The sequence below is a fragment of the Manis pentadactyla genome, chromosome 10, assembly GCF_030020395.1.
Source record: "Manis pentadactyla isolate mManPen7 chromosome 10, mManPen7.hap1, whole genome shotgun sequence".
Lineage (NCBI taxonomy): Eukaryota > Metazoa > Chordata > Mammalia > Pholidota > Manidae > Manis > Manis pentadactyla.
In genome coordinates, this window is record NC_080028.1 from 49,099,799 (window position 1) to 49,159,412 (window position 59,614).

General features: G+C 36.6%; 1 protein-coding gene, 1 long non-coding RNA gene and 1 pseudogene across 2 annotated transcripts in view; 1 reads left to right on the forward strand and 2 right to left on the reverse strand.

Moving 5' to 3' along the window:
* The window catches only part of LOC130679083 (olfactory receptor 6C2-like), a 1,589-nt gene extending 1,249 nt beyond the window's left edge, over positions 1 to 340 (forward strand). The window contains exon 1 of the mRNA XM_057486801.1: positions 1 to 340. This exon is cut by the window's left edge and continues 1,249 nt beyond it. Within this exon, the coding sequence (XP_057342784.1) occupies positions 1 to 340 (340 nt within the window).
* Positions 341 to 8,257: 7,917 nt separating this feature from the next.
* LOC130679084 (phospholipid phosphatase-related protein type 5-like) lies at positions 8,258 to 9,297 on the reverse strand (annotated as a pseudogene).
* Positions 9,298 to 20,865: 11,568 nt separating this feature from the next.
* Positions 20,866 to 58,006, reverse strand: LOC118909793 (uncharacterized). Its single transcript, XR_008992038.1, has 7 exons — positions 56,653 to 58,006; positions 55,574 to 55,646; positions 45,977 to 46,016; positions 38,597 to 38,718; positions 34,065 to 34,147; positions 33,528 to 33,634; positions 20,866 to 23,359 (listed from the first exon to the last, which is right to left on the reverse strand). It is a non-coding gene; the product is annotated as an uncharacterized LOC118909793 (long non-coding RNA).
* Positions 58,007 to 59,614: the final 1,608 nt, after the last annotated feature.

Consider the following 59,614-nt stretch of genomic DNA (forward strand, 5'->3'; position numbering starts at 1 on the left):
TGCTGTGTTGACCTTCATAATGACCCTTGTGTGTGTGGTTTTGTCCTACATATACATTATTAGGACAATTCTTAGATTACCCTCTGCCCAGCAAAGGAAAAAAGCCTTTTCCACCTGTTCTTCCCACATGATCGTGGTTTCCATCACCTATGGCAGCTGCATTTTTATGTATATCAAGCCTTCAGCAAAGGATGAAGTGGCCATTAATAAGGCAGTTTCTCTGCTTACTGTGTCTGTTGCCCCTTTGTTGAACCCCTTCATTTATACCCTGAGAAATAAACAAGTAAGGCAATCTTTCCACAATACTTTCAAAAGATTAGTATTTCATTCAAAGAAGTAGAACAGTATGCTGAATATAAGAATAAAGCATCAGAATATGGATGAAAATTGAAACTATTGAAAATGGCATATTTTGACTGGAATTAAAGAAAATTGAGAAGAAAGTCTAAGAAAAAACACTGAAGGACCCAGCATTATGATATAGGCATTTTTCTACTCCCTTGAGACTACTCACTCATTTTACCTCTGTCTAAACACAATTGAATCAGCTCTACTTAGTCTCCTCAAATGTTCACTAGTCACTATCTTGGGTGTGGACGCTACTCTGGACATGTAACTGCATTCCCTCCTTGCATCACAACATGTTTCTAGAATATAAGTACACTGATTTTCAGGAAATGTAAAACTGCCTTTATCTTTTCTTAGGCTTTTCAGTGCTGTGTCACAGTATATAATATGTGAATTTGTACAAAACTAGAATATGATAATATTCTGTGACCATTCCTATTTGAATGTATTAAAAATGATGATAAAACTACCGTCAAAACTCCAAGCAATACAAAGAAGTATAACTATATAGCCTTTCGGGTTTACTAATAGATTTCCTTCTCTTCTAGTATTTGCTTTGAGAGCTCTCAGGAAAGCCTGGTACAACACAAAAATCATTGGCTTAAAGCATCAGACTGCTAGGGAAACAGTGAGAACCAGAGGGCCAAGACTCTGCCAAGTGTAGAACTGTTGAAGGGTGAGCTGATTGCATGTAGTTAAATACCTCTAGGGGCCTTTTCGGATTCATGGCTGTGGTGGATTAAATGTTGTTTCAAACTCTTTAATTTGCCATTTCCCCATTGGGAGATGTGATTTCCTTTCTCTCCCCTTAAACTTGGTCAGGTCTATGACTTACTTTTGATCATGCGAATGCAGTAGACATGAAGTTGCATGACTAAGAGATAAGCTTTGCAACTTCCACCTAACATTACAGAGATGATTATTCATCTGTCTCATTACACTTATATATGAGTTTATGCCCAAACAATCCATATATAATCTAATATTTTTTAACTTAAAAGGAAAAATTATTAACTGTAGGCTCTCTAGTTATGTTTCTCTGGCTTTGTCACTGGTGGTTTTAAACTAGATTGGAACATACACACTGGGGCAGGACTCATGCTATTAGGATTAATGAATCTATACTGTTTGGTCTGAAGAGTTTTCAAAGTGCTTGGGTGCACTTCCCTTTCTTGGTGTTTTTTACCTTATTTGTCTCTTTCTGGTATTATTATGGAATTGTATTTCTACTTATAGGCATACATTTTTTTTTTACAACCAATTTTACTAAGTTCATGATTACTGTGCTGATGGAAGCTTTATTTAGGCATTAGATGGGAGAACCCTTGCTTTCTCAAGACACTGAACTATTACAGTCCCATACTGATTTAGATGAGGCCACAATTCTACTCCAAGAAGCACTTATTTGTTTTAGTGAGGATATTTAAGGCTTCAATAGTCACACTCAAAAAATGTGGCTTTGTGTTGCTTGGTCCAAATCTGGCAGAGGATGGCAATGTTTTTCCAAAGAGAATTTTACAAAAGAATTTATATTATTATAGTATTAGATTATGTAAGAAAGTGTTTCCCATTATGACAGCTTTGGTGAGAGTGTGGATTTTGAGCTGGTTTTGTTTTATTCCATCAAAGACAATGACCTCATGTCCTGCACATTGCCATCCCTGCATAGTCCAGGTATCTGTCCCCAGCATGAGGGGAGTACAAGTGTCCCAGTTCACTGAAAGGTTGGCATCCACAGAAGGCAGAAGGTGAAGACCAAGCACCGCTGGGCCACCACTGGTGGAAGGCTGTTTGCTGTGCATGAAGGAGTTCTATTTCCTGGCCTCAGCTGCTTTACATAAACAGCCATGTGTGTTGTGGAACTTGGGGAAGAGCAGCAATAGGGATCCATGTAGATCTTCTGGCATCAGTGAGCCAGGTTCCACCCTACCCAGTCCCACGGGGAAGGAGGCTCTGAGTGAAGGTTGGCAGAGCACTCCCAGAGAAGCAGAGCAAAGCCATGGTGCATGTGCAGGGGCCAAAAGTAAGAGCCCCTTGTGCCCCAGGCTCTCCTGACACTGAGAGTTGTGTGCAGGAGGAGGGAGCGCTGACCATCGAGGGAAAAAGCCAAAGGAAAGAACAGCTCTCTGCATGTCTGGCCATCTCCCTGCTCCCTGGGTACCTTTCCCATCCTCTTTTCTCTCTAAGCTCCCAGCTGGAGATGACATGACTTCCTGGCAGCTGTTATAAACCCTAATGTTCAAGTGTTAGGACACCTTGGTCTGTTTTAGAGAAAAAGAGTGCCTGAATCCAACTGAGAGGATTTAATCAAACTCACTGTGAGATAAAAGGTTAAACTGACTATATGGATGGAGCTCCTCACTGATCCAAGGTACACTCATTATCACTTCCAGTGCTAAATGTATGATGAATCGATGTGCTCCTTCTTGTCCAGTGTATGTTCATAAAGTGTCAAGAGACATTGCCCTGTTTGGGACCCTGTCACAGGTAGAAAGGTACTCAAGCACACGACAAGCTCCTGTGCCATTAACAACCAGTTAGTGTGTCAGGATTTATTGTGGATGACTTTATTTATTGTGGATATATTTATCTACCCTCCAAGTTTTTGTTCCATAGATGATGTCCATTTGGTTGGTAATTCAAGAAGGCTCATTCTCACTTGCTCAGATTGTAGTGTTATCCTTTCTCTGCCAGCAGGGAAGTCTGAAAAACTGCAACAAAATCAGATGGCTTCTTACAAACTAAAGTGCTTGGGAACCTGTGGGCAGATTCCCAACCATTCAAAACTCTCATCTCTCCAGCATTCAAGAAAAACTATATTTTACAAAGGAAAAGACTCAGTGTTTCTGATGCAGAAGCCACCACCACATGCCGGACTTATGACTCTTACCGAAGTTGTCCTGTTTCCCTTGAGGTGAAGGAGACCACATTACATGGGACACTGGCCCTGCCCACTCATGGCAGTGGGACTGCATGGTACTTTGACTCCTCTAGGAATAAGTCTTGGTGCTGCTGTTCCTCTGCTTACACCTTTTCCAGTTATGATATTCCTGTTCCATTCAACATAGCCCCACAGTAATAATTGTGGCTCTTCAAATACCTATCATTTGTCAGCAACTCAGACCCTCTATAATTGACATGGCACACATTGAATTGCAAAGCTACACAGCAGTGGGCCAACAGTCAACATGTTTTATGGATATTCGATACAGTCATACAACTATAACTAATAATAATGCAGAATGTATTGCTTTAAAGGAGTAGACCCTGTCCTCAAGTATACCCTACCTGAACATCAGTTGCTAAATAGCTAATAATTAATTATTAACTAATCAACCACAAGTGTTCTTCTCTCCTGTCGTCAGTATTTTTTGGGTGGGTTACAGCAAAGCCCTAATAAGGAAGGCATTGTCCACCAAGCAACCATCCTTAAGTATAAACAGTGCATCCAAGGCAGGAGTAAGCCAGACTGTATGAAGAGGTGGCCTGAACCCCTTGTTCAGCTGTTCCTGTACTGGAGTCTGACAGAGCTTCGCACTTGTTGGGGTTCAACGCATGGAAGCACTCTGTGTGCCTGGCCTGGTTGACACATGGATCAGCCAAGTTAAAGCAAGCAGCCATTGATGAAGATGATTACATTGGACCCCTTCTCTCTTGGAGTGAATGACATGTCTGGCTTACTTGGACTGAAATGTTTCAGATATGAGTTTGCCTTCCTTGTCCTCAGTGCCTTGTCCAGGATCAATGTCTGAGAGTTTATTCACTATCTGACTTATCTTCATGGGATGCTACAGATTATCTCTGCATTTCAAGGAGCCACTTTATGGCAAAAGAGGTTGAACTAAGGCACAAGACCATGGTATCTCCTGTCCCACCACACACTGCATCACCCAGAAGATGAAGCCCTGCAAAGGTCTCATAAAAGACATTTGTTTAACTCGGGTACCAGTGACATCCTGTGAGGATAGGGCACTGGTCCAAAGATGAAATATGTACTTGAAACAATGATCATTAAAGATACTGATTCCTGATAGGTAGGATACACAGGCCTAGGATCCAAGTGATAGACAGACAAGTGGCCCTGGCCTCTCTTTCTTCAGTGAAGCATTTGTTGAATTTGTGCTTCAGGTTCCTGAGACTTTAGGCTTTGCTGGACTAGAAATGCTGGTATGAGTGTGAGTGGGGAAATACTTCTACTAGGGAACAAAATAAGTTTGCCACTAAACTTCAAACTATCCATTTTGCCTGGTTGTTTTAGGCTACTTATGCCAGGAGGCAATCCACCTGGTTGGTCAGGGCCTCATGTGCAATAAATGCTTTCCAATGGCCACTGATGCGGGATACAGAGATATGCACACTTGTTGCCTGTCCCAGTTTCAACCTCTCCAATCTTCGTTGTCTCAATGTTCAGTCTTTATTAGGCCCCAGTAGGTTGCCAGGAACTAGTTTGAATCATGAATACATTTTTGGTGTAATGGAATGGATTTGCTCCAGGACTTTTGATGTCCATGCAGGATCTCCACTATTTGGTCCCCAGACATTACATCCAGCAACTTCATATAAGATGAATGCTTCTGGCAACACAAGATTTGTCAGCTGATATGGCCCAATAGCAGGGCCTCTTATAGTTCAGCCTGAATCTGCTGCAGATCCTCCTTATACTCACCAGGCTGTATTCAGAGTGGGTACCTTTGAGTCATCTGACAAATGTGTCAGAATTGCATTCCCAAGGGTGATATGATCTGTGTGTAGTATGAAGTACCAAATGCTTCAGGGTGCAGGAGTGAATCACTTGTCCTTTACCCTTGAAGGAGGTGTTTTCAAATGTTCCTGATAATGGACCTCTAAAAATTTCCTCATATAGCAGGCTCTGAATTTGTGTAAGGTGAATCTCCCAATTTCCATTGTGTACACTCTTACCTGACAGCCAGAACACCTGCAACTTCCTGTTCACTAAGTCTAATTAACACAGTGTCATCATTAAAGTGGACCAGAATAACATTCTGAGGAATGTCTGGATTATTAGGTTCCTTTTGGTGTCTAAAGTGATAGAGAGCAGAATCAACACAGCCTCGAGATGTGACTGTTAATGGTTTTCTATCCATTTCAGTGAATGCAAAGTGCCTTGGATGCAACTTCTTTATGGGGACTGAAAAAAAGCATAAAATGAAATTCTGAATAGCAAATATCAGAGGTGGTATAGATCTGGTCTTCAAAGCAGCTAGACGAGTTTCAGTTTAAGATAGGTCACCATCATCACTGCATCACCCATACCATAAGTTTTTCAGGACCAAATGGTTGAATTAAGTAAGGCTCAGATGGGACCTATCAATCCTGCACTGTTTAAATGTTTTAGGGTGCCCCTTATCTCTGCCATTCTCATTGGATATGTTATTACTTCTGATTTACTAACCTGGCCAAGGCAGGTAGTCTTAGGGCTTTCACTTGGCAGTTATATTTTGGTATTTACTCCACAAGTCAGAAGTGACCTGTAGGAAGGGCTCTGTCATTTCTAACTTTGCACATTCTGATGATACTCAAGAATCAGGGCAATTACCCAAGGTGTGAATACAGAACTGTTAGACACACTGTGAGCTAGTCTTGGGTAAGGACTCCATCTATTGTCTAATTTCACATCACCTGAAACATGTTGGTTGCATTATTGATTTTATACCTGACACGTGTCTCAGCTAAGACTCTACCCAATAGTCCTAGAAATGTCTACAATTCCCCTTTCTTCAGTATTCATTTAATTTGGTGAATGCTTTTCAGTTGTTTTGGGAAAGGACTGGACTGTTCACTTCAGTTCTTTCTGTACTTCAGAATCTTGCATTGAAGGCAATAGTCTGCCCTTTATTGGAGGAATTCTGAGCCCAAAAAGTAGATCAGTTCTGAGAACTGGATGGAGAATCATGAGTTTTCCACTGTGACAGCTGATATTAGCCTGCTCATTCACTCTTGTTCAGTTTTGGTTATAGTCAGTCAATATCCTTGGTGGCCTTTTATCTCTTGTACTCTTTGCACCACATGGTCCACAAGCCATTACCACAGATCCCCGCATATGAGGTGCACTTTGGGTCCCTACTTTCTCTTCTGGTGCTGTACAATAATTTTAGTACCCTGTCTTTGACACTTAAGTTCTATTGTCTGGTGTCTGTTTTACTGGAATCCTGTGTCTCCTTTGGAAATAGGGAATATAGTTCCATAACAACCTCTACTCCTGTGGAGGATCTCAGAGGACAGTCAACACTGAGTGTTTCTGTGGTGCCCAGTCTCCTCCCATCAACGCTTTCCTTAGTGCTTTAATGAAGGAGGATCCTCTCTGCCTGTCTGGGCGACACAGTCAGTTAGTTGGTGCTTTCATCAGTTTTAGCTAATAAATGTATTTTTCCATGCTCACCTTTTGGTTTCTTTGAATCTTCATTCTTTGTTCCGACTTGGCAGTTTCAGCAGCTCCGCTTTATTAACCTTGGTCCATTATTTTACACCTTTGGAGAGCCATCTCAGAATATCTTCATACCATGTCCAGATGTCCATGCCTGAGGTGATCCTGAATTTTCCTTCAATGCTCTTCCTTATCCAGCCTCATAATGCGACTTCTCTCCAAGTTCATCTTTGTCAAGATTCACTCCCAGCCCTGCCATTTCAGTTTCTGAAACTTGTTACTCTTCAGTGAATAGTCCTATTCCTTTCATAGCAGAACATTACTAAGAAGAAAGTGGATATAATAATAGGTGCTGGAATTTTTAGGATGATGACAGGAGGGTATTATGGAAAACTTTTCTCAATAAATTTGGTTAGAGAGTAGATAAATTCTTTAAATTAGTTTTGTATTACAGGTAACAAATTACCCAAAACATAGCAGTTTCAAACAACAAACATCTGTCAGGTTCTGTGGGAAGGTGTCCAGGCACAGCTCAACTGGCTATCACGGGGCTGCAGTCACAGTACCATCCAGCCTGGGCCCATCTCAAGGGTCGGCTGTGAGAGGGTCTGGTTCCTGTTTTACTCCCATGATTACTGGCAGGAGTCAAGTCCTCACAGGCTGTTTGCCAGAGACTTAAGTTCCTTGCCATGTGGACCCACCCCTCTAAATAAATGGTTACTCACAGCATGATAGCTGGTATCCCAGAGCCAGGGCTCTGACAGAAAGAGAGCAAGACAGGACAAAAGCCACAGTCCTTTTATAACTGAATCTCAAAAATAATATCCTGTCCATTTTTTTTCCAAATACATAATTTTTAATTATGATACATTACTTATTACAGTAAAAATTGGCATTTTCCCCTTCAAAAGCAGAAGCACCAGACTTAGAATGTATACTATCAATGATATTTTGAGTGAAACATAGCATAATATCTAATGTGCAAATATTATTTTAGTATAGTACATACTTTCTAAAAGTAAAATAATTTCACACGCTGAAATCTGTTAGAATGGAAGTAATATCATGCTGAATAAAATAAAAAATCGCCAAGGGGACCCCGGCGGCCAGCGAGTAGAGGAGCAAGGGGGGGCACGGCGCTGCTGTCCTCCAGGCCCGGGTAGGGCTTGTGGTAGGCGCTGTCATGGCAGAAGCAGCCCTGCACGTTCACGGCAAACATGTCCATGACTTTCAAAGTCCACTTCAAATGAAATGTGGTATACTGGTGAACAGACAAATGAATAATTTAAAAAGCTGCACTAGCCCCAAATGGAGGGATTTCTTATACAAATATGACTTGTGTTGAGGTTATTTTTCGCATAGTCTCAGTGATTCTGCAAGAAACTAAAGTGAACGTTTTATTTAGGAATCAATTTGTTCAGTAGGTCATCGCATTATTGAGCACCTACTTTCTGCGAGGCTTTGCTGTAGGGGCTGGGGATATAGAGAAGACAAGACACAGTCCTGCCCTTGAGGAGCTCACAGTCTAGTGGGGGAAACAGATAAGTTGACACTGGTTTTTAAATTTAAAAATTTTAAGAAAACTTTATAAACTTATTTTGTAATCAAACAAACTTTGGGTGTTATGAATGGATGGTGAAAAGGGATGATGCCCTATGCAGTGAAAAACCGCTTGCTTCAGTATCATGTAACTTCTGCAAAGGTGGTGATGTGGTTCTTTTCCAAAGGACTTTCTACTTGAGGGATACTGATCATTGGCATTCGGGCCAAATAATCCATGTGTATGTGCTCATTTTCTGGTTGTCTTCCTTTGAAAGTATTTACCACACAAACAATCAGAAATACTGCTATAGATCTTCCACTATCACATCTGACCAGTGATTTCGACATTCTGCTACTCTGTTGAGTCCAGTAAGAAAGGCCAAACACATTAATCTCAAACACAGAACAGGCTTAGCAAGTCTTGTTCCTTTGGCTTTGATTGTGCTGGTCATGTACATTGTCAGATACATAGCTGCATAGACACTGAGAGCTGCTTCTTTGGATGGAAATGTTTTCCTTGCTCTCACGATGAGATCTGGCTTGCCGGTGCAGGCCTCTTCCCCACTGATGAACTGGGTATACTGCTGACATCCAAGTGCTGTACAGTTGGGCTTCCACAGGGCAAGAAAATATGGAGCCAGATTCGCTGAAATTACTTGCCCAGCATTAACAAAGATATCAGTAGCAAATAGCCCAAATGTATAAATTCCAAGAAATCGTACAGTTCACCACACCAGTGGGTTTATGTAGCAACAGTCTCCAGATAAAATAGTTTTCTCCTGGTTTTCAAAATCCCTTGTGGCTAGTTGTAGACAAAACACAGCAGTTTCTCCAACTATTATCACAAACATGGGTAGGGTTTGCAGGAGGCGCTGTCGTGGCAGAAGAAGCCCTGCACGTTCACGGTGAACGTGTCCGTGTACTTGAAGTAGTAAGCCAGCATCACCGTCCCTGCCATGATCACCATCTGGAAATGGAGCATGCTGCTGGTGATGATCCCGGGCCGGGCTGAGTCACGCCGAGCGGGCAGCGGAAACGCCGGGGCCCCTCCTGGGTCCTCGAAGGCAGCCACCGGGGGTGCGGCGGCAGAGGCGGTGGAAGGACGAGGCGGGGAAGGAGCGGTGGAGCCGCCGGAGGAAGACACGGAGGCAGGTCTAGGTTTCCAGGCGCCGGCAGGCTGCGGCGGAGGCAGCTACCCCCAGACGAGCCCCCACTCCCCTCGCCGCCCCCCTCCGGCCCCTGTCCTATCCATTTTGTTGCAAATGACTCTGTTTAACGCCCATTCCAAAGAAGGGTATTACGTAAGGGCCTGAACAAGGAGTTGGAGACCAGGGGGTCTGTTTTGGGGGTTGCCTACCACACTCAAGACAGTGGCTTTTAAAATGGAAAAATGTATTATAATCGTATAACCTTACGACTAAGGAAGGGGGTGAATATGGCAAAAAAAAAAAAAAAAAAAAGAATCTCAAAACACCACTAGCCTAGTTGGTTGAAATAACAAGTTCTACCAATCGTTCAAGGAAACAATCACTTTACAGACTTTTCCAGAGAGTATGAGATGCATCCTTGATTCACTGAACCATTAACTCAATAACTAAACTGCCAAGCATTGTCAAGAATAGAAAATTACAGTGGAATCTCACTCATAAACATAAACGCAGAAATTCTTTAAAAACATACTAGTAAACCAAGTCAGTTAAAAGTAGAACACAGTTCAAGGTGAATTCATCTCAGAGATGCAAGTTTGGTTTAATATTTAAAAATTTATCTATTTCTGTTTCATCACTTTAAACAAATAAAAGAAGAGACATATATCCACAGATATAGAAAAAGCATTGGAGAAATAAATATCCATTTATTAATGATTGAAAAATCTTAGCAAACTAGGAAAAGAAAGGTATTTCTTTGTTTTTTAAAAATGTACAATTAATAACAGTGAAATATAAAATGCTCATTTAAATCTCTTTTATTAAAATGGAAGGAAAGATGTCTACCATACATATTTATGTGAAAAAGTAAGTTAATATTGTACTTCAATTATATGTGTGGACTAAGAGAGGAGCCAAGATGGTAGTGTGAGTAGGGCAGTGGAAATCTCCTCCAAAAACCATATATATTTTTGAAAATACAACAAATACAATTATTCCTAAAAGAGAAACCAGATGATACAGTACAACAGCCAGGCTACATCTACATCTGCGAGAAGTCAGCATAGCACAAAGGGGGTAAGATACAAGCCGTGGCCCAGCATGACCCGAGAACTACCCCCACCCCAGCTCCCCAGTAGCAGGAAAGGAGTTGGAGAGGAGAGGGAGTGGAAGCCCAGGACTGCTAATTACCCAGCCCTAGTAATCTGCACCAGGAACACAGACACATTGCATGGTGTGTTGGATATTAGAGAAACGCAAAAGTAAAATCTGCAAGCGGGTCCCCAAAGCCGGCTCTCCTGGGAAAAAAGAAAAGCGAGTGCTTTTTGAAAGTCTTAAAGGGACAGGGGCCTCACAGCTGGATGAAAGCATCCAGGCACACTCAACCCAGCAGCTGGGAATCCCGGGGAACTTCCGGTGTCCCAGCCCCCTGGGAGGCAACACAGCCCTGAGGCCCCTCATGGCAATAAAGAGCCTGCCAGTAGTTCCCCCTCCGGTGCAACCCCACCACAGCAGCTGAGCAGCCAGAGAGCAGATGCACCCACAGCAACCTCCCACAATCTCCTCCTGGCAAACAGCTGCCCAGGCCAGACTCAGAGACCACCACTGATGTGCAGCTGCCCGACACAGGCAGAGGAAACAAGGGCAAGGTGCGAAGGGACACCGTTCTCACAGGAAAGCAGACCCAGCATGCCTGCCGCTCCCCGCAGGGCTCTGGGATAACCTGAGGGTGACCGCGCCCATGGCAGTTAGGGGATTAATCCAGAGGCTGCAGAGAAGGGCAAAGTAACCAGCAAGCAGGAAAGGACTTTGTTCTCCCAGCTGACACATGCACTACCTGCCTACAACTACCTCTATTGCCATGAAAAGGCAGAAGAATTTGGTCAAATCCAGTATTACCTAGACAACCCCTGCAAGGGGGCCTGGGGAGATACATTTAACCAATCTTCCTGAAAAAAAATTCAAAGTAAAAGTCATAACCATGCTGATGGGCCTGCAGAGAAATGTGCAAGAGTTAAGGATCAAGTTGGGAGGGAGAACACAAAAATAAAACAATCTCTGGAAGGACTTAAGAGCAGATTGGATGAGGTGAAAGAGGCTGTTAATGGAATACAAATAAGAGAACAAGAACGCAGAGAAGCTGAGGCAGAGAGAGAGAAAAGGATCTAAAGGAAGGAAGGAATATTAAGAGAATTGTGTGATCAATCCAAATGGAACAATATTCACATTATAGGAGTACCAGAAGAAGAAAAGAGAGACAAAGGGATAGAAAGTGTCTTTGAAGAAATAATTGCTGAAAACTTCCCTAAACTGGGGGAGGAAATAGTCTCTCAGACCATGGAAGCCCACAGAACTCCCAACACAAAGGACCCAAGGAGGACAACACCAAGACATATAATAATTAAAATGGCAAAGATCAAAGACAAGGACAGAGTATTAAAGGCAGCCAGGGAGAGAAAAAGGTCACCTACAAAGGAAAACACATCTGGCTATCATCAGACTTCTCAAAAGAAACCTTACAGGCCAGAAGAGAATGGCATGATATATTTAATGCAAGGAAACAGAAAGGCCTTGAACCAAGAATACTGTATCCAGCACAACTATCATTTAAATATGAAGGAGGGATTAAAAAACTAAAAGTTGAGGGAGTTTGCCTCCCACAAACCACCTTTACAGGGCATTTTAAAGGGACTGCTCTAGATGGAAGCACTCCTAAGGCTAAATAGATGTCAACAGAGAAAATAAAATCACAGCAAAGAAAGCAGACCAACCAAATACTAACTAAATGCAAAAAATAAAATCAACTACCCACAAAAGCAGGCAAAGGAAACACAAAAGAGTTCAGAATAAAACATCTAACATATAAAGAATGGAGGAGGAATAGTAAGAAGGGAGAGAACTAAAGAATCATCAGACTGCATTTATAATAGCTTAATAAGAGAGTTAAGTTAGATGGTAAGATAGTAAAGAAGCTACCCTTGAACATTTGGTAACCATGAATCTAAAGCCCACAATGGCAATACCTACATATCTTTCAAAAATCACCCTAAATGTAAATGGACTGAATGCACCATTCAAAATACAGAGTAATAGAATGGGTAAAAAAGCAAGACCCATCTATTTGCTGCTTATAAGAGACTCACCTGAAACCCAAAGATATACACAGATTAAAAGTCAAGGGATGGAAAAAGACATGTCATGCAAACAACAGGGAGAAAAAAGCAGGTGTTGCAGTACTTGTATCAGACAAAATAGACTTCAAAAGAAAGAAAGAAACAAGAGATAAAGAAGGACATTACATAATGATAAAGGGGTCAGTCCAACAAGAGGATACAACCATTATAAATATATATGCACCCAATACAGGAGCACCAACACATGTGAAAAAAATACTAACAGAATTAAAGGAGGAAATAGAAATGCAATGCAGTCATTCTAGGAGACTTCAACTCAATCCAAAGGAGAGATCCAACAGAATAAGGACACAGAGGCACTAAACAACACACTAGAATAGATGACCTAACAGACATCTACAGAACTCTACACCCAAAAGCAGCAGGATACACATTCTTCTCAAGTGCACATGGAACATTTTCCAGAATAGACTACAAACTAGGCCACAAAAAGAGCCTCAGTAAATTCAAAAAGATTGAAATTCTACCAACCAACTTCTCAGACCACAAAGTCATAAAACTAGAAATAAATTGTACAAAGAAAACAAAAAGGCTCACAAACACATGAAGGATTAACAACATGCTCCTAAATAATCAATGGATCAATGACCAAATTAAAACAGAGATCAAGCAATATATGGAGACAAATGACAAGAACAGCACAAAGCCCCAACTTCTGTGGGACACAGTGAAGGCAGGTCTAAGAGGAAAGTATATAGCAATCCAGGCCTATTTAAACAAGGAAGATCACTCCCAAATGAATAGTCTAAAGTCACAATTATTGAAACTGGAAAAAGAAGAACAAATGAGGCCCAAAGTCAGCAAAAGGAGGGACATAATAAAGATCAGAGAATAAATAAATAAAATTGAGAAGAATAAAACAATAGAAAAAAATCAATGAAACCAAGAGCTGGTTCTTTGAGAAAATAAACAAAATAGATAAGCCCCTAGCCAGGCTTATTAAGAGAAAAAGAGAATCTACACACATCAACAGAATCAGAAATGAGAAAGGAAAAATCACGATGGATCTCATAGAAATACAAAAACTTATCCGAGAATACTATGAAAACCTATATGCTAACAAGCTGGAAAACCTAGAAGAAATTGACAACTTCCTAGAAAAATACAACCTTCCAAGACAAACCAAGGAAGAAGCAGAAAATCTAAACAGACCAATTGCCACCAAAAAATTGAATAGGTAATCAAAAAACTACCCAAGAACAAAACCCCTGGGCCAGATGGATTCACCACTGAATTTTATCAGACATATAGAGAAGACATAATACCCATTCTCTTTAAAGTTTTCCAAAAAATGGAAGAGGATGGAATACTTCTGAACTCATTCTATGAAGTCAGCATCAGTCTAATACCAAAACCAGGCAAAGACCCCACAAAAAAAAAGAAAATTACAGACCAATATCCTTGATGAACATAGATGCAAAAATACTCAACAAAATATTTCCAAACCGAATTCAAAAATACTTCAAGAGGATCATAAACCATGAAGAAGTGGAATTCATCCCAGGGATACAAGGATGGTACAACATTCAAAAATCCATCAACATCATACAACACATCAACAAAAAGGACAGAAACCACATGATCATCTCCATAGATGCTGAAAAAGCATTTGCGAAAATTCAACATCCATTCATGATAAAAACAACAAAATGGGTATAGACGGCAAGTACCTCAACATAATAAAGGCCATATATGACAAACCCACAGCCAACATCATACTGAACAGTGAGAAGCTGAAAGCTTTTCCTCTCTGATCAGGAAAAAGACAGGGATGCCCACTCTCCCCACTGCTATTCAACATAGTACTGGAGGTCCTGGCCATGGCAATCAGACAAAACAAAGACATACGAGGCATCCAGATAGGTAAAAAAGAAGTCAAACTGTCACTATTTACAGATTATATGATATTGTCCATAAAACACGCTAAAGACACCACTCCAAACTACTAAAACTAATATCTGAATTCAGCAAAGTTGCAGAATACAAAATTAATACACAGAAATCTGTTGCTTTCCTATACACTAACAATGAACTAGCAGAAAGAGAAATCAGGAAAACAATTCCATTCACAATTGCAACAAAAAGAATAAAATACCTAGAAATAAACCTAACCAAGGAAGTGAAAGACCTATACCCTGAAAACTGCAATACACTCTTAAGAGAAATTAAAGAGGACACTAATAAATGGAAACTCATCCCATGCTCTTGGCTAGGAAGAATTAATATTGTCAAAATGGCTATCCTGCCTAAAGCAATCTACAGATTCAATGCAATGCTTACAACAGTATTCTTCAACAAACTGGAACAAATCGTTCTAAAATCCATATGGAACTACAAAAGACCCTGAATAGCCGAAGCAATCCTGAGAAGGAAGAATAAAGGGGGTGGGATCTTGCTTCCCAACTTCAAGCTCTACTACAAAGCCACAGTAATCAACACAATTTGGTAATGGCACAAGAACAGAGCCACAGACCAGTGGAACAGAATAGAGAATCCAGATATTAACCCAAACATATGTGGTCAATTAATATATGATGATAAAGGAGCCATGGACATACAATGGGGAAATGAGAGCCTCTTCAACAGCTGGTGTTGGCAAAACTGGACAGCTACATGTAAGAGAATGAAACTGAATCATTGTCTAACTCCATATACAAAAGTAAACTCAAAATGGATCAAAGACCTGAATGTAAGTCATGAACCATAAAACTCTTAGAAAAAAACACAGGTAAATATCTCTTGGGCATAAACATGAGTGACTTCTTCATGAACATATCTCCCCAGGCAAGGGAAACAAAAGCAAAAATGAACAAGTGGGACTATATCAAACTGAAAAGCTTCTGTACAGCAAAGGACACCACCAACAGAACAAAAAGGCATCCTACAGTATGAGAGAATATATTCATAAATGACATATCCAATAAAGGGTTGACATCCAAAATATAAAAAGAGATCACACACCTCAACAAACAAAAAGAAAATAATCCAATTAAAAAATGGACAGAGGAGCTGAACAGACAGTTCTCCAAAGAAGAAATTTGGATGGCCAACAGACACATGAAAAGATGCTCCACATCACTAGTCATCAGAGAAATGCAAATTAAAACCACAATCAGATATCACCTCACACCAGTAAGGATTGCCACCATCCAAAAGACAAACAACAACAAATGTTGGTGAGGTTGTGGAGAAAGGGGAACCCTCCTACACTGCTGGTGGGAATGTAAACTAGTTCAAACATTGTGGAAAGCAGCGTGGAGGTTCCTCAAAAAGCTCAAAATAGAAATACCATTTGACCCAGGAATTTCACTCCTAGGAATTTACCCTAAGAACACAGCAGCCCAGTTTGAAATAGACAAATGCACCCCTATGTTTATCACAGCACTATTCACAATAGCCAAGAAATGGAAGCAACCTAAGTGTCCATCAGTAGATGAATGGATAAAGAAGATGTGATACATATGCACAATGGAATATAATTCAGCCATGAGAAGAAAACAAATCCTATCATTTGCAACAACATGAATGGAGCTAGAGGGTATTATGCTCAGTGAAATAAGCAAGGGGGAAGAACAACAAGTATCAAATGCTTTCACTCATCTGTGGAGTATAAGAACAAAGGAAAAACTGAATGAGCAAAACAACAGAGGACTCACAGAACCCAAGTATGGACTAACAGTTACCAAAGGGAAAAGAATTGGGGAGGATGGGTGGGAAGGGAAGGATAAGGGGGGCGAAAAAAGAAAGGGGGCCTTACAATTAGCATATATAATGTGGGCGGGGCACGGGGAGGGCTGTGCAACACAGAAAAGACAAGTAGTGATCCTACATCTTACTACGCTGATGGACAATGACTGCAATCGAGAATGTGGGGGGAACTTGGTAATGGGGAAGTCTAGTAAGCATAATGTTCCTCATGTAATTGTAGAGTAATGATACTTAAATAAAATAAGTACATAAATACATCAAAAAAATGTATATGTGTGATAGAATGTGGAAAGATAACACCAAAATAATATTTCTCAATATCAGAGTTTCTGAGATTATTTTCTCAGATTTTTATATTTCCATTTGTATTCTGTAGTCTGTATTCTGCCTGTAATTTTAGATAGGAAAGTTACCTTCTTACTCACTACATTGCATAAACCATGTGCGAATATATAGTGAAGAATAGATTTCTTACTTGTAATTAGCATCATACTTTTCTGTGCTTCCACTTAATTTGTTGTTATTGCATCTTGTTCTCTCTGAGGACATTAATCCCATTGGTGCTCAGGTTGGGATTCTTTTACCAAAAGAAATTATGGTTAGATTTATTAGAGACTTTAGAATGAGGACCTCTAAGGACACTGTGTTTTCATTCGTTTTCTGCAAATTTGGTGCAAATGGACGAAATAAAGTTCTTAATGTAAACATCTGTTTGCCCATAGAAAACGAGAACCCTGTGGCTTTCAGAGCTAGTGAGGTTTCTTCACTTCCTTTGCTTTTGAACTTTTCTCTCAGTTATTCATAGTACACGGAAATATTTCCTAATTTAAAAATAGGATGGAATATTTTATAATCCAGGAACCCTGTGCATACTCACAGTGAGCACTATTTAGATAACAAACTAATTTGGTCCCATGAGGATCTTTTTTAAAATTCTCTGACAGAGCTCTTGAAACCATTTAACACCTCTGTTCAAAACAAGTATAACGTAATCTAAATTTGTAATTTTAAATGTTCTAGAACCAATGAAAATGTGAAAAAAACAGAGAAATTAATTTTAATTATGTATTTTCTTTACATCAACATACCTAGATTATTGTTTTAATGTATTCCTTTAATAAATTATTAAGGAGAGAGTGTATGTTATTGTTTTCTTACTAAGACTTCTAAATATTATATGTATTTGACAGTGGCTGCACATCTTACTCAGACCTGCCACATCTTAAGTGCATGATGTGGTTAGTGGACACTGTATTGGACGGCACAGACCTAAAACACTAAATGAAGGTAACAAAGTTGAATAGACCAATGTAATAAGTTACAAATTTGAAAAACAACTATTATGTTCCCTTGCCCAGACCCAACGGATTGTGTGGTTGGTTATTGGTCTTTTTATTTCATTGATAGAGAAAATGAATAGATAAAAATTGTATTAAGAAAGAGAATGCCATCATCTGCTTGGAAGACATTTCTCTGGAGGAGAAATCCAGAGCAGTTGACCATTATTCCTCATGAGAGTGGATATAGTTGGTGTGTTAAAGATAATATTTAATAGATATGGCAAAAAGCATCTCATGAAAATCTTTCTTTCTCCCACCTTCTCTTAAAATATATTCTCATACCTTCTGTTACTGAGGTGAAAAATCTCTTAAAAATATTCTCATACCTCTGTTACTGAGAGGAAAAATCCACTGAGGTAAAAAGGTGTAGAGATTCATTTCTTTGTTTATATTTCATATGTCTGTTTAAATGATTCTTGTTGTGAAAGAATAAAACTCAGTGATTTAGCAGTTTGTCATGCTAAAATCTATGCCGGGTACTGTTCTGAGTGCGGAGTGTGAAGGACAGTATAAGAATTTAAGATCCTTGACTAAGGGGAATTTATATTACAGTTGGTGGTAATGGAGGGGAACACAGATAATTTCAGACTGTGTTAATTATTAGGAAGAAAGTAAAAAAAGCTGGTTAGTGGGTAGCCTCACCAAATTTGGTGGTTAGAGGAGAGACCTTCAAGTAGGTGACCTTTGAACTGAGCCCTCAGAGATGAGATGCACCCAGGAGTGTGCTGACTGAACAGTCTAGGCAGATGGCACAGTATGTGCAAAGGCCAAACAAAGTCAAGTTGCCTTGAGGATGAGAGAGAGAGACAGATAACTAGGGTGTGGTCAAATACAGCAGGAATTACAGGAGACGGCTAGTAGGCTATGTCATAGACTTGTTCTTTTTTTTACTTGTGATGAGAACTTAAAGATGTACTCTTAGCAACTTTTAAATATACAGTCTGTATTGTTAACTATGGTCACCATGCTGTGTGTATGTCCTTGGAATTTATCTATCTTATAACTGGAAGTTTGTTCCTTTTGACCACCTCACTCATTTTACCCACCCCACCACCTCTAGGAACCACAGGTTTGATCTCTTTTTATGAGTGTGTGTGTGTGCACGTTTTCTTAGATTCCACATATAAGTCAGATCAGACGATATTTCTTTCTCTGTGAGTTATTTCACAAAGCATAAAGCCCTCAAGTTCTATCCATGTTTTTGCAAATGGCAGAATTTCCCTTTTCAATGGCTGAATAATATTCCATTGTGTATATAGCCACATTTTCTTTTTCCGTTCATCTGTCAACCTGTGTCAATACACACAGGTTGTTTCCATGTCTTGGCTATTGTAAATAAGGCTAAAATAAACATGGGGGTGCAGATACTATTTGGGGATTGGGATATCTATTACTTCAGATAAATAACAAAATGGAATTGCTGGTGTCCGGACTGCTTTATAGATGTGTGTGTGTGTGTGTCCAGACTGCTTTATAGATGTGTGTGTGTGTGTGTGTCCAGACTGCTTTATAGATGTGTGTGTGTGTGTGTGTCCAGACTGCTTTATAGATAAATTCTGCAGTGAGTGTGTGTGTGTGTGTGTGTGTGTCCAGGCTGCTTTATAGATAAATTCTGCAGTGTGTGTGTGCATATATATTTTTCAGGAGTTACTGTTCTTGTTGCCCTTCATATAAATTCTGTCTCATGATTTCTAATAATGATGCTAATTTATTTTAACACTTTAGGTATACACTTGTTCTGTGATATGTGCTACACGTGGACAGGATTATTGTCAGTTTTTTCTGTTTTATTTCAGTTCTTAATCATGACTGAATGTGTCTCTTATGAATCCAGGGATATTTTGAGAAGCTATGGATTGAAAAGGCAAAAGATGCACTATTAATTGTTCTACTGAAAATCTTTTATTAATATTCACATTTTTTCTTTTAAAATTTTTGTTTGGTTTACACTTTTTGTAAGGTCACATATGGTGTGGAATATTTGTCCCTCATAGAAAACTATTAACATAACATCAGTTAAAGAGGTTTACAAGGAGTAACCTTATTAAGTAAGGGAAGTGCTGGCGATTGAGGAAGCAAATTATTTTCGGAACTTAATAATATATGCTTTGACTCTCTTAAGTCAGTTATTTTAGGAACTTAATGATACATGTTTTGACTCTCATGTCAATCTCTTATGAGAACCCCTGAATTATACCCTTGACATTCCTGTACTTCTTGAAGGATAAAGTAACTCTTTTGATTGAGTCATTGAAGATTTGTTTCTCAAGTTGTAAAAGAAGGGGTTCAATATAGAAGTGAGACAGGGACCATGGGTGTAGTCAGAGTAGGGTGAGGGCCTCTGGAGTAAAACAAAGCAAGATAATCCATTGTGAGATTTGCTTTGGCCTGCTGGGGAGCCCAGCTTATTTTTCTAACTTTACCCAGGTGCTACTTTTCTTCCTCCAGCCCTAAACAAATGATTTGCGACTTGGGCAATATAGCAGGCAAGCCCAAAACAATGTAGTAAAAACAGGAAGAATTCCATCTTGAAAATAAGATTGCATCTTAAAACCCAATTAGTTAAAACGTAAGTTTCTTAACAAACAGACAATAACTCAGCCCACCTTGGGAGCAAAGCAGGCAGCCTTGAGTGATATGCTCACAGACCAGGAAGCTGCTATCTTGGGAGGAAATCAGAGCAGTAAAATTCTTGTAAATAACCAGGACTAAGAAACTTAGTGTTTTTTCAAAGGTAAACATTTTGGGACCACTTAGCAGGTGTACATCCCTAGCCCTCTGTCTCTCAACTGCCTATAATATAACCCCTGGATAACACACCACCCCGCGACTCTCTTGTCCCCTCCTGGCCTGAGCCAGGAGCCCTGTCCTCTGGCTTCCTCTCTAAATAAAAGTCTCTGCCTTGCTCTCCTGGGAAAAAAAAAAGTACATTGATGTTTTAAGGTGAGAATCTACTAACATAAGTGAGGAAATAGCCAGGTTCCCAGTTGCACTTAATAGGCAAAAAAATAGAAAAGTTCAAAGCAGACCCTGTAGTTGTGGGTCATATTTTAGTCCAGCAGAAGAATGCTTTTACTGTATGGTACCTCATAATCTGCCTTTTGATTTTTGCCCAGTCTTCATGAAAACATGTTATGTTATAAAATATAGAGATGTCAAAGTTCAGTAGTGTTCATCAATGACAAGTCAAGTAAAGCAGGTAACTGGTTCACATGAAATTCATTTTTTAATTTGACACATGGAACAATGTTGCAAACCTGTTCTCAGACACAGGAGGATGCAATAGAAACAACAGGCACAAGTTCTAGGCCAAAAAATAGGACCATATTTTAAGATAAAAGTATAGTTTATTCTTTCTATCATGTAATGTATTTGGCAGATTATAAGGCATCCTTTTCTTTATTATGATTTTATTAGAGAAAAATGCGTATCATTGAAAAGCATTAAACTGATACACCAAAAGAAAAAAGTATAGAATCACATAGGGTAGAAATAACTAATCCAAATATTTTGGGGCATATATTTCCCAACTTTACATTCTGTGATTGTACCCAGAAATATTATATACTAATGTGATTAGTAAATGTGTGCACATATCTTATTATTCTTAAAACCTACTATGCACCTATCTACAGCTCATTAAAGATATTATGCATCTATTTAACTTCAGGTTTTTGTGTGTGTTTTTCACCATATTTTAAAACTCATCTCCTTCTTTAAAATTTTGTGGTTTTTCCCTAAGAATTCTCCAATGTGGCAATACACCTCATTTTTAAGCCATAACTAATGACAATTTTTAGATTCCCCTTTGCTTTTGCTTCTAAAAATTACCAAAAAAATTCTGATAGCATCCTTGTACAAACATTTCACATTTGTCATGTCAGTGGAATTTCGAGGACAAGGATGTGCTTATTTTTTAAAAGCTTTCAATGATGTTACCAAAGTGACATTCATGTTTTATCATCTTTAAGTCCACTGTATGTTTGATTTTGCTTATATGAAAATCACTATTGCATTCTATTTTTTTTTAAGCTTTAAAGGGTATTGGTACTTTGGTGTAGGAATTGTTTGTGGCTCTAAAATCACCCATGAAATGATTACCTGTTCAGCTTGTGCATAAAACTTTCACATAAAACAAAACAAAACAAAAAAATTTTCTCCTCTCTGCCTTCTACAAAGTTTTCCCTAGAGAATTTTCTCTTTATATTTCTTTCAATTACATTAACATTTCTCTTTCAATTATCCCTTATCAACGTATTCTTCTGTAAGAGAATTACAAAAATTAAGTTTAAGGGTTTTGTAAATCTGGGTTTTGGACCATAGCTGCTCCATAATAGTTCCTAAGTTATCATCAAATATGTATCATAGCAGCTAATCAAAGACTTCTTTCTTGAATAAGTATCTCCAGAGATCACAAACTTCTTAAATTGTTGTGTTTAAAGAAATTTTCCCAGGAGACTCCATTTGGCTTTTTATGAGACTGGTTTTAATTAGTTCCTTTAAAACTTTGCTTTTCTGTTGATATCAGCTCTGTCAGTTCCCCCTCTGGGCAGTTCCCATAGATAAAACTGCTCCCATGTGACGGAGGGAGGACTGCCAGAGAGACGCAGTTTCCTGCTGAGCTGTGTCACAGTCTCCAGGCCACTCGTTCATTCTGATATACTTGAAGGCACTGCCTCTACAAGACCCTGACTTGTTCTCGAGCCATCCAATCCTCAATCAGGAAGTTCCTAGAACACCCTGAATAGTCTGGGCAAATTCTGATAAGTCTTTCTTTTCTTTTTTTCTTACTCTTTTTTTTTTCTTTTAAACTTATTAAGAGGCAATATTTGGGGAAATGACTGACTGAAATGTGTCTGACTGACTTATATTTGCCTCATTGGCTTTCAGAGATTTTTTTCATTCTAAAAGAGTTCATGGGTCACTAAATAAACCAATGTTAGGTAATATGTCAGTAAATATCTATGTCTGTGTCTGTATCTACATCAATATCATCTCTATCTACATAGAATATTTTGGTGAAATATCTACATTATTGTGCACTCTTGATGAAAAATTTCAATCAGTAAGGATCTCACAGCTGTGAAAAGTCACAATTATTTAAGTAGCTTTTTCATCACAATATTGGTAAAAACAGATCAAATCTGTTACTCAGAGGATATTGTCATCTAAATCTCTCAAAGAGAAAAGTAAGTGAAATCATAATATCATATTTAATATTTTGAGTGCCAATAGTAACTTTTATCTTCTAGTGTAGGAAACATCTTCTAATTTTATCTCCACTTTAGTGTAAAATACTACTCAAAGGCTTCTAGACCATGAGTTACTCTCTTTGGTTTGAAGAGCTGATAATTCTCAACACTCAAACTTTACACCAAAAAGACTACCTTTTTGGGGGGAAGGGCATTGTTGACAAGACTAAAAGTAAGTATATAAACAAAAGGGTTCTTAGTATCTCAGATTAAAAAATGAGTAATGAATCCCTTGTATAAGCACTCGAGCAAGAATCCTAATTGATGCAACAGTGGAGACAGTTCCTTAGAGACATGAAGTTTCAACAATAACATCAGGCAGTCTACTTCAGTGAAAATCATCTGGTAAGAAACCAGACAGACTTCTTATTTTGTTCTCATTTCTCATTTAAAGCACTCAACAATCATAAAAGACCATTTTCCTCTTCCTGATTATTTTTATCTAGACAAAAAAGGAAAAAGGAAATATGTCAGTATACTTACTCTTAATATTTTGAATGTATCATTTCAATTTTTTTGTTAATATACCTGCTGCATCTGAATAAGTTAAAAGATTGCCCTTCTTTAAGGAGAACAACAACCAACTACTGAGATTTCAAATGTTTCAACATAGTATATCTCTATATTCTATATACATATTGAAATAAAGAATACATATACCTACATATCTAGACAGATATTATATAGAACATAAATATAAAATTTCATATTTCAATCTCATATATTTCTATATTTATAGTAATGATAAACATAGAGACAAATGTGATAAAACTAAAAGGATATAAATGAATATAACTTGCTAATACCAATCAAAAGAAGTCTGGAAAATCTATATTAATATTAGAAAAACTAAGTTTCAGAGTAAAATTTAATACCAGAAATAAAGGTCATTTTATGATTACAGAGGTCAGCTTTATTAAAATGGCATAGAAATCCTCAGATTTTATGCTTTTAATAATAGATTTTCAAAGTACATGGGACAAAAACTGATAGGATGTAAGGAGAAATGGAATACAACTATAGTTACATATTTCAATATTCTTCTCTCAATACTGACAGAACAAATAAACAGAAAATCAGTAAGGACATGGAAGACTTGAGCAATACTACCAACTAATGACCAATGGATAAAACCGGGCAGGAAGTTAACAAGGAAATTGAACTTGAAAAATTCTAAAGCCACTCTACCTAACAATAGCAAAATAGACATTCTTTTCAAGTGAACACTGAACAGTTGTCAAGTTAAACTATATTCTGGGCTATAAAACAACTCTTGGTAAGTGTGAGAGCATTCAAATCCCACAAGGTATATTCTTGTGAAATTAAATTACAAGTCACAAGAGAAATTGCCAGAAAATCCCCAAATATCAAGAAAATGAATAACACACTTAAAAAATAACTCATGTTTCAAAAAGGAAAAATAGGGAAATTGTAAAGAAGATGGCCTCACTGGTGAATTCCATCAAACATTTAAAGAATTAATGCCAGCAGTTCTCAAAGTCACCTAAAATTTGAAGAAAGGAGAACACTTCCAAATTCATTTTATGAGGTCAGTATTAGCCTGATTCCCAAGCCAGAAATGTTACTCCAAAAAAAAAAAAAAACTACAGGTCAATATTTCTGATGAACATAGATACAAAAATCCTCAAAATAGTAGTGTGCCAAATTGAACAGTACATTAAAGAGATCATATAATATGAACAAGTGGAATTTATCCCCGGGATGCAAGAATGTTTCAACCTATGAAAATCAATATGGTTAACAGAATGGAGGACACAAATCACAAGATCATCTCATTAGAATCAGAAAACAGATGTGACAAATTCAAACCCTTTCATCTAACTGGCTATAGAAGGAAACTACCTCACATAATAAAGGCAGTATATGTGAACCTAAAGCTAACATCATTCTCAGTGGTAAAAAATGAAGGCCCTTCCCTCTAAGATCAGGAACAAGACAAAGATGCCTACTCTTACCACTTGTATTCAAACTAGTACTGGAAATCCTAGTCAGGACAATTAGGCAAGAAAAAGAAATTAAAAGGCATGCATATAGGAAAGGAAGAAGTGAAATTATCTTTGACTTGCCTTTATATGTAGTAAACCCTAAAGACTATACTAAAAGCTCTTAGAATTAATAAACAAATGCAATAAGGTTGTGGTATAAAAATTAATATATTTCATATATTTTTTATCTATAATATATATAAATGCACTAACAATAAACTATCTGAAATGGAAATTTAAGAAAACAGTTCCATTTACAAAATCATCAATAAAAATACAATACTTAGGAAAAATTTAATAAAGGAAGTGAAAGACTTATACACCAAAAACTTTAAACCCACAGATGGATGAAATAAAAAGAAGACACAAATAAATGGAAGGACATCCTGTGTTTGTGAATTGAAAGTCCTAGTATTGTAAAAACCCATAATACCCAAAGTGACCTATGGATTCAGTGCAATCCCCATCAAAATCCCAGGGTAATTTTTTACAGAAATAGGACAACAATCCTAAAATTCATATGAAACCACAAAAGACCACAAAGAGCCAAAGCAACCTTAAAAAAGAATAATAAAGCTGGGAACATCACACTTACTGATTTGAAAACATATTATAAAGCTTTAATAATCAAAACAGTACTACTTGCATAGACAGACATATAGACCAATGAAATAGAATAGAGAGCACAGAAACAAATTCATGCATTTATGCTCAACTGATTTTTCACCAGGGTGCCAATACACAAGTGGGAAAGGACAATCTTCTTTATAAATATTGTTGAGAAAACTGGATATCCACTTGGAAGAATGAAATTTGATGCTTATCTCATACCATATACAAAATCAACATAAAATGGGCTAAAGACTTAAATACAGGACTTGAAACCATGAAATTCCTGCAAGTTTTTTGACATTGGTCTTGGAAATGATTTCTTGGATATGACACTAAAAGCACAGGCAACAAAAGCACAAGTAAACAAGCAGGATTACATCAACCTAAAAAAATTCTGCAAAGCAAACCATTAACAAAATTAAAAGACAACATCCTGAGCAGGAGAAAATATTTGCGTTCCATTTATCTGATGAGAAGTTAACACCCAAAATATATAAGGAGCTCCTACAAGTCAACAATAAAAGCAAACGACTGCACTAAACTATGTTTTCTACCTTTATCTTGTATCTACCTACCACTTCAGCATTTTATTAAAAATAATAATAATAAAGAGAGAAATGTGGTATCCACATATAAATCAAGTATAAAAACCAAATGAGTATTCATATTTGAACTGACTGTTTATAGTTCATAATGCATGAGCAAAACCGAAAGTTTCTGTGATGACTGCCCTTGTACTGTTCACTATGTAACTTATTCATTATGTAAGAATTTGTTCTACATGTAAAAACTTGTTTGTTATGCCTCAGAAGATTGGAGACTGACAAAAATTAGGCTTGGGGTGGAATAATGATTGTGCATTGAGCATTGACTCCCCTATACAGAATTTTATTGTCGTTAACAACCATTTGATCAATAAATATGAGAGATGCCCTCACAAAAAAAAAAAAAAAAAAGGACAGACTTCCAATGGTAAAATAAATTAGTAACCAGGATGTAATGTATAGCATAAGGAATATAGTCAAGATATTGTAACAGCTTGGTAGGGTGATAGCTGGAACCTAGAATTATGTATATAAATCTTCTACCACTGTGTTGTACACTTGAAACTCATGTAATGTAATACTGTGTGTCAACTACCCTTCAATAAAAAATAATTATTAAAAAAAAAAAAAAAAAAAAAAGCAAACGACTGAATTAATAAATGGGCAAAGGATTTGAGTAGATGTTTCTGCAAAGTACAGGTACCAATAACCAAAGGTGGAAAGATGCTCACCATCGTCAATCATTAGGGAATTGCAAATCAAAACCACAATGAGAACTCACTTCACACCTGTAAAGATAGTCTAAAGAAAAATAAAAGCAAAAGATAAGTGTTGTCAAGAATGTAGAAAAATTATACGATATGAAAGAGAAGTTCCAACATCAGCACTCTCTGGAAGACTCATCCCAGAAGATGATCATCAAAAAACCCCAACAAAGATCCACGCACTGCTACAGCTGTAGATGCACTCATCCCACCAGCTCCTGGACTTGCCATGGGAATGAAGGAGATATCTAAGCTGGCCTGTGCATACAGTAAAACAACAAATTTGACTGGATCTATACTGTTGGAACTCAATCAAGAATTAGGAGAAGTGCAAATTGTAGTGCTCCAAAATCTTACAACTACAGACTATTTACTATTAAAAGAACATAAGGGATGTGAACATTCCCCAGGAATGGGTTGTTTTAATTTGTCTGATTTCTCTCAGACTGTTCAAGTTCAGTTGGACAATATCTACCATATCATAGATAAGTTTTCACAAATGCCTAAGATGCCTAACTGGTTTTCTTGGTTTCACTGGAGATGGCTGGTAATTACAGGTATGCTTTGGTTATGTAACTATACTCCTATTATGCTAATGTGTGTGCTCAATTTAATTAGTAGTTTAAAACCTATACATGCTGAAGTTACTCTACAAGAAGATAGGTCAAAGAAATAATCAATCTTCCCATGTTTTCTTCCACCTGCTACTTCTATAGCTTTTCTTCTTCCTTCCTAATTACAACCCTTAAATAAAATTCGTGCCTCATATCAAATTTACCGAGTATCATAATTCTTCCAAGTGGTAAAGATACCTCAAGACAAATGCTAGGCATAGAAGCTACAGGGCATAAATATGCAAAGAAATAAAAAGCGAACCATTTCAAACAATAAGGCTTCTCTCTCACTTACCAACTTTACATTTCCCTGTATGGCCCCGGAAGATGACTGGTTAGCCAGAGACGGGTAAGATTCCTCAAGGAAGGAACAACCTAAGACAGGCACAGTCGCAGGGGGGTCATCAGGTGAGAAATTGGGGATCAACAGAGGTGAGGCTTAGAACCTCACCCCCCCTGTTCTGAGAGAAATCTTATGCATACGTGGATGTTTTATTGCCCTTGTCTAGCTTGGATTAACACATAGTCTACAGGCACACACCTGATCATCTACATTTGCTCTCTTACAACACTAAACTATGTTTTCTTCCTTTATCTTGTATCTACCTACCACTTCAGCATTTTATTAAAAATAATAATAATAAAGGGAGAAATGTGGTATCCACATATAAATCAAGTATAAAAACCAAATGAGTATTCATATTTGAACTGACTGTTTATAGTTCATAATGCATGAGCAAAACCGAAAGTTTCTGTGATGACAGCCCTTGTACTGTTCACTATGTAACTTATTCATTATGTAAGAATTTGTTCTCCATGTAAGAACTTGTTTGATATGCCTCAGAAGATTGGAGACTGACGAAAATTAGGCTTGGGGTGGATTAATGATTGTGCATTGAGCATTGACTCCCCTATACAGAATTTTATTGTCGTTAACAACCATTTGATCAATAAATATGAGAGATGCCCTCACAAAAAAAAAAAAAAAAAAAAAAAAAAAAGGACAGACTTCCAATGGTAAAATAAATAAGTAACCGGGATGTAATGTAATGTATAGCATAAGGAATATAGTCAAGATATTGTAACAGCTTGGTAGGGTGATAGCTGGAACCTAGAATTATGTATATAAATGTTTTATCACTGTGTTGTACACTTGAAACTAATGTAATGTAATACTGTGCATCAACTACCCTTCAATAAAAAATAATTATCTAAAAAAAAAAAAAAAAGAATTCAGTTGGAATGTAAAAAAAAAAAGAATGTAGAAAAATTATAATCCCAGTATACTGGGTTTGGGAATATAAAATAGTGAAGCCATTGCAGTAAAGAGTATGGAGTTTCCTCAAACAATTAAAGATAGAATCATTGTGTGATCAGCATTCCCACTTCTGGATATATATCCAAAATAATTGAAATCAGCATCTCAAAGAGCTAGCTATCTGTACCCCCATGCTCATTGCAGCATTCTTCACTGTATCTACGATACAGGAACCACTTAAATGTCCATCTACAGATGAGTGGATAAAAAATGTGGTATAAACATACAATGGAGTATTATTCAGCCTTAAAAATTAAGTAAACCCTGCTGTATGCTACAACATGGAAAAAAACCGGAAGACACTATGGTGACAAGCCAGTCACAAATATTGCTTAATTCCACTTATATGAAATATCTAAAATAATCAAACCCACAGAAGCAGAGAGTGGAATGATGGTTGCCTGGGCTTTGGAGTGGTGTTTATTCAGGGGTTTGGAGGAAGGAGAAATGGGAAGGATCAAGCTAAATAATATTTTCTTTTGAATATACAATTTGGCAGGCTTAGTTTTTTTTATTCAGAACCTTCACGATAGTCCTCCACTGCCTGGCAAATTGATGACAGCTGGCTCAATGCATGGGTGAATTTGTTGTGGCATCTGATGAATACCCAATTTTTAACTAGTCATGAAATTGAGAATTCCTGATAAGAACTTTTCCATGTTTTTTCTATTAAGATTATAATATGTCTCACTCTGGAAGGTGCAGGGATAGAAAAGTTAGAATTCTGACACCAAGGAGTAGCCTAGAGGCTGAATTTTTTTAATTCCAGAGTGTTCTTCTTCATTCTTTGTAGGTTAATTTTTAATAGCCTTGTTCTGACAACCAGCAAAATACTGATACCCATTGTCCTCATTTCTTCATTCCAACTTTTAATTCTTTTATGCTTTTAATTGCATTTTAAGGAACATCTGCCTCTTCCTTACTACTATGTATTAGAATTATTTGAACTTCCTTTTCAATTATCTTAGACTTCCATGTATATTGCTGTTTGGGTTTCCCAGATTTCTTTTAAAGTCCTGTTTTCATGACACACAAATATTTATTGCCTAATTCAGCTATATTCTGAGTTTGGATACTCATTTTATTTTAACAAATATTTTCAACAATCTTAAGTTCTTTAATTCCACAACTGTAATTAATATTTTGACATTATACTTATAACTTCAGATCCTTTTAGAAGAGCTTTTCCTCACATTTATTTTAGATATCATTTTTTCTGTGTAATCTGCAAATCTTTTATCTTTAAAAAATTTCAACATTTTATGTGTATATATATATGCATGTATATGTGTATTTCAGCATTTTATATATGCATGTGTATATATACATTATATATTTTTATACATATTCCAATAAAATATACCTTTATAAATAAGCTTCAGGATCCTAGATATCAAATTTACTTCCACTTAAAATATTTATTTGGATATGTATTTTTGTTTTCTTTCCTTTTACTTTACTATATCATGCTACTCTTATTAAAATTGCTTTAAAAATTTTAGTAATATAGGATTACTAGTTAGCTAAGTAAGTTCAGAGATTTCTCTACCTGGAAATTGACCTGCTAAGAACTAGGCACTCAATACATTTTAATTTAATCCATTAAATTATCAGTAACACCAAGATTGGAAGGACACTTTAAATCAATTATTTTCTTGAAAGTCTGAAAAAATATAAAATAAGCTATTTGTTTCCTGTTTGATTTGCACTATTTTATTTTTATTTCAATTTCATTTGCTAAATCACAAGTAAAGTGAGGGTTACATTTGCTAGAAAATTATTTTCGTGTCCTCTGAAAAGAATTTTACTCTAAGAGGTTTTGTTTGCATGGAAATTGAGAGTGAGCTCGTGATGGAGAGTGTTCATTCTGGGCACAATAAATGTTTGAGAAAGTTAACCTGAATAGAGTCAGATCAAGAAGGAACAAACAGATTTAGAGCTTTATAGTTTACGCTTAGCTTGGTGTTTTATTTCTGGAGTTGAACATACTCTCACTTCTTTGAGACCAATGCAGGTTTTTTTGGAGGAATGACTAAAGGCTTGTCTCTTGTTTATTTCTGAGTGTAAATAAATGGGCTCAACATGGGAACAATGGACGTCATTAGCACTGTCACACCCTTGTTAATGGCCACTGACTCCTTTGCTGAAGGTTTGACCCAGATGAAGATACAGCTGCCATAGGTGATGGAATCCACATCATGCAAGAACAGGTGGAAAACGCCCTTTACTGATGCTGGGCAGAGGTAAACGGTTTCTACGTAAATGTAAGAACAACTCACACAACCGTCAGAATGAAGCTCAGCATGGCACAGACAACAACCAACAGCTCTGTGAGCCATGTGTCTGAGCATGAAATCTTCAAGACAGGAGATACCTCACAGAAAAAATGACATGTGAGTCACAAACTTCCAAATTTAGGAACAGAGTAAGTTGTGGGAATATGATTAACAAACAACAAGCCAGCCAGCCAACAGCAGAGGACAAGCCTCTTGCAGATTCTGCTGCTCATGATGGTCACATAATGCAGGGGTTTGCAGAAGACCATACAGCAGTCACAAGACATGGCAGCAGGAGAAAAACTTGTTACTTTAGACATGTCAATAAAAACACCTGAATTATACAATTATGTGTAATTGACCTCTCACCTGTTGCTAAGTTGTACAGATACCTAGGAATACAAACAGATGTAAATGAAATGTCTAAGAGGCAAAATTCTGTAGGAAAAAGTACATGTGTGTTTTAAGGTGGGAGTTCACTAAAGTGAGGAATGTGATAGTCAGATTCCCAGTTATACTCAGCATATAAATGAGAAATAGAAACATGAAAATTGTGATCTGAAGTTGAGGGTCATCTGTAATTCCCAACAGGATGAAGGGTGTTATTGTGTGGTTTTTCCATCACTGACAACTATTGAATTTTATTCAATTTCATGTAAACTTTGGAGATATCTTATTTGAATAGAGTGTTACTAAGCCAGATAGCAATAAACAGTGATTACTAGAGACAGGGAACCAATTCACCATATAGTTTCTTCTGTAAATTAGCAATTGATATTGCCAGTACTCTGGTGGGCTTGGCTACTCAATTATTTTATTTTATTGCTTTAGCTGTATTGTGATAGATTTGTAAACTTTTTAAAAATTGTCCTTACCACCCCCTTTTCCTCCTTTCACAGTTTGTGTATACCCAAGGCAGGATTTTCTCATCCAGTGATTATATTTGACCCACAATGTATTGTGATTCAACAAAATTAAGATTTCTTCTTATGTCTTAAGATTTTCTTATTTCAAAGGTGAATATTTATATTTAATCATTTGTTTTGTGTCTTTCCTTGAAGATTGGTCATTATAAAATGTAAATATGTAAAAACTAACCTAAGATCCATCAGACTTTGTTGATCCATCTGCAACTTGTATTTTATGTTTTGCCACTATAGCCAAGCATGTATTTACATTGTTTTGTTTTGTGTTTTAACATGCAACTTCTACATTGTTGGATCACTCCTCTGACTCTTCTTGTGCTTCTCTGGTAGCATGTAATTTACATCCAGTCCCCATTGGATACACAATACAGAGTATTTTAATGCACTGTTTATTTTCTATGTGTGAAGAAATGTTTGGCCCAATGATATTACAGCTGGAAAAAAACATATTTCTTTTATGCTTTCAGTCTGTTTAGTTAGGTATGAAAAACACACTACTACTTTGTTATCACTTTCTCTAAGTTCAAAATCGAATTAAAAATTCTTACTATACTCTCCACACACCTGTCTTGGTTCTCTCCCTCAGTCTTAGCTATAGTGGCAGCACCATGGTAAGAGCAGAATTTCTATAGCAAGGTTTCCATGGTCTAATACCCAGTTTCCTGCTCATGTCTGTATGACCTTGGGCAAGTTTCCCAACCTCTCAGGACTCCAGTTTCTTAATCTATAACATGCAGATAATAGTATCTATTATATACAATTAAAATGATTACAAAAGGTGATAAATTTGTCATAAAATCTGATGCACGATGTGTGCTGCATATATATCAGCTGTTATTTTCTGGATTCCTACAGATAATTCATGTGATGTGAGTTCAAAACCACAAACTCCTACATGGCTCTTAAGCTGAGTAGCCCATATCTTTTTTCTACTTCATGTTCCTTATAGTAAAAATAGGAGATTATATTTATTGAGACTTTACCATGTGATAGGTCTTGTAGTCAACACTTCACATTTATTATCTGTCTGGAAAAAATATCTCCCCTCCTATCTGTGTCCTTCCACATTCTCTTTATTTTCCAGGCTCCTAAAATACCCAGATACAACTATTTATTTGTGATTTTCACTTTGAGCATCACTTCTACTGGAAAGTCTTCTAAAATTGTATCATCTGTGTTAACTGGTCCTCATTTGCTTTCATAGCAAGTAGTTGTTCCCGCCACCTTAGCACTTACTCTGAGTAAGTAAGCTTCTGCATATCAAGGATTGTTTTCCTTATTACTAGGACAGCTACCAAAACTAGCAATCTAAGACTTACAGTCAATAGTAAGACATTATGCTTATTGATTTGCCTATACATTCAAATCTGTCATCTGTCCTCTTTAGGTTTCATCTTAAAACTACTTTGTCACCAAATTATTTAAAATTTGTATGTCCTCATATTTAACATTGGGGATTTTTTTTTTTTTTTGGCACTTGAAATAGTTCTGCTAGTGAGTAACATCATGTATACCATGAAACTATTACCCTCTTTATATATGTTATTACCTTCCATGGTGGCCAAATTGTTAACTGGCATCTCTTCTTTGTTTTAGCTGTCAAGCAGATAAATAATTGTATATTTCACGACGGCTCTTTTTGCTTTCTTGAGGAATCTGTAAGATATTCAAAGTGGAAATGAAGAAATTTGCATATTTGAGTACATAATGCTATTCATCTTAAAATATGTTACAAACATTTTTATATTCCTATAAGATAAATATACTTAATGCCATTTAATTTCAACTCATATTTATATAACTTGTTTTTTTATCCCTCTTTTTGTAAATTCTTATGATTCCAAAATTTCAACTATTGAAAAACAGCTTTATGAATGCACCACTAGATTTAAGTGAATTTCCAGCACACATTTATGTCTTTCTTTGTTTTCTATAATTGTTAAAATGTTGTCAAAAAGCATCTTTTTTATAAACATTATTGCATGATTTCATAATAATTCCTGGAAATGAAATTTCAAGGAAAAAGGAGATAATCATTTAGAAATTTGTACAGATTTACAGAGGTGTATCATCATAAAATACTCACCCTCTTCAGATATTAGGGCAGGATCAACTCTCACTGTAAAACCAGTTACTACAGTTAAACCCCAAGGTTTACTGGTACCATCACTGGAAAGGAAAGATGACAATGATTTTTTGAAGAACTTTGACATTACTAGGGATTGTAGGACACATCATAGTAAGTGCAATAGATCAATCATTTTAATTACATGGGAGGATACTCTTTTGGGTCTTCTGAACTTCCTTAATCTGTTACTCATCACCCCAGTGGTTCCTAGAGCTTTACAGAGTAACATGCTTTTTCCTGTACCCTCTGGGTAGTACTTGTTCCAAAATATTCTTCAATTTTTCCACTCTTTAAAATGCTAGTTTTTAAGAGGCAAAGTTTCTAGGAAATATTTTCTGGCTCTCTCTTGATAGAAAGTAAAATATTGTTAAAATATTTACCCCTCTTGCTTTGAAATAATTGGTTTTGTGACTTCTCTGAATAGAGTAAGAGGCTTTTATACTATTAAGATTTATATTTGATTTATAGATATATAAGATTTATATTTAATTATGATAACCTCAAACTAAAACAAATGGCTCTTTGGTGACCAAGGGTCAAACATCACTAATGAGTCTCCTTCATAATGAACTTGGGAAAAAAAAATCCCTGACAGATGTAGCAGTGGGAACAGTGTCCTTAAGATACAAAGATGCAACAATAGCTAGAGGAACCAGTCAAGATACAAAGGAAAAAGCCAGGCAGTCCAGTATATACTTCCAGTAATTTTTTGAGATGTGGGTTGTAAATGAAAACTTTTCTTTCACCTTAGATATTAGAAGGAAGGAGAGAGGACAAATAACAGATGGGTCAAATAAGAAAGCAAATAGCAAGAAGGTAGATTTAAACACAATTATAGAAGTGACTATAGGAAACAAATGTATTAAAAATTGTCCGACTAAAGAGAAATCATACTCTTACATCATTCACTTACAACTTGAAAGTTTTTTTGAAAGCAATTTTAGACACAAATGGGAGTGGGCTATACCATGTTTTAATGGATTTGAACTCTCAGCATTATTAACACATTAATTTTCCCCAGCTTGGCCTATAAGTTGAATGCAACCTTAAAATCACTGAAGAAAATGTTTTACTTGTTTGCAGTAATTGAAAAGAGTTTTTAAGTATTCTGAAAAGCAAAATTTTATGAAAGACAAAGGATGAGAAGAGCAAAGCAAACCTGAGGAAGTAGAAGAAAGTTGTTTGAAATTCACTGCTCAATAGAAAAACCTTATAAAGCTCCTATAAATAAAACAGTATAGTATTGATTCAAAGGTAAACATATCAATGGAATGAAATTATTAAACCTAAAAGTGATTCACGTATATAACAACTGATTAGGGCAAAGTTGTCACTGAAAGCAGGGAGAAAAGGGCACTCTTTTCAATAGATAATGCTGGGACACCAGGACATTCAAATGGGAAAAATACATAGACAAAATTTAATTTCAGATGAGCCATTAACCCCATTTGTAAGGTCTGTGAGTATAACTTATAGAACATAGTTACTTACCTTCACGATAACAAATAAAAACTAGAGAATCAGGGACCTCCAAAACAAAAGGGTTTATTGAGCCTTTATAGTTGCTATACAGAATAAGGACTGAGTACTGGGACAGAAGTTTCTGCTTCACCAGCAGCAAAGCCAGTTAACAGAAACTTGTCTGTTTATGTGAGGTGACCTTCCCTTGTGTTTCTTCCTCACTGTCTGGCCCTTATGTCACCTAATTTAGGACATTTCAAAATGTTTGCCTTGTCAGTGATTTTGGATGAGGAAAAGATTTCTGAAACAAAAAAAACAAACAACCCTATGAACAAAAGAAATGAAGTGATGAACTGAACTTCATTAAACTTAAGTTTTTCAAAGACAACATAAACAGTATGGAAAAGCAAGACACAGAGGATAAACAATTTCAAAACATACCCTGACAAAGGACTGATTATAGAACATTCCAAAAACTCCTAAAAATAAATTTAAAAAAGAAAGTGATCTAATAAAAAGGACAGATTACTTGAATAAGCACTTCACAAAATAGGATGCCCAATATCCCCAAAAGCATGACAAGGTATTCAACATCATTACTTACAGCACGGCTAACATTAGTAGTTTTGACAGAGTTACTTGGCAGAATATGGAACATTTATAGGCATATACATTGCTGATAGAATAAATTGGCTCACTGTGTTTGAAAATTACTTGACAATATCAACTAAGGCAAACATATGGCTTCCGTATAGGATACACAATTGTTTTTGCCTGTGAAATTTTCATTTTCAGATTTTTCTTGCTTCTAGTTAGGGTCTTGTTTTCCTCTTAAAGAAGACCCTTTAACATTTCTTGTAAGGACAGTTCAGTGGTGGTGAACTCTTTAAAGTTATTTTTATCTCTGAAGCTCTTTATCTCCCCTTCCATCCTGAATGATAACTGTGCTGGGTGGAGTATTCTTGGTTGTAGGTTCTTTTCTCTTTCAGAACTTTGAATATATCACGTCACTCCCCTAGAGTTTCTGCTGAGAAATCAGCTAATTGTCTTATGGGGTTCCCCTTGCATGTAACCCATTGCTTTTCTTTTGCTGTTTTTAAGATTTTCTCATATTTTCTGATCTTTGATACTTCCATCATGATGTGTCCTGGTGTGGGCCTACCTGGGTTTATCTTGATTAGGGCTCTCTCTGCTTCCTATACCTGGATGTCTGTTTCTTTCTCTGCTTTAGGGAAGCTTTCAGCTATTATTTCTTCCAATAAGTTTTCTACTCCTTTTAGTCTTCTTATGGGACTCTTACAATGCAAATGTTTGAATGTTTGATATTGTCCCAAAGCTCTCTGAATTTATCCTCATTTCCTTTTTTTCTTTATTTCTGTTCAGCTTGAGTACTTCCTATCACTGCCTTCCAAGGCGCTCACCTGGTCTTCCAGACCCTCCAGTCTGCTGTTGATTTCTGCTCATGTATTTGTCATTTTTTTATTGTGCTTGTTGCATTCTTCATCTCTGATTGGTTTGTTTTAGATTTTCTCTCTTTCTGTAGAGGCTGTCACTGAGTTCCTCCACTCTCCTCTCAAGTCTGGTGAGCTTCTTCATAATCATTAACTTGAACCTTTATCTGATAGATTGCTTAACTCTTGTTTCATTTGGTTCTTTTTCTTAAGTTGTGTCATGTTCTTTTGTTTAACTATATTCCTCTGTCTCCTCATTTTGTTTGACTTTCTGTGCTTGACTTTATCAGTTAGGAGAAAGAAAAGAACTACGTCTCCCAGTCTTGAAGGATCGGCCTTGGGTAAGGAAGGCCCCTAGGTAGACTGTGTGTGCCTGGTAGTTTGGGCTAGCTTACTGAAGGCTAGTGTGTGTGAGTCAGGGTGTCCTGGTGTCAGGGCCCTCATGGCATGGCTGGAGGGGGACATATTTGGAAGGGCTCAACTGGAGGGGTTCCTGAGTGGATACTGATGTGCTCCACACTGGAAGGAGGCAGTGGACCCAGCCCCTCCTCTGAAGCTACCAGCTCCATGCTCTGTTTCAAAAGAAACAAAATCTATTTTTGTGGCTAATATGATTATTGTTGCCCCTACCCTCATTATAAAAATGAGAAGACTGAAGTCTAAGGAAGTGAAAAAATCTGTCCAAGAACATGGAGCTGACATAACCATCTGATGTTAAACCCTAGCACTGCCCTACTTTGCTACCTTACTTCTATTAAAGAATATTTTATAATGTGAATGAATACCAGGCTAGCATTCATAACCAGATTCTAGGTTCGCTCGGAAGTTCACTCCTTCATGAGACCTTGGACTGAAAAAAAAATTCAGTTTTTCACATGTGTAAAATGCAGCACTTGGATGGTTAGATTTTCTCACATGAGCTATACTCCTACTAGATTATAGTTTTTTACAAGGAGAGAGGTGATGAGTGTGTGCGTGTTTGTGTAGAAGCATTAAATGCTTACTAAATGCACGTGAATTAAATGCCATTAATAGGACTGTGATATATGCATCAAATTTTAGAACTGTGAGTACTCATCAAGGTCACCTAGGAAACTACCTCTATATACTGATGAAACCAACAGTGGTTGTTACTTGTCCCAGTAACACAAATCAAGAGTGGTTGAGTTGGATCATAAAGCACTCCAACTGAATACTATTCACCAAGGGAAAATGAATAGAAGGAACACACCCCAGATTATACAATAAATGTGTCCCATACATTTGACAAAAGCAACTCTCTAAAACTATTCTGGTCAACTATTCCAAATGATCATCTTCAACTCTCCCTAGGATTTGTTCAAGGCATGAAGAGCAATTATCTACTATCTAGCACTTACAGGTCACAGCAATATGACAGACAATAGAGTAGGAATTAACCACTTATTATTAACTGTCCTTGCTAGAGCTCATTTTTCCTTATGGGATGTAAGAGAAAGAGACAATATTTGGAAATTAACAAGCAGATGAGAAATAGCCATTCATTCAGGAGTACTATGTAACTATCTTTTAGACTTGCCAGTTGAAAGAGGTACTTACAGTATGTTTACACATGAGGCACTTACTGTACATTTTGCTATCAGCATCATGTACAGGATCTCTCTCCCAAGTACAGTTGAGTTTCCAATTTTACATTTCTCCCAATACTCAGCACACTGGTCCTGAAAAGAGAGAAGGGAGCAGGCCTCGTGGGTTACCTGGTTATTTTTATTAAGTTTAGTAAACAATTTCAGTAAGAAAAGTTCTTGTCTAACATCTAGGATTGCTATCTACAGAGAAAGAGGGGTTGGAATCATCCATATTCTAAGAGGTCAGTTGTCATAGGTAATAATGTTGCTCTCAAGAATCTACACAGGAAATAAAACTGGCTAGGATTTAATAGCATAGATCAAGGGTCAGCAAACTAGAGCCTACAGGATTAATCTGTCCTGTTGCCTATTTTTATATATAACATTTTATATATAAACTTTGAAACACAGCCACACTCATTCATTTAGATATTATTTATGGCCGCTTTCCCATAATAATGGCAGAGTTGAATAGTTGCAACAGAGACCATACGACTCACAATGCCTAACCTATTTGCTATTTGTCCTCTTACAGAAAAAGAATTTGCTGGCCTCTGGTGTAGAGAAGGGAGAAAGAAATGCTGGGAGAAAGCACAAGGATGCAAAATGCCAAGGAAAGTAGCTTAAGTAAGTGAGAACTTAGCCTACTAAAGGAAAAAAGATAGAAAAATAAAAAGACTAGAATTTATCAAAGATGAGGATTGAGCCTATGTCAGAGCTGGAAGTGAAGAGGTGGTTTTGATATCCCAAGGTTGTTAGAAGAGAAATAAGGAGGTTGTGATCTTATGTAGTTGTGTTAACTTGCACGTGGAGTGGGCTTGTGCGACATCTTCATGCTGACACTTAAAAATATCTTAAACACACCCTAGATTATTCCATGTCAGCCCTGTAAGAGTACTGCCAAATAAGGGAAATGAGAGTTCAGTGAAATAAAGTAATTTACTCAATTTCACACATCCTAAGAAGCGGGGACAGGATCGTACCCAAAGCTATCTGACTACAAAACCTATGCATGTTATGCTTCCGCACATCTATAGAAAATGAACCTCATCCTGGGAGGGAGAATAATCAAAGACACTGAAGAGCACGAGGTGCTGATAAGAAACATCTGCCCTCTTATACTACTCCCTATCATGGCTCATAGGTGATATAATCATTAATTTCATAAAATGTTGGCTAATTGTTCTCCAAAACAGCTACATAGGTCAATACTTCATTTTATATCATAAAGGTTCTTTTTTTTACCCATGTCCTTACTATCATTTGTATAGGTTGATCTAATTTTTACCAACTTGGTATGTGTAAAATGATCTAATCTTTGATTTCAGTTTTTCCAAAAGCTGACAAGGCTGAGAATATCTTGGGAAATGTGCCTACTGTTTAGTGGCTGCCAAGACGCCGAGCCCATGTAGGGGGAACAGTGTGAGGCAAGACCTACTGGAGGTGAAGAAGGCTGAAGCTGGCTGGATCACGGCCTCGAGGAGGAGGAGGGCATCATGGCTGCTAAGAGATGAAGGCCCTCAGGAGAGTCTGGACTACTTCACCTCCACTTTTCTAGGGCCTGAAAAAGTCTACGTCCTGCCAAAGTGTTCCACCTCCTCCTCTTCCTCCTCCCTCTCCCCCTCCCCCTCCTCCTATGCTTCCTCCTCCTCCTTAGCAGCCATGAAGGCCCACCTGCGAGTACCTAACTGTGGGAATTTATTACTTTTGATTATGAGTACAAGCGTTTGCTGTTGAATTTTGAAAAGAATTTTAAGAACGTACAATGTGAACATAAACAGTCTAAAAATGAAAAAGTCTCTCTGACATGCAATGTTCATTCCTTTGAAATGCTGCTTAAAAAAATTGGATTCTAAATCAAGTAGTAGAGGTAGAAAGCTAGTATCAGTACTTTTAATATTAACTGGACTTAATTTCAATTCTAGGTTTTACCTAAGGTTATAAATCACCATGTGAATATTTGTGTTTATTTAAATATTTGTAATTCCTATGATGCATGATTCTAAAGTGTAGTTTTACACATATGGCATTTGGTTTTGTAGGCAGAGACCTGGACTTGGACCTTTCAAAATTTTAAGAAACTCAAACAATTTGTTATTGCAGTTCTAACTCCTTAAAAGTATTTTCTCTAGAATCTTCAATTTTCCAGCTATCTTTTTTCAAGGGCATATATGACAATAAAATCCATACTCATTTCTTAATTATATTTCCATGTGTTACCAGTTTAAAGATCCTATGTCAGCTAATACTAGGATCATGTTACATTCAAATTTGTTTAAAACATAGCACCAAATTTGGCAAGGACTGAATGGTTTTTTGAAACCTAATCATTGCTACTAGTTCATGGCCCCAAGGAAATTACTTCAGTATTTAGCTTCCAGATTTTATTTCTAAATGTTAAATGCACTTTTATGCACCTTTAGGGATATTGAGGTAGTCTCTATCTTTAGAAGGCCCAACTATTCTAAATAGGTCAAAATTATAAAGAAATCTTGTTTTTTTCCCTTCCAAGAGGCAATGATGATATACTATAGTATTTCACTATCACTTTCACTTTTAAATTAAGTGATCATTAAAATTACAATGCAGCAGCACACTTCTTTAAAATACTTATTCTTGATAAAATTGTGCACATAATACTTAGTAATTAGATTAGTAGAGTATTAAGAATATGGGCTATAGATTCAGATAGACTTGGATTCAATTCTGGCTTTGCCAAACTCTAGAAGTGTAACTTTGGGCACAGCAATTATACCTTATGTCCCGTTTCCACATCAGTAAATTGGCGCTAAACCATAACCTTGCGGAGCTACTATACATGTGTGTGCACGCGCACACACACGGGCTGCAGTAAAGGGTGTGGCACAGAGTAGGTGCTCAATAATTAATAACTAAAATTATTATTCATGAGCAGCAGTGTCCTTACATAGGAAATCGAGCTTCTAAGTGTTATAAACATTTAAGTCTGTGATGTGAACTTGTATAAAACAGTATCTTTGCTAACTAATTGAGATTCAATTAAAGAAAATCATGAAAATCATCTCAATTTTGTAGAACAGTAATATTAAGTACTTTATACTTAAATTGTCACTTTTTCCAATAAATCTTCCATGATTACTTGCTAGAAGCAAGTTCTTCCTCTTTTAAAATTTTCAAAACACCTACCATAATTTACCTATCTTTGAAATTTGTGATAGTAGTTCCTTTCTGTAACAGTGCAAGATTTTTGCAGAGTAAAAACAATGAATGAAGATCAGGAACAAGACAGGGATGCCCACTCTCTCCACTGTTATTTAACATAGTACTGGAGGTCCTAGCCACAGCAATCAGACAAAACAAAGAAATACAAGGAATCCAGATCGGTAAAGAAGAAGTTAAACTGTCACTATTTGCAGATGACATGATATTGTACATAAAAAACCCTAAAGACTCCACTCCAAAACTACTAGAAGTGATATTGGAATACAGCAAAGTTGCAGGATACAAAATTAACACACGGAAATCTGTGGCTTTCCTATACACTAACAAAGAACCAACAGAAAGAGAAATCAGGAAAACAACTCCATTCACAACTGCATCAAAAAGAATAAAATACCTAGGAATAAACCTAACCAAAGAAGTGAAAGACCTATACCCTGAAAACTACAAGTCACTCTTAAGAGAAATTAAAGGGGACACTAACAGATGGAAACTCATCCCATGCTCCTGGCTAGGAAGAATTAATATCGTCGAAATGGCCATCCTGCCCAAAGCAATATACAGATTTGATGCAATCCCTATCAAATTACCAGCAACATTCTTCAACAAACTGGAACAAATAGTTCAAAAATTCATATGGAAACACCAAAGACCCCGAATAGCCAAAGCAATCCTGAGAAAGAAGAATAAAGTAGGGGGGGATCTCACTCCCCAACTTCAAGCTCTACTACAAAGCCATAGTAATCAAGACAATTTGGTACTGGCACAAGAACAGAGCCACAGACCAGTGGAACAGATTAGAGACTCCAGACATTAACCCAAACATATATGGGCAATTAATATTTGATAAAGGAGCCATGGACATACAATGGTGAAATGACAGTCTCTTCAACAGATGGTGTTGGCAAAACTGGACAACTACATGTAGGAGAATGAAACTGGACCATTGTCTAACCCCACACACAAAAGTAAATTCAAAATGGATCAAAGACCTGAATGTAAGTCATGAAACCATAAAACTCTTAGAAAAAAACAGGCAAAAACCTCTTAGGCATAAACATAAGTGACCTCTTCTTGAACATATCTCCCCGGGCAAGGAAAACAACAGCAAAAATGAACAAGTGGGACTATATTAAGCTGAAAGGCTTCTGTACAGCAAAGGACACCATCAATAGAACAAAAAGGTACCCTACAGTATGGGAGAATATATTTGTAAATGACAGATTTGATAAAGGCTTGACGTCCAAAATATATAAAGAGCTCACCCACCTCAACAAACAAAAAACAAATAATCCATTTAAAAAATGGGCAGAAGAACTGAACAGACAGTTCTCCAAGAAATACAGATGGCCAACAGACAGATGAAAAGATGCTCCACATAATTATCAGAGAAACGCAAATTAAAACCACAATGAGGTATCACCTCACACCAGTAAGGATGGCTACCATCTAAAAGACAAACAACAGCAAATGTTGGCAAGGTTGTGGAAAAAGGGGAACCCTCCTACACTGCTGGTGGGAATGTAAATTACTTCAACCATTGTGGAAAGCAGTATGGAGGTTCCTCAAAATGCTCAAAATAGACTTACCATTTGACCCAGGAATTCCACTCCTAGGAATTTACCCTAAGAATGCAGCACTCCAGTTTGAAAAAGACAGATGCACCCCTATGTTTATCGCAGCACTATTTACAATAGCCAAGAATTGGAAGCAACCTAAGTGTCCATCAGTAGATGAATGGATAAAGAAGAGGTGGTACATATACACAATGGAATATTATTCAGCCATAAGAAGAAAACAAATCCTACCATTTGCAACAACATGGATGGAGCTAGAGGGTATTATGCTGAGTGAAATAAGCCAAGCGGAGAAAGACAAATACCAAATGATTTCACTCATCTGTGGAGTATAAGAACAAAGGAAAAACTAACGGAACAAAACAGCAGCAGCATCACAGAACCCAAGAATGGACTAACAGGTACCAAAGGGAAAGGGACTGGGGAGGATGGGTGGGTGGGGAGGATGGGTGGGTAGGGAGGGATAAGGGGAGTGAAGAAGAAAGGGGGTATTATGATTAGCATGCATAATGGGGGGGGTGGGAGGAAGGGGAGGGCTGTACAACACAGAGAAGACAAGTAGTGATTACACAACATTTTGCTATGCTGATGGACAGTGACTGTAAGGGGGCTTGTGGGGGGGGACCTGGTATAGGGGAGAGCCTAGTAAACATAATGTTCTTCATGTAATTGTAGATTAATGATAAAAAAAAAAAGAATTGAAAAGAAAAGGGGGATTACTCCCTGATAGGATAAAACTAACTGCAAATCACCGATTAATGCATGCTTTAAATATCCTTAATTTTGATCTTTTAAAGGGTGTCAGATGATCAGCTATAGAAGTACATTTTTCTGATAATATTCCTTTCCCTTAAAAAAAAAAAAAAAAGCAGTTCCTGTGTGATGATCTCCAATAAGTTCTTCACAATGGTATAAAGGGCATATCAAAGTGTGGGCAAGGGGTTAGTTTGTGTTTATACAGAGGTTCAAAGCCTAATTTGGCTACCCAGAAAACGAATTAAGATACGATATGAAGAGGAACTTCCAACATCAACATTCTCTGAAAGAGTCATTCCAGAAGATGATCATCAAAAAACTTCAACAAAGATCCTGATGCTGTTGCAGTTGTAGCTGCATTCATCCCACCAGTTCCTGGACTTGCCATAGGAATGAAGAAGGAAATATCTAAGCTGGCCTGTGCATACAGTAAAACAACAAATTTGACTGGATCTATACTGTCTGAACTCAACCAAGAATTGGGAGAAGTGCAAGTTGCAGCACTCCAAAATCTTACAACTACAGACTATCTACTGTTAAAAGAACATCTGGGATGTGAACAGTTCCCAGGAATGTGTTGTTGTAATTTTTCTGGTTTTTCTCAAAATATTCAAATTCAGTTAGACAATATCCATCATATCACTGATAAGTTTTCACAAATGCCTAGGGTGCCTAACTGGTCTTCTTGGTTTCACTGGATATGGCTGGTAATTGTAGGTCTGCTTTGGTTATGTAGCTGTATTCCTATTATGTTAATGTGTGCACACAATTTAATTAGTAATTTAAAACCTATATGTCAAAGAAATAATCAATCTTCCCATGTTTTCTTCCGTCTGCTACTTCTATAGCTTCTCTACTTCCTTCATAATTACAACCCCTAAGTAGAATTCGTGCCTTATATCAAAATTACCGAGTATCATAATTTTTCCAAGTGGTAAAGATACCTCAAGACAAATGCTGGGCATAGAAGCCACAGGGCATAAATATGCAAAAAAGTAAAAGGCTAACCTTTTCAAAGAATATTGCTTCTCTCTCACTTGCCAACTTTACATTTCCCTGTATGGCCCCAGAAGATGACTGGTTAGCCAGAGACGGGTAAGCTTCCTCAAGGGAGGAACAACCTAAGACAGGCACAGTCGCAGGGGGGCCATCAGGTGAGAAATTGGGGATCAACAGAGGTGAGGCTTAGAACCTCACCCCCCTGTTTTGAGAGAAATCTTCTACATCTGTAGATGTTTTGTTGCCCTTGTCTAGCTTGGATTAATACTTAGTTTACAGGCACACACCTGATCATCTACATTTGCCCTCTTACAGCACTAAACTGTATTTTCTACCTTTATCTTGCATCTACCTACCACTTCAGCATTTTATTAAAAAGAAGAAGAAGAAGAAGAAGGGAGAAATGTGGGATTCACATATAAATCAAGTATAAAAATCAAACGAATAATCCTAATTGACCTGATTATTTATAGTTCATGATGCGTGATCAAAACTGAAAGTTTCTGTGATGACTGCTCTTGCACTGTTCACCATGTAAGAACTTATTCACTATGTAAGAACTTGTTCACCATGTAAAAACTTGTTTGTTATGCTTCAGAAGATTGGAGACTGTTGAGAATTAGGCTTGGGGTTGATTAATGATTGTGCATTGAGTCCCCTATACAGAATTTTATTGTTGTTAACAACCATATGATCAATAAATATGAGAGATGCCCTCTCAAAAAAAAAAACAATGAATCACATGGTGTATTACCTTCCAAAAAGATAGGTTTAATAAATGTCTCCTTAATGCAGGAAAAAAATCAGTCATTGCTTCCTACCTGGTTTATCATGCCTCCATGCTCCTCCAGATTTATCTTTCTAGAAAATAACAAATGAATATTTTAAAACTTTTGATCATCCACATATCCTAAAAGGTTTTGAACAGTAATCTCATTTACCATTGTAGCACTATCTCCAACCACATGTTCTTCCATTCATTCCATATTCTAGCCAGGATATTAATTCACTGAAGAAATACTTGCTGAATGTGTGCATTATGCCAATTAGTGCATTATAATGCACTTGAGATAGAAAGACGACATCCTATTTTCAGAAAAGGAAACAGATAAAGGGATAAGTTCAATGTACTAAATCCTGTAATAGGAGCGGAGTACTGAACAGGGCTTTCAAATCACACCATGCACTTTCAGACCTAATGCTTTGTTGTTGGTATGCTCTATTTACCTAGACTGCCTTTTCCTAAGTAAAATCATACTTAATTCTTCAAGTTGCAACTCAGCGCCCCCCACCCCCCATGTTCAATAAACTCTTCCGTAAGTCCTATAAGTAATTAAATTAATCAATCCCTTCTCTAGGTCCCTACAACTCTTTGATTATAACACTGGTGTAGCATATATATATCATACACAGATTCATGTTTGTTGCTGTGTCCCATAACAGCATGTTCTCTGGCAGTGGAAATCTATTCATCTACATTCATAGTAGGCTCTAAATTAAAATGTATTTAACTAACCTGAGCACTTAATATGGAATTTATAATAGCTGTTCTAGAAATTCCTAATCTTGTTTTCATTTGTACTTTTTGTTTTTCTTTTCTGGTTGCAAATGTTATATGTCTTAAGAAGATAAAACAATCATTAATGAATTGTAATGCTATTTTAGATTGTGATGAATAAAAGAATAAGTTTTGTTCTACTATGCTGTTTTATTTTATTATTTATAACAAGCTTTTTTTACTACACTGAGTTTCATCTAGAATAAAGAATTTAAAAAGTGAGACTTTCTCTCCCTACCTGCTATATATAAAATAGATATACCATGTAAAGGAACTGGTTACTTTTTATAGAAGAAATGAGAAAATAAAAGTGAACTATACATTTTCATTGTAAACTTCTAAAAAAGAAAGCATTTAAATTGGAACAGTAATTCCCCTTGGGGTTATTTTTATTTGATAGGAGACTACACAGCTTACATAATATACTAGTAGGTAGAGAAAATGGAATAAAATTCTTCATATGCAAGAAAAAAAACCCATGATTGAGTTTCTCCTGTTACCACAAAATGTTAATTCTTTGAGTAACCAAATCACCAATATTGGTTATTCTGACATATAAGAAAAAAACAAAATGCGTACATGATTTCCATTACAACAGAAATCTAGTAATATATGTGGTCAAGTTAATGAATGAAAATGTTTGAAAATAACTTGTCTCCATTTAACCCAAAATTCAGGTGACATTCCAGTTATATAAAAAACAAAATTTTGTTTTGTGAGACGACTAATTACTGTTACTACTGCTTTTCCCGAGAGCCCTTTGTCTCCTACTGTGTTTTTCCAAGAAAATATGTTGAAATATTTACCTCTTCTCTCAATCACCACACTATTTCATACTGGGATGATAGTAGTATTAGTTGTCCAAAACTTTTTAATTAATAGTTTAAAATGGCTTAGGTATCAATACCTTCAGTTAGTAGAAATGTTCTGCCAAGGTTGTAAGTTCAAATTTCCAGAATTACAGTACTTAAAAAAAAAGAGAAGGGGAATATGGGGCATTACGATTAGCACATGTAACGTGGGGTGAGGGGCGGGGCACAGGGAAGGCAGTATAGCACAGAGAAGACAAGTAGTGACTCTATAGCATCTTACTATGCTGATGGACAGTGACTGTAATGGGGATGTGGTGGGGACTTGATAATGAGGGGTAACAACAATGTTGCTCATGTGATTATATATTGATATCAAAATAAAAAAATCAAATCAACACAATACAAAAAGAAATAAAAAATGTTTTTTTTAAAAAGTGTTGTGATACTTCTTTCTTTCTTATAACCCCTAAACCCAGTTTACACATTCAACAGCCTCTGGACTAGGCTTATCCAGACTGAGGGAATTCCAAAGTCAGTTTATTTTAAAATTAGGTATATACAATGACTCAGTAAATGCTAATAGCACTTTCACCACTTTGCCAACAAGGACCTCTAACTTTTGCTTTGTTTTCAAATAAAAGCAAGCATGTTCAAAAACAGAGGGTGGATACCACTTTTATTTGCCACAATTGCATGAGAGTGAGGAGAGCAGTACATAACCGAGCTCTTGGAATACCAGTATGGCTTCCTGTTTATCATTTCAGATGTCACAAGTTGAGTACAGAAGGACTTTAAATCAGGGCATCTTGCTCTGCCTTTACAAGCAATAAAAGTTCTGCTTTTTAAAAAAATCAGTTTAGAACAAATCATTGTAAAAAATTAAATAGCAACACATTAAAACTCTCAAAACTTTTACAATATAAAAACGCACTGCTCACTCATACACAAACATGCCCACACCCATCCCTAAGATGCCAATATAAATGAATCTCTGCTTTCTATAAATTTTTGCTGTACAAAGAATATTTTTTTTAAAAAGGAAGTTTTTCTATTCATATTGCTTTATACTTTTTTTAAGTCTCTATTTAAATAAAAATCTACTGTTATAAGAGCAATGTATCTGTTTGTGAAAACATTAAATATACATGTATATGTATAAAATCAAACAACTTATTAGGGTCCTTTTCCCCTTATTTTATTCACTTTCCATTTAATTTTACAATCTTGATTTATAACTTACATACAAATCTACATAAATTTGTAATTTAGTGATTTCAAAATTTTTTAATTATGCTAAGCATAGTATTTTTCAGTATTACAATGTTTTTATGAACATTCCCCTCTAGCCTTGTGTATCTAGAAGTATTTTGTAGAATATATTCTTAAAAGTGGAAATGCTTAGTCAATAATCTTAACACATATTGCCAAATGTCTGTTTCAAAAGGATACACCAGTTTTTATGCCCTCCAACAGTGAATAGCCTGTCCGTGTAGTGACATCCTCTCCAAGAACAGCTATTTCTTTAAACAGCTATTAGTACAACAGCCATTAAATTTTACATTGTTCAGCCTACAGATTTACCTATTACATTAGTTATCTATTTAATCAAGTGACCACCAAAAGAGATTACCAACAACATAAGAGATAGGCAAACAAAGAAAAAAGAAGAGAAAATGTGCCAGGATAAGTAGAAATAAAGGTAACAGTCATATATAGATGGAACCATTCTCATTGATACCTGTGCTATATGAATGCTTCCTCTTGGTAAAAATATTATGCCAAGTTGAAAGATTTACTGGAGATCTTTAAGGTGAACTAAAGATGTCAAGAAGTTATTTATTATTTGGTTTCTTTAATGCATTTAAGAAAAATAATTTTATAAAGTATAGATTTATGAAAGGGATTCACTGGTCATAGCACTGACTGTTGCAGATCATGTGGCCATAAGAGACCCTATCTGGGTAGGGTATAAGGGTAGGCTTATGGTGTAAGGGAAGTCAATGAGAAAGAAACATTACACTTCTCCCTTCTAAGTTTCAGACTTGAAGGAATAAAATACAGCTACTGAAACAATTCAGAATTTAGAGTTAGTTAGACATCTTTTTACACATAAGTAACAGGATGGGAGAAGAGGAGAGGTGGGAAGATATGCTTAGATCACATGAATAACAACAAAAACCATTTTGAGTCTATCAGCACAATCCTGGTAAGTAGGCTAGACCACAGAGGAACCACAACTTGATGAACTTATCAATCTTGATCAAATACGAGTTTCTGCTTTGAAAATAATATTGCTAACTTCAAAAACAACAACAATAACATCAACAAAAACCCCTAATTCATCACTCCCTTCTTGAAACAGTCTCCTCTCTTGGTGTCCTAGACATACTGCCTTGGGTTCTCTTTCTTCTTCAGTCTCTTACTTATTCATATTACAGTGTCTTGAGGTGCACAGGCCTCTTTCCTTAGCTATTTACAATTACTTCCAACTTTGGTTACTCCCATTTCTGGTTATGAGAGGCTAAGATACTAACAGATGATGTGACTAACCTCCTTCTCTCCCACCTCCCCCAATAACGACCATAAAACCTGGATATACAACAAAAAGTCCTGCCTGAAGGTAATGAAGGGCACGTGGAAGCAGACAGACTCTGAGGGCAAGTCCAAGCTTCCTGGGAGTAAAGACAGGAAGCTGTACAAAGTCAGCATCTCTTCAGAGTTTCGCCTGAGGCTACCTGCAGTCTGCATGGTCAGGAGCAGTGACAAAGGAACCACTTTGTGGAAGAGTAAAGTCAGGAGAGCTTATCCACTGAGAGAGCAAGAGAAACCCACAAAGGGAGGAACCATGTAAGAGATCCGTAACCCTGAACCTCTCATGCAGGAACAGGTTCAAAGTAGTTCACGACAAAAGACTTAAACTGAGGCTGGAGCTGCTATCCAAAAAAACAGTTTGAAGTCAAAGTCAAACCATACAACAACCACTCTTGGCAAAAAAAAGGAAGCAAACCCAGAATCTCTACTACCTAATCTTCGTAATATCCAGGTTAAAATACAAATGTACCCAGAATACAAAGAACCAGGAAATAAACACTTTTCCTCTCTTCAGGTAGAAATGGCTGTTATCACTATCCTCAATGATATAAGAGGGAAAAAAAATTCCTCTCAATGAACTGCAATCTTACCAGAGCAATAAAAAATCCCAGCAGAGAAATAGAAATGAGTATTAACTGATTCTGTTGTAGAACATCACTGAATGAAAGACTACAGCAATGAAGACTAGTATGAGTCACAGTCTCAAACTTAACATCACATAAAATACTTAGCAAGTATTAAAAAACCATGCCTTTAAAATGGCAAAATCCAGTGGACAACATCTAAACCAAATGACTTATAACTCAGCATCACCAGCAAAGGGACAAACATGGATGTGATACAATGTATTATTATTATTATTACTATTATCATCATCATATTGTGGTATTACAATTTTTCTGTAGGTTTGAAGTATGTCCAAAATGTTGGAGGAAAACACAAACAAAGCTAAAGGGGAGCTATTAAAAATTGCAGAGAGAATTAAAGCAGCTGTCCTGGGATCCATTCAAATATTTACCAGGAGGAAATTCAGGGAAAAGTAGGTTAAGGAGTTTAATCTATGTGGTAATCCACTAATAACTGGTCCTCCTGGAAACAGACTAATGATTTTTGTTAGAGGGGAAGTCCTTACCTGAAGAATGTTCTTTGTAGAATGTTCCTTGTTAATGATGCTTATAGTAAATAAACCCAGAATCCATGGATTTGAGACATGGTACACTGGGGAATAATATCATGTAAGTTATCTATACAACCCTGGGGTACAGTGTGGAGAAGTTTCAAAATTTAAATGCTCTCTGCTATGAGGTAACAACTAGACTTCCTTATTTCAAGATATCATCCACTCTGGGCTAGAAAAGTGCATGTCTGGTGTAGAAAGGTGGGAACCACACAGAATCCCAGATCTTTCCTTGCTTCACTTGGGCTTTCTGATTGCGTGTTTCCTTGAAACTATTAGTAAACCTGGATTTTAGGTAAGATCTCTAATACGTGAGTCTGACTTGATTCTTTGTATTGGCTTACAAATAAAAGGTCAAACTGTCAAAAATAATTATACTTAGATTAAGTTATGTATTATTTTAGTAGAACAAGCAAGCTGAATATTCATTTGACACAAATAATTAACATAGTATACTTACAGGATAAGGCATTATTTTTAAGCATTCGTAAGAAAAAACTCACAAAATCATAGTATGTGAAATTACACAGAGAAATATCAATCAACTTTTTAAAAGCATGCATAACCAGAAGTATTCCAAAATTCTACTACATGAATATATTTGATGATAAGCCTGAAATCCAAAGGATGTGTGCAGTGTAGAACACTTATAACCATGTCCAGAAATAAGATTCTGCTTAATTTATAGGGTTGTGGTAAAGTTCAAATGATATGATATAGTTATTATCATAATCTACATCATATTTCCTATTTGGGGTCCACTAACAACAACCACTTAGAAACCGGCTCTGAAGGAGCATGAGGGATGGCAATCCCAACATTTGATGCAAGCTCAAGCCACGTCTTTTAATAATAGAGACTTGGGCATGTAAAAATCAGGGAAGAATGAAACAGAGGGAGAAAGAGTTCTAAAACAGAGAAGAAAGGGGTAGCAGTCTGAGCAAGGTCTCACAGAAGAATATGCAAGTTCTCAGTGCATAGGAATAATCAGCATAGGGAAAAGTAATGGCCCAGAGAACAAGAAGGGAAAAAAAAATGCAGGCAGAGGTAACTGCGTATATTTAACTGTGAGGCATGAAAGAATCTGAAAAAAAAAAAAACATACTGCACATCTTTGAGCCTTTTTTCATGCTGAGGGGGCAAGTATCAATATTTACTATATTATCTCGAGAATTCAACCTCTAGGAAGAGTAGCGTCCAGATATATTTCAAGAAGTTCCTGTCTTAGCAGTACAATCTGACAGTTAACACCACTAGCTTTATATAATCAGTTGTGAAGTCCACCACCTAACAACTATCTGACCTTGGGAAAATTGCTTAACTTCTCTAAGTCTCTGTTTCTTAGTCTATAAGACAGGGATAATAATGATCTCTACCTCATGTGACAATGAATATAAAACATACAATATAGTACCAGGCACATAGTAAATGCTCAGTAAAAGTTAGTTATTACATTTACTGTGGAGAAAGGGACTTCCTGTACATTTGGATTGACTGACTGATTTTATGCCTTAATTTTACCGTCTTCTTCTCTAGCTAAGTAACTTAAGGATTTGTGAAAGTTGACAAACTGATTTCAGAAGAAAAACATGGAACTATTTCAGAAGCCAATATTTATACTAATACTGAAGTTTTCAGTATGAACACTACTAGAAAAAAGCAACAGAGGGGGTATTATGCCCCCTGACTTCAAACTATACTCTAAAGTTACAGTAATCAGAAACAGTATGGTACTGGCATAAGAACAGACCCATAGATCAATGGAAAAGAATTAAGCCCAGATATAAACCCATGCATATATGGTCAATTAATATATGATAAAGGAGCCATGGATATACAATGGGGAAAACACTGCCTCTTCAACAACTGGTGTTCAGAAAACTGGACAGCTACATGCGAAAGAATGAAACTGGACTACTGCCTACTCCGTACACAAAGTAAACTCAAAACAGATTAAAAAAATGAAACCGTAAAACACTTAAAAGAAAACATAGGCAAAAGTTGCTTGAACATAAGCATGAACAAAGACTTGGTATTCATCCATTATAGTCTATAAAATTAGAACCTATGAATCAACAGCATCATAAAGATCAGGTCAGTTTTTTTCTTGGCCAGAAAACACAAACCCGCATTTCTAAAAATATCTCAGGTTTTCTTCAAGGAAGTCATCTTGCAACAAAACACCCTATTATCATAGAAAACAAGTATAGGACAGTATGTCATGAACAAGGCTATAAAAACATAGTGGTATATAAGCCAAGGAATAAAATCCATCTGGAAAAAATGAGTAGAGGTTTTTCTCCAAATTTAATTGGAAAATTGGAACTGTGAGTTTTCAGTCTTGTAACCATTTCTTTGATATTTCCATGTACATGATAAACACTTCCTTAAGAAATCCTCTATTTGCCTCATTTAGAAAGGAAGACCAACTCTGTAAAAGAACCATGAATGAAAATTGAAATTTGACATGTAACGAAAACAGTCTTCCTTGTATTCTTTTTATTCTGGTTTCTACATTTAAACTTAATCCAACTTTCAAATAACATTACAAAAAATGTTGAAGTCAGAGCAACCAATCTAGACTACCCTAACCACTACCACAAATTCAAAGAATATATACACTACTAATTTTATGAATGCAAGGAACATACACGCTATGAATTTTAGCTTTCTATGAGGCAACAATTTCATAAAGGTCTTATAAACCTATGAACTCTATGACTGAGCCTGATTTCTTACTGCTGATGAAATTTAAGGATAAGAAAAAACAACTTCCACACATAGATCAAACAGGATTTTCTTTTTTAATTAATTAAATTAAAGCAACAATTGAGAGTTACAGAAGGAAAGTATTCTAAAGAGTAATGAATCTTCTGTTCTCAAACACTTCACACACTGCACATAGCCTCATTATGTATAATGCATCCTTCCATGATAAAATAAAACCAGCAATTGTACAGTAGTTCAAAGCCTCTGGATAATTTAGGACTATAATTATAAACTATTCAGAAAAAATTATATGAAAAATTTTAGGTAAAGGAATGTAATTTAGTAAGGACCTTGGTTAAGAGAAAGAGGCAAAAAGGATAAACTGTAATTTCCCATCTTAGTGTCATCCTCAGAACAAATATCTCTAAAGATTTCATTTCGATAGGAATTTCATAGGGGAAAAAAAAACAGCATAAGAAAAAGCCTAAACAATGTGTAACCCAAATTGACCCAAATGACAATCAGAAGTCAAATTTAGGGTATTTTTACTGAATGATTGGATAAAAAGGGGATTGGAGCTTTGAGAATGATGCATCAAATGGATTCCATGAATTTGGCAGTATTGTGAAAATAAAACAAATGAAAATACGTCACAAAAAACATACCTCACACCAAAGAAAAACCATGTCCTACAACTTCTACTCAGATTAACTGTGGTAATTTTGTCCTATAAAACACTTAATCATCTCTTCAAAAGGAAAACATGGTGAGAAGTTTTGATAATCTAACTCAGTTAAAATATTACTGGAGAATTGTCTTGCTTTCTTATCTATCTCAAAACTTAGAAGTAATACCAAAATGTAATAGTCAAATATACATGCAAAATGACCCTACAATTAAGGTAATTGTTGGTACCAAATGTTGTTTTTTAAGTTCGCAATAAAACAGTCTCCCAGACATTTAATAGTATGTCATTTGGTAAATGAAATTTTCCACAAATAAGAGCACTGAGAAGACCTAAAAATTATGCTAGTGAAGAGTCTGGCTGAAAGAAACAAAAATATGGATCATTTTGATCCAACACTAACTTTATTTCAAGTTACTACAGAGCTGAATAAAATGCTGACACCACCACACAAAAATTTATTGAGTTGGCAATAGGCAAAGCATGATGTCAGCCTCCAACATCACCTTCCACATTACCAAACAGCATGAACATTCAATGCTTGAACTTCTTAGACTTTATGGCTAACATTAAAGTAAAAACAAAAACCTTAGGCATGAAGCATCATTAAACATACATGAGTTAAGTTTGGCATGGTTTGGCTCAAATTAGTCTAGTACTTTAACAAATTCCATAAAAAAACATGGAGAAATGTAAGCTTAAACTACAATTTTCTATATGTGCTACATTCTGCACCAAACAGACCCATATAAATAAGTCTTAGTCAACTCAAACTAATATTCAAGTAAATAGCACCACTTACCTCTACCCCCTGCACACCCACAAAGTGCAGGCTGACAGGAGACATGGAGACACACACATGTACACACCCATGTAAGTCCTTACCTTCATGGCACGGATTTCTTCAAGCAATTGTTGTGCCCGTCTCTGGTTTTTTAACAGTGCATCTTCAGCACCCCTGCATAAAATACAATATGTAGCCAAGGAAAGCATTTATCTTAGACTCCTATCAAATAAAATCTCATTTCTCTTAAAAATGCATAATAAATCTCTAAATAACAAACACTCTGTCATCCTGTACTGTCCTCCCCTTGCCCAATACATACCCAAATTTCATCAACAAACTCAAGTTTTTGGCAAAGAGAAGCATTGTCCTAGCATTATATTAATGACTATTAACAGTAACAGTTTGCCTTCTATTCCCTCATAGGATGGCCAAATAGTATTTTTTAACTAACAGATTAATAACACATTGTTTTAACATAATACAAATTTCATAAGCTGTAATTAAAGGCTGAATTAAATTTTATTAAATGAAAACTTGTTCTCTGGAATTAATGGAATATATAGGTTAAAAATCTGATTATATTGGAGAGGAAGGCTGTCTTCTGAAATATTTTTTAGAATAAAACACATTAAAGCATAAAAACTTACAAATGGCATATTTTTCCTCTAATACTAGTGAAACTAAAATTACAAAGCATATTTTCAAAAGAATTTAGGTTGAACAAACACACTGTTTTCATAAGCACTTCCACAAGACACTGGGAATTTCAAATTAATTACCAATGCAAAGAATAAAGTGATATAAAATCTTTATAACTGATCCAAGGTATTAGTACATTTGTTAAACTATAGCAACATCTTAAGGTAACTTTCAATAACATAAAACACATAAACAACCCCAAAGGGCTTTCATTCCAAAATGGTCAAAAGGAGAGTTTTGGAAAAAATCATAAGTATTCATCACATACTTTAAAGTAAACAAGGTCCAAACCATATAATGACATGCTGACACAGCACATTTTATCTCACATCCTTTCCACATATAAAACAAAGTGCTGCATGAGTAAGATATTTAATTATTCCCCTAGGCCCCACTCTTCACTTTTGTGTGTAAATACAGCATAAAGACAACTTTTGAGATTTTATTAGTCCCAGGAATATTAGTTTAAATGACTAACTTTTTTGACTGCAGTCTGCTCACACTCCTGACAAGTTTTCGGATAACCAAAGCTCAGATTCTCTTCACTTCTTTTCTCATGTTCACAACCTTTGAGGAATAAAGCCAAAATTAGGAAGGCTCTTAAATTCAAGAAAAAACATACTTTGTTTTGAGGCTTATTATAGATTACTCTATCAAATGAACCAAAATTTTGTTTAACTATATTCAGTTTGATGAAATCAAATCTCTTTCCATAAACAGCGAAGGAATAAATCAACATTCTAAAAACACGTCTGAGGATTTAAGAGAAATAAGTTGTGATTTTTAAAAAGGTCATAGCATTCCCTGTGGTTAGTATATTGATACTGCCCAAACATCTTGTTCCTGGATCATAATAAAGGATGAGTTCCCTGAGATCAGAGACTATCATGTTCATCTTTGTATCCTTGTGGTTTAAAACAGAACTTCACCCATATAGTAGACATTTAATTTCCTGAAGGAGTGTTTGCAGCAACAATGGCAAATAATCAAAGAATTGTATTTTGTTTTTTTATAGAGCACCTCTGCATTTATTTTTGGTAAAATATTATTTCAAGCATAACTTTAAAAGAAACACCAAAAACACAAGGACATACACACACCAGATACATGCTTTCAATCATCCCATTAGAGAACAATGTTGAACTCTAGAACAAAAAAATAGAACTATTGGCTAAGAGATGGAGATATTATAATGATAGAGAACTCCGTATTACGTCAGTGCTTACTATGAGAAGGGATGCTATCATTTTGAGTTTATGTTTGTCTGTCATAGTTAGGAACCGTACATCTTATAATTCTTACTGTAATGTCCTTCTCCTCCTCCACTTGAGAAACTACATAAACTTTTTAGTTCAGATATTATCTCTCCTGTGAAACCTTCAATGATTTCTTCAGCTAAACATAACCTGTACTTCCTTGAGGCTCCCACTATACTTTGAAGGTAGGATCTCACTGTACTGTCACTAACTGCACATGTGGCTGTCTTCTTCTATAGTGTGCGCTCCTCTAAGAGGACAGGGCCTTGCAATATTTACACAGTGTTTTTTGTGCCTTGCAAGAGTGCCTGGCACACACAATCCCTCAAATTCTTCTCACCAAAATAACATTATCAACCTCAACCTGTTTCTTCAAGGCTCTTGGATTTAGCCTTAACACCTTCTCTTACACTCCATTAGTATCATTCATCCCTTATCCACTGAAGGTACTGGCAACCAATTTACAACTTCTCTCCATCCTAAGTTTTGCCATCATTCTGGGTGAGATAGATGTCCACTTGAATAACCCATCTGATTTTATATCCTCACTTCTTGACTTCCTTCCTCTTTTCTAAAGACCTAATCTTTTCCATCTCACCCACCCAATTCCATGGTCACACTGTAGCCCTTATCATCACTAACTATTCCATTTCTAAAATCATGAATTCAAATACGCCACACAATGAGAGCACAACTTCCATCAGCTTGCTTATTCAACTTCATCCATCACATGGTCTGTGACTTCACTGAAACCACCGGTTCACTGACCCCTTTCACCTTATCTCAAATGGTTAGGCCTTTTCATTTTCCTTCTTTTATCCAGTTTGGGTACATGATCAACACTTGACAATACCTTAAACTCCCTCTAGTTAATCCTGGATGAAAACAACATTCTGAGTCTTTTTCACAGCACCCCAGGAGGCAGGAAGTACTTGAGATTCTACTATAAGTCCCCAATGGTTAACCTTGACTGGGCCTCTACACTTCCTAGTAACCCTACTGTATTTTCTTGGTCAATACACTCTACGACGACTATTTTAAACCTTCACGTGCTTTCCTAAAACATCTGACCTTCTTCCTCTTTTTTTCAATTTCATGGAGAAAATTAATATCAGATGTGAACCATCATCTTTGATTACCACAAATACAAATTTACTTGCATCCTCATCCTCTATTAATAAAGAAAGTTATAAGAAATACCCCTACACATATGTCAGGTTAGTCTCCTAATTGTGTTTTGGGAGCCCATCTTTTTCTGCTTTCCTAGAACCCTTTCTATAGACTATTCCTTTCCTCTAGCATTGTCAATCTTTTAAATGGATGTTTCCCAGTGATTTTTAATCATGCCGGATCATTTTCACTAAAGACAAAACAAAACATCCACACTACAAAGTTTACTAGGAGCACCCTCTCTCTTCAATTGCCTCAGAGCTAAGCTTTTAAAGAGTTCAACCTATTTCATGCATTCTACATAATTCCAGTTTCCCTTCCCAGTGGTCCACTTAAAGCTATCACAAAATTCAACAGGAATTTTTCAGACTTCATTTACTTGACACCTCAGCAGCATTTGACAGTGTTTACTGCTTCCTCCTTGAAACACTTTGTCCTTGGTTTCCAGGACAGATCACTCCCCTGGTTTTCCTCCTTCCTCTCTACACACTCTATCTTGGTTTTCTAAGGCTCACAGACCTCTAATCAGTCATGAGTTCAAGGCCAACTCTTCTTTTCACAATATACTTTTGAACCCTAAGTGATCGTACACGTATATATTGTTTTAATTTGCCACCTAGCCAAAGATGACTCAAAAATTTCTACCTTTGTCTGAGATCTCTCTTTTATGTCCAGATCTAAATATATAACTGCCTACCTGGCATTTCCTCTTGTGTTTAAAATTATTTCCAACTCACACTTGTCCCTCCCCAGTTATCCACAATTCAGTCATGATACATTTTATTTAACATGCAGATCTGATGTCACACTTTTACTTAACTCTCCCCAGTGGTTTCCAATTGCTCTTAGGATGGTCACATGGGCCTTTTTTATTCCTTCATACTTTCCATGATCACAACTACCTCCAAGTCTTTATACTTGCAATGTCCTCTGGTATGAATGCTCTTTCTCCCCAAGTTAGCTTGTAAACATCTTATCCCTCTGATGTTGGCTCAACTGTCATTTCTCAGTGAA